Source organism: Plecotus auritus (assembly GCF_963455305.1).
Source record: "Plecotus auritus genome assembly, chromosome: 7".
Lineage (NCBI taxonomy): Eukaryota > Metazoa > Chordata > Mammalia > Chiroptera > Vespertilionidae > Plecotus > Plecotus auritus.
Window position 1 is genome coordinate 49,089,297 of NC_137774.1, and position 72,089 is coordinate 49,161,385.

The 72,089-nt window shown below is 41.5% G+C and overlaps 1 protein-coding gene across 1 annotated transcript; it reads left to right on the top strand.

Annotated features, from left to right (window-relative positions):
• Positions 1 to 39,228: 39,228 nt before the first annotated feature.
• LOC308253674 (ras-related GTP-binding protein C-like) lies at positions 39,229 to 40,452 on the top strand (the record flags this gene model as incomplete). The annotated part of the gene is given in 3 exon segments (XM_080679334.1): positions 39,229 to 39,277; positions 39,280 to 39,377; positions 39,379 to 40,452. Coding segments are annotated over 3 exon segments (1,221 nt in total).
• Between the last annotated feature and the right edge of the window lie 31,637 nt (positions 40,453 to 72,089).

Genomic DNA, 72,089 nt, shown 5'->3' on the forward strand with positions numbered 1-72,089 from the left:
AAATGCATTGAGGTGTCAGGGCATGTACTTGGTGGAACCCTGCAAATGATTCCAATATGCTGAATTCAAGTGGGCAACATGCAATGGCATTGTATACCCCAAAGGTCTCCATTACAGGGTTGAAATTTAATGTGGAAAGGTCATTGTAGGCCTTGCTGTACAAGTGCTATTTAAATAAGGACTTAAAGAGGTCAGAGGTGAGCTGATAAAAGAGGAGTCCATGCTGAGGTAGACCAGTTTCAAGGCCCTAGTGTGAGAGGCTGTCTAGCATGGTCAAGGAATATTAAGGAGGTTTGCCTGGGTGGCTGGAATGAAATAGTCATGAATGAGAACAATAAAAGATGAGGTAAAGGGAAGTGGGACCAGATCAATACAGGCCTTGGGGATTACCGTAAGGACATTTGGTAAGCCATTGGAGGGTATTGGGCAGAGGAGTGATGTAACTTGACTTACATTTAAATGCATCATTCTGGCTGCTGGGTTGAGAATCAACTGTGAGAGAGATGATGAGGATGGCTGGGGCAGGGTAGTCAAGGTAGGAGTGGTAGGAAGTACATGGATTCAGGATATGCTTTGAAGGCAAAGCCCACAGGGTTTCCTGGTAGACTGACTGTGAATTATGAGGCAGAGATACGTGAATGAGGGTTGTAAGTATTTTGGCCTCAGCAACTAGAATAATAGAGTTGCTATTAAGTGAGATGGGGAGGCAATAGATTTGATGAGGAAGATCAAGTGTTCTGTTTTGGACATTTATAGTTTGAAGTGAAGAGTAGACATAAAATGAAGAATGGCAAGTAGGAAGTTGGATCTAAGCCTGGAGTTTAGGGGTGAGGCCCAATTTGGAGATGTAATTGTGGGAATCTTCAGCATATGGATTTATTTCAAAGCCATGAAACCACATGAGATCACCAGTGGATGGAGAGGGAGAAAGTGCTCTGAGGGCTGAACATTTATAAGTCGGGGTGAAGAGGAAGCCAACACAGGGGACAGAGAAAATATAGCCAGAGATGAAGGAGGAAAGCCAAGAGAGAGTTGTGTATATGAAGTCAGACTGGCTCAGGTTTAAGAGAAAATTGAAGGAGAGTAATTAGAGACAAGGAGTAGAAACTATTTCTTTGAGTTATTTGGCTACAAAGAAGAGTTGACAAATGGAGTAATAGTTATATGGGAAGTGGAGTCAAGAGAGGATCTTTTTTGTTGTTGTTGTTGTGAGAAATAATTGCAATTTGTCTGCTGGATGGAATGATCCACTGGATAGGGAAATGGAAGATATAGAAAAGAGAGAGGAGAGTTGCTGCCTCAATATCCTTCCTACTGTAGTCAAGAGGTAATGGGTATAAATCTCCAGGGGCAGTTCAGCTTTACATAAGAACAAACGAAGTTCATCATCTTAACAAAAGAGATATAGGTTATGGATGCTGGTAGATGTGGAGATGTTTTGGTGGGAGTTTCTAAAAGTTACTTCTCATTGCTTCATTTTTTTTTTTCAGTGCAGTGGGACAACTTATGACATTGGATGCTGAAAAGAGAGAGAGGTGTAAAATATTGCCTAAGTGAGTGAGGGAGATAATAAATGACTGAAATATTCTATGATTGCCTGGGAACAGCATTAAGTGTCCATTTGAAGTTTATACTCATATATTTATTTTAGCAAGGTAAGACCCATAAGTCAATCATTAAAGGATGACAGAGATGAGTGAGGTGGGTGTTGCCAGTAAGTTAGGATTCCCTGCCACATGCTCCCAAGGCATATTTCTAACCTACCAATCATCAGATTTATGAGGGAGCAGAAAAAAAGACATTTTCATACATGAGTTAATGACAATGAGAATTGATAGAACCTTTTGGGTGGCCAGTTTGATAAGATCAAAATTTAAAACTATCTGCCTCCCTACAACTCACAATGTGGTGCACAACTCAGAGCTTCCTCCCCGGGATCCTGTGCCTCTGCAGGACTCCTGTGCTCACTTCCCCAGCTGCTGGGAGTCCTGACTCTACTGCTGGTTCTTAACTGACTTGCTCTTTGGGAATTGCCCTCAGACAAAGAAAACCAACCCAGTTGGGAGCAGCAGGCACCCACTTACAGTTCAATGTGGGACAATTTGGAAGAGTCATGATAGGTCTAGAGCTCCTTGTGTGGTCTGCTGAGGCCTTTGTCATGACTGCATCACAGCTCAACAGCGTCCTTTTTCCAGTTCTAGTTCCTGCTGTCCTCAACACCCAACAGGTGTCCTGCACTCAAACAACCTTCCTGCACCAACACACATTCAGCCTTTTTCTCAGGGCACACAACCTAACAGCTCTTTGATTCAGAAATTCTACAATTAGGAATTTATCAAGAGGAAATAAGCAAGAGTGCAAAGATTTTGTTGATATCTATACTAATAAAAGAGAAATATGCAAATTGACCGTACCTTCACAACACCCATCAGCCAATAAGGAGTGAATATGCAAATTAACCCAACAAAGATGGTGTGTTAATTTGCATATGCAGGCGCAGAGCAGCTGGGAGGGCAGGACATCTGCTATGAGAGAGAGGGCGGGGACAGAGGGAGCTACAGGAGCATGCTCTGGCTGGGAGCAAGGACTTGCAGGCTCCCGGGCGGCCAGGATGAAGCCAGGGGAAGGAAGGCCTATTCTTGTATGAATCTTTGTGCAACGGGCCTCTAGTATTGTTTATAAAAGTGTAAAATTGAATTACTTCAACAGGAAATATAGCTTAAATTATGTATGGTTCCTCCATATGATAGATGCATCTATCTGCTTAGAAGCATGTTTAAGAACATGAAAAGATTTTCACAATATTTTGCTGAGTGAGAAATGCCAGTTACAAAGCAGTGAGTTCCAAAGAACCTTCTTAAAATGATCCCTATGGAGACTTGTGTATGAAATACAGAAGTAGTGCGACATCTTAAAAAAAAAATTACCAAGATCATTAAAGTGGTTATCTGGACATTGGAATTATATAGGTGGTACAAATATTTTTCTTTTTGTTCATTTTGGTTGTCTAATTTTAATATGCTGACCACAAATTGCTTTAGTAATACAATAAAGCAATTATTTTAATTTGAAGAAAATGCATTCAACTCCTGTTATCTTCATCGTGAGAGGAATGGAAAACTCCCATGGGTAGACTGGTAGAACTACACAACTAGAAAAACTTGAACTCCAGCCCTCATGAGCAAACTTTTGAAGACTACATGGATGTGTCTATATTAAAATATCTAAATTTCCTGGACATTTCAGTGATTTATGGGGACAATACACACATTATTTCAAATCAAGATTGAAAAAAAGTGATCTATATAATCACCATAACATAAGTATTTCCACACTTATCACAGCTATGGAGACCACTTAAGAGATGCCGACATTATGCTGCAACTTTTGGCAGAATCATCACATCAGTGGTTCCAACACTTCATCATGAATGGGCCACGTTCATGATTTTTTACATTTGTGCCACCTGTAAGATGACAATCTTTTTCCTTAAGCAGACTATTTGTGGGACAATGAGAACTTTATTAACCTGATTCTAAGTACAATGTTGAAGATAAATTGACTTAATTTGCTAGTAATAATTTTTAGACACACATTTAATTAAGTGCATAACTATCAAAATAGAAAGCGCTTGTTTGTGAACCTGCTTGGGGAACACCCTGCACGGGCTGCCAGCATCTGAAAGGACAGACGATTCTGGGACCCACGCTGATCTGCCCAGCTGAGGGGAGAAGCAGGGCACGCCACGACATTTGCCTGGCCTCTTCTCAGTACTGGCACATCCAGATTTCTGCCAAATATTTATTTGTAGTTCATTGAAGTGGAAATTAATAGATGTTAAAGGAAAATGTATGGGCTGGTGGGAGAAAGTGATCACCACATAGAAAAGTGTAAATTTTTATGACCTTTTCTCTCTGAGGTATGTGGTGTCACCACAGACATGACTTATGTATTTATTTTGGCCAAGGATAACATACCAGGGCCTGACACCAGGTTGGTGGTCCCAATGATTCTTGAACTTAATTGACTAAAACCTTTCAAAACTTTTCTTTGATATCCTGGACATTTCAGAAAGGGAATGACCCCCATTTGAAATTTAAAGGAATTCAGAAGCCACATTGGGACAAACATCTATGAGAGAAACATCTATAAAAGTGACTGTGACAATTTGCCTGGACTATAGTGTGGAGTGTGGGAAGGGGCTGTGGTGTGGGGTGTGGGAGGGGCTGTGGTGTGAGGTACAGGAGGGGCTGTATGTGGGGTGTGGAAGGGGCTGTTGAAAGAACATGTGATCTTTGTTGGAGGACCGTTGCTTCAACCTGAAGAATAGGTTGTAGTAATTCATATAGATACCCAAACTATGTTGAGCAATCAAATCCTCGACTTGAGATGCAGGGACCAATGTCTGGAAAACCTCCCTGGTTCTCATCCCCTCTTCCAAACTCTGTTACTTGGAATTGATTCAAAAGTGTCCTTGCATTTCATTGTCTAAAGCAGCTCTGGTCAGCCTTCTTTCTTACTGGAACTTGAAGAATACAAACAAAAAAGCTAGTTTATTGCCATTTTCATGGACTTCATCCTCATTCAATATGCCATCCCAACGTATTTTTCATTTATAATCTAGAAAAGTAATAATAGTGATAGTTCTCATTTATATAACATATACATATACTTTTATACCTGTTTGCACATGTTATTCTCCTTACTATGCTTGGGGAAAAGCAGGGTAAATGTTATTATCTCTGGACCATAAATAAATGAACATTGTAGGAATATTACAATAATCTGAATATTGTGCTAGCTATCTTCAGATTTTAAGCCCCTTAGTGATACCTCAGAGGTCAACATCATTATCCTCATTTACAGGACAGAAAACTGAAGTTCAGAGAAGTTAAATGATCTGCCCTCAGTGATGTAGTTTGTATGATGTAGATTCAAAACCAGGCCATTCTGGCTGCAAGCAGGGTGCTCATGTGATGCATGTTATGGCTACTCACACAACCATCCATGCTCTGGATGGGAAGAAATGCTTTGGGGTCATACCTGGACTCCACTAATCTATTGTAATTAATTATCGAGTTGGAAGGATTGAATTCTGTCATTCCAAAGGCATATTTCTAGAACCTTAGCCAAGAAAAGAATGTTGATCAATCTGTTTTAAGGCCTGGACATGCTCATCTGGTTTAATTTTTAAAGACTTGAGATCTATGAGTTTTCTTATATGAAAAATATCTTTCAGAGTTATGGTGAGGATCAACAATAATGTACAAAAGGCAAGCATAATCATGTTTGGTGGGTGTGGATAATCCATGGCTGATATATTATGAGGCATTACAATGTCAAAAACATGAGCCTTAGAATTAGACAAACCAGGGTACCAGTCTTGTTATCACCAATTGCTAGTGCTGTGCCTTTGAGCAGTGGACTTAACCCCTTAGCAGTCATGAAGTGAAGGGGGCACTCAAACAGTAGTAGCCATCATTGCTATCTTTTTTCAGTGAGGTATATCTGGCTGTCTGCATATTTCCTTGTCAGTGAATATGTCTGTAGTAGACCTACTGTGTGGCCGATGTTTGGACCTTTATTGTGATTTTCAACTTGGAAGGTACTGAATCAATGTAAACTAGAGCTGTTGGCAACAGTTTGACTCCTAGCAGGAGAGAAACATTTTACAATCTATTCCTCCTTCTTGATCAAACAAATTTTTTGAGGTCTAACACGTGCAAGTCTAGATGTTGAAGCTATGTAGAGAAAAAGATGAAATGCTGTCATCATTATACATGATCAGTACTTTAGGAGGAGTTCAGAAGGGGGCTGTTACCTAGAAGTGACGAGGAAGGTCTCTTGAAAGTTGCAAAGACAGGACAGGATTATTAAAGAAGATTCCAGCTGTGAAGAAGGGTGTGTATGGAGGGCACAGGCAGACATGTGCATTGTGTGCTAGAGGAAACTTGAGTCAAGCTGGAGTAGAGGGAGTAAGATGTAAGGAGAATAACACAAAGGAGGACATTCCAGGCAGGTATCTTCAAATATTAGTTACGTCAGTTGAAAACAGTTATTAACAGCCTATCTATTTCCTGAGTATTCATGTGTAGGAGGACTTGGAGTAGTGGGGCTGGAATTTAATGAGCTAATCACTTTGTTAGTTGTTAAAATGCTCTGCAGATGGAAGGAATAATAATTATTATTGGTCTGCTCAATTGACCACTTTCTCTTCTTCCATTCAGTTATTTCTTACTATGTTCTCTATTTCTACTACTTATCTCTTTAATATTTTGTGTTCCAAGCATGGTAGAATGTTACTTTGATGGTCTCAAGCGAACTCTGATCCTGGCATTCATGTTTTAGGGTAGCCTCTCCCATCTGACTGCCCCGTGACCCACAGCATGTGGCAGAATTGATGCTAATCCAGTTCTTCACCTATGCCTTCAGAAGGCCTGGAAGCTTTGATTTTGTGTCTGGGCGAAGCCCTCCACCATGTAAGAAGTCCTAACCTGAGACCTTTCCACTGTGTGAAGCCCAAGCTACCCATACTGAGAGTTTATGTGAAGAACTGAGGTCCCCAGCCAATAGACCCAGGTATTTCACAGTTGGTAGCCAGCACCAACCATTCAGCTGTGTGAGTGGGACTATTTTGGAAATGGATTCTCTTGCCCTACTCAAGCCTCCTGAGCTGATGCCACATGGAACACAAATGAACTGTGTATTAGTTTCCTAGCATAGCTGTAACAAAGACCCACAAACCAGGTGATTTAAAAAAACAGAAGTTTATTATCTTATAGTTCTGGAGGCTGGAAGTCTGAAGTCAAGGGCCATGTAATGCATGTTATGGCTACTGAAGGCTCTAGAGGAGGAAACATTTTTGCTTTTTCCAAGTCTGGCAGCCCTGGGTATTTCTCTGTTTGTGGCAGCATGGCTCCAGCCTCTTCCTCATATCATATGTCCACCTTCCCTCTGTGTCTGTGTCCAAAGTTCCTTCTTCTTATAAGGAAACAGTCATTAGATTAGAGCCCACCACGACGACCTCATCTCAATGGTATTATATCTGCAAAGATCCATTTTCCAAAGGAATCACAGTCATCAGTACCAGGGATTAGGGTTTCAACATATCTTTTTGGGGGCACAATTTAGTCCATTACAAAGTGTCCACATTGAGCCCTGCTCTAATTGCAGAATCTTGAGCAAATTAATAGATGAATTCACTTTTAGCTATCGAGTTTTGGATCACTTTGTCATGATTAATCGACAATGGGACACTGAGGTACAGGCCCTTGGTACCCTGCCTTGGATTACACCTTTTTATCTCCAGACAGGTAATGCCATAGGAAATGTGAATGCATACACCCCTATTCTCTCTCATTTTTATCTTCCTGGTCCAAGTAAGTTTGCATTAGGAGTCATGGCATTTCTTACTTTCCCAATATGATTATTCCAATATGGCTTCAGAATCTTTTCTGCATGCTCAGGTGCCAATATTCTTTCTTATTGCAACATTGTTTTAGATTTCTGCTAAATGTCTGGTCCTGCAGTAGCCACAAACTTACGGCTGTCCCTTCCTCCATTTATGGGTCTATACACCTCCCCTCACTATAAGGATTTGACACCGGGTGTTCTCCTCTTTAACAGAACTGACTCTGTGTCTTCTCACTGCCTGGTGCTGAGGATCAGGCAAGTGTGATCTGGGCCCCATCATAAGTATAAAGGATGTTGTTTTAAAAATGTGTGTCCAACCTTGTATGCTTATATGCATGGCCCATGGACCCAGATAATGGGGCAGTGAGGGCCTGGGACTGGAGGGGGTCAAGGGGGGAAAGGGGGACATATGTAATACTTTAAAGTAAAGAATTATTTTTAAAAATGTATGTCCAGGCCAAGCTGGTGTGGCTCAGTGGTTGAGTGTTGACCCATGAATGAAGAGGTCACTAGTTTGATCCCTGGGTTTCGGGCTCCATCCCCAGCAGGGGGCATGCAGGAGGCAGCCAATCAATGATGTTTCTCTCTCATCGATGTTCCAATCTCTCTATCCCTCTCCCTTCCTCTCTCTCTCAAAACAATAAAAACATATTTTTAAAAATGTGTGTCCAGGATCATTCTCAACCTATATTACCATAAATGGAGGTGGGAAGACATGAATTGAAGGTGGGGCTGGGTAGTTGATAAGAATGCAGGATGAGGTAGAGTGAAATGCTAGAGCAGAAATGAACCTTGGGAAAAATTCTAGCTACTTAATTCTATTCCAGCCTACCTTCCCTGTCATTCTTAAGTATCCCCAATTCATGCTTATCTGGTTGCTAGTTTTAAAAATTATCTCCCTCTCATATTTTTATTTACCCACAGCATCTTCTCCTTCAAGACTCCAATCAGAGCTCACCTGTCTTTCTTCCTGCTCTTCCATAACTTTGAAGCTCTGGGATTCCAGCCGTCTTTCTCTATGCATTATTAATATCTTCACATCACCCCTGACATAAACACATATTCACACAGATACTCTGGGCCCTCTACAGGTACACCTGGCTTGATGACTCAAAGTGCCACTGCTGAAGACATTAAGAGTTGACAGTGGGAAAGAGGTGAAAGATGGCTCCCTTAAGTCTTAAAACCAAAGGAGATCAGAAAATCAGAGGGTAGGGAGCAGGAGTTTGAAGGCAGGTACTGCCAATACACTTATTCTCCAGCTCCCCATGGATCAACTTTCCAGCAGGTACTATGCTTCGTGTGTTCAGAATGAAGAGTCTCTCATGCAAATGAAGAGATAATTTGAGAGACCTTGCAGCACCTGACCAACAAGCAAAGGTAGAAAGAGAAGCTATGTTTCAGGAAAGTTGCATGTAATCATGTCCATCTTGTGAAAAAAATTATCTCTTCTCAATTATATGTGTTATCACTTATGCCAATTATTTTAATAGAGGAATTTTATTATAAGGTGACTGAGTTTGCATTTTAAAGAAAAGGAATCATTTATTTATTTGTTTATTCATATAAAAATATACTGAACTATTTTGTATTTTCCATTAGATGTCTTAGGTTTGTGTCCCTAGAAGGCCCGAGTCATGGATTTTGCACAAATCTTTTATGAAGAAAGTCCTCCCAGGGAAAACTTGAAAAGCAGGGGAGGGGGAGCACTAGATTCCCCGAGCCCAGAGACTTCATGCTTTGCAGAAGCAGGGAAGAAACTAACAGTCAAGATTCTTCCGTCCGAGCTCTGGTTGTGACTCTAACTGGTGGTGACCTTAGATTAGTTCCTCCTAAAGCCTTTCTGAAAGCTTTTGAAACATTTAAATAGTAATACGCATTTGTATGAGTATTGTATAGTAATATTCGTTTGATAAATGCCCAGTGAGAGCCTCTATAGTGAAGAAGAGGGAGAACACATTGCAGAACTGGAGAATCCTACTTTTGGGAAAGTCCCAGCTGTGATAATAAGCTGGATGCTCGAGTCAGCACAGTAGCCACACCTGCTCAACCTACCAGTACTGGAAATGTGGTTACTAGTCAACTTGGACTTCCACCTGCAGATTTTTACATGATGGAGCAGTGCCCCTCTCGGGCTGAGGAAGACAGGACTGGAGAATAGAAATTTAAAAGTCACTTCTCCCTGATCCAGCCCCTGCTTCTGCTAAAGTTAAGTGTTGCTGAAATAACTCAAGGTTCTATTTGGAAAGCATGGCAACTTTCATTTTTACTTTTTATCTTGACTTTCTTGATGTATGATTGATAAATAGGAATTGCATATGTTTAAGATGTACAACATGATTTTTTGCTCAAAAATCAATATATATATATTTACTATTTTTGATATAGGTATATAGTGTGAATAGATCACCATATACTCATTAACATATCCATCATCTCACAGACCTTCTCTTTCTCTCTTTTCCTCTCTCTCTTTCTTTCTCTCTCTCATTCTTTCTTTGTAATGAAACACTTAAGATCTACCTTCTTAGTACATTTAAATATGCAAAGCAGCTGTATCCTATCTAATAAAAGAGAAACATGTAAATTGACCATACCTCCACTACGCCCACAAGCCACGCCCACCAGCCAATCGGGAGCGAGTATGCAAATTAACACAACAAATATGGAGGCCATGGAGCTGGAGCAAGCAGGAAGCTTGGGTTGCCCCTGGCGATGGAGGAAACCAAGCTTCCCACCCGCCCTGGCCTACCCTGGACTCCGCTCAAGGCTACAAAGTTTCAATTATAGAAGATAAATAAATCCCAGATACCAGGGCCTCCACTTGGGTCACCAGGGGCGTGGCTGGCTTGCAAACCACCACAGGCCCCTCACCCAGGCTGGCCCATGCCCCAAGGGAACCCCCACCCTGATCCGGGACACCCTTCAGGGCAAACCAGCCTGCCCCCACCTGTGCACCAGGCCTCTAGCCTATCTAATAAAAGAGTAATATGCAAATTGACCATCACTCCAACACATAAGATGGCTGCCCCATGTGGTCAAAGATGGATGCCCCCATGTGGACACAAGATGGTCAGCAGGGGAGGGCAGTTGAGAGGCACCAGGCCTGCAAGGGAGGGCAGTTGGGGGTGATCAAGTCTGTAGGGGAGGGCAGTTAGGGGTGACCAGGCTGGCAGAGGAGGGAAGTTGGGGGTGACTGGGCCTGCAGGAGAGAGCAGTTTGGGGGGACCAGGCCTGCAGGGGAGGGCAGTTAGGGGTGACCAGGCCTGCAGGGGAGGCCAGTTAGGCATCAATCAGGCTGGCAGGGGAGTGGTTAGGGGTGATCAGGCTGGCAGGCAGAAGTGGTTAGGGGCAATCAGGAAGGCAGGCAGGGAAGCAGTTGAGAGCCAGCAGTCCTGGATTGTGAGAGGGATATCTGACTTCCCGTTTATGCCCGATCCTACCGGGATCAGGCCTAAATGGGAAGTCGGACATCTCTCGAGAGGTCCCAGATTGGAGAGGGTGCAGGCTGGGCTGAGGGGCACCCCCCCGCCCCTAGTTAATTATAGTCACCATGCTGTACCTTAGCTCTCCAGAACTTATTCATAGGATACAAACTTTGTACTCTTTGGCCAATACCCTCTCTCCATTTCCCCTTAATCCTGCCTCTGGTAGCCACCATTTTGTGTTCTGTGAAGGCACAGCAGTCTATTGCGGTAGCAGAAATGGGTTCAAATGCCTAACAGGGAGGTGTTCCATGATATCTAAAAGTTGACTCAGAGAAAAATCTGCATATCATCCAACACTCATTCACTCATTCACCAAATATTTAGTAAGATCCTGCATTGTTCTAAGCCATGGGAATCAATCCAGCAATAAGTGGAATAAACATAGTCTCTATAAACTTATATCCTAGCCAAAAAAAAAAAAAAAAAAGACAGGCATAAGAACAATAAATAAGTAAACATAATAACATTTCAGGTGGTGATAGCATAATGAGAAAAATAAGCCAGGATAGGCAGTGGGGCTGCTATGTTGTATGGAGTGGACAAGAAAGGTCTCACAGGGAAGATGGCTTTTGAGGTAAGAGCCATGAAGGAGGTGCCATGGGTCACAGCAAAGTGTGTGCAGTAGGAGTGTGTGTTTGTGTGTGTGTGTGCTTAGAGTGTTCAAAGATAGCCTGGCATGGTGGTAGGAAATCTAATGAGGAGGAAAACTGGACGTCATAGTGGTGGGAGGAGCCAATTATGTAGGACAATTGTTGTCAAATTTTGCTATACCTTAAAACCACCTGCAGAACTTTAAAAAATATAATTGTTCAGATGCTCTGGAGTTGGGACCCAGTACTAAAGTGTTTTTAAATGCTTCCAGATGATTCCACTGTGCAGCCAGGACTGGGATGCATCAGTGAGAACGGCTGCAGGTCATTGTGAGGTGATGTGATATCTAATTATGTCTGTCAACTGGGCTGGGCCATGGTGCTCAGGTATGTGGTCAAACAAAACTCTGGGTATTTTATGAGGGCTTTTTGGGTAGGAGTTACATTTACAGCAGACTTTGAATAAAACAGATTGCCCTTCACTACATGGGTGGGCCTCATTCAATCAGTTGTAGGTCTGACTAGAACAAAAGATTGACCTCTCTTGAGCAAAAGGGGATTCTGCCAGCAGATAGCTTTTTAACTGTGAATTGCAAAACTGACTCTCCCTGAATCTCTAGCCTGCAGGCTTGCCCACCAAGAAGATTTTGATCTTGTCATCCTCAATAATCAGATAAGCCAATGCCTTAAATGAACCTCTTTGGACTAACCAATGAACTTGTATGCATATATGCATAACCCATGGACACAGACAATGGGGTGCTGAGGCCTGGTCGGGGGCGGGGGGGAGGATGGGAGCGGCTGGAAGAGGTTAATGGGGGGAAAAGGAAGACCCCCGTAATACTTTCAACAATAATAATTAAAATAAAAAAATAAAATCAATTTTAAAAGATAAAAAATATATAAAAGAACCTCTTTCTATGTACGTACACATCCTACTGGTTCTATTTCTCTGCAGAGCCCTGATAGAGGAGGGTTAAAAGCAGAAAAGGAATGGGATCTGATTAACCTTTTAAATAAATCTCTGGCTGCTCTACTGCACTTAGACCACAGAGGAGGCGAGGGCAGAAGCAGAGAGCCTATCTAGGAACACATTGTAATAACCCAAGAGAGGGAGCCAGTGGTGGCCTGTACCCTGTCAGTAGCAGGCGGGTGATCTGAAATGGTTGGATTCTGCATTATCTCTGAAGGTAGAGCCACCATTATGTGCTGTTGGATACATGACAGTTTAGCTGCAGTTCAGTTTAGAGAGATCTCAGGTTTCTTCAAATCATAGGTTAGGTTAGTCACTTATTTTACATGATTCAGATCATGTGAGGCCAAACAGAAAAAGACTGTAAGTGTTAACAGACACATGCCGTTAAGTGAAAGCCTGATCCTTAGAGAATTCTGGCCTCAGCCAAACAATTCAAACATTTTCAAACATGTTGGAATAAGCAAGAAACAAAACAGGCTTTGACAGATAATTTATTTCTAAACTATATGTATCTTCAGGGTAACTGAATCCAGCTGTTTCCCCGCCTTTGCTCCTCCCCTCACCCATCTCGGTGATGAGGCACCGACAGGCTTAGAACGCGTGGAGTGGAGTGTTCACAAAGCGGGACCAAACATTTTGTTATTCACAGGGACTCTGACCTCAGGAAGGCTCTTTTCTTCTATAAATCATCACCCAGACACTCAAGTGCCGCTCTATTTGGCAAGGACTCTCTACTCAACCTATGTCTGGCATGCTCCAGGAGAGCCTTGGTCCAGGTTCAGAAGCAAGCTCTTCCTGTCCCTGTCCTTGTCCCTGCTCCAGAGCAGCACTACCCACACTCCTCAGGGCCAGGAGCCTGCCAGCTGTCTTCTGCCTCAGGGTCTTCATGGAGGCGTCCCCTCTGTGTGGTGGCCACTTCTCCCAACTGTTCACCTGGCTCAAGCCATTCACCTTTCCTATGGAGTCTCTGCCCCAGGTGGGACAGGTGGTGTCTCATTTAGCCTCCACTTAGAGCAGTGGATCCCAACCTTTTTTTGGCCATGCCCCACCTAAGCATCTTTAAAATCCTGGTTCCCACCCCACTCCCCTGCGACATATCATTTTTATTATTTAAAAAGTGAACTCCTATTCCTGTGGAGGAAGCTAAAAGGCCATTAACTTGGTCTAAGCAAGCTTCCAAAGAAAATGGCATTCATGAAAGAGAAAAATAAAAGAACAAAAATTCAGTTGAAGTACTGAGGAAGAAATCACTAAGAAATTGTTAAAATAATAATATGAAGTGATATAAAAAATAGCAAAGTTTCAAAACATATAATAGAGAACTGAAATACATGAACATGTCACAATATATATTTATATACTCTATAAGAGGCCCCTAGAAACATAAGAAATGCAAAAAAAAAATGCACTGTGAATAACTCATTCTCAAATTGCCCCCCTTAAAAATCAAATGGCCTCCCTGTGGGGCATGTGCCCCACGTTGGGAACCACTGACTTAAGGCTTCTTCCATACTGAAGCTTCCTTGAGCCTCCCAGACTAGGTCACCTGTCCTGTCACTGGCGTCTGTAGCAACATTGCAGATCCTCTTTTTAATGCCCAGCACATCTGTATGCACCCTTATAATGTCTATTTTTATCTTCTGGCTCCAAGGATCCAGGAGGACAGCCTCAAACCAGCTGGGTTCACTCCTGTATATCCAAACACCAGCATAGTACCTTGTATCCTTTGGTTAATAATTTTTGAAAAAAATTGCTATGTGTCTGGCACTGTGCTGGGCTCTGCACATACACTAGTAAAGATTTGTTGACTGACTGACAATTGTAATGAAATTGTAAACATATCTAAATTCTCAATTATTTTCCTAAAATTAAGTCCCATTCCCAAATTTGTAGTATCAACAAAAGGCATCATCATTTTATCTCTCCATCTCCAAGATAAACATACTACTTTATTTCTTGTATGAGGTACCATCAATCCCTACAAATTACTAGTTCTTGCAAATAGTCTTTATATTCATCTCTTCTTTACTCCTGCTGATAACTAATTGGTGGTACTCATCATGCCTCAATTACTGAAATAACTATTCCCATCCTTTCTCTTTCTCAGAGGCAAATATCATCAGGAATTTGGTGATATGCAGTCCACAATCCTATACTTTCATATATAAATATGTATATACACACATACATATATACTAGAACCCCCATGCACGAAGATTTGTGCAAGAATGGGCCTTTCTTTCCCTGGCTGCTGGCACTGCCTTTCCTCTCTGGCCCTGGAGCCACCTCTTTCCACTCTGGCCCTGCTCCAGCCCTGCCTTCCCACACTGCCCAGAGGCCCTGAGCGTCTGGGGTGGTGCGGAACACCTGTGACATCGCCATGGCAACGATGCAAGCATCCCACCCACCCCCGGCCACTCAGCACCTATGTATGCAAATTAAACTTCCATCTTTGTGTGTTAATTTGCATACGAATCCCTGATTGGCTGGTGGGCATTGTGAAGGTACAGTCAATTTGCATCTTTCTCTTTTATTAGTGTAGATAGAATATGTATAATATGTATATGTATATATACATATTCTATGTATATAGAATATGTATATTTTATATGTGCATGTATACATGTGTATATATAAGTATATAATACATGCACTCAGATATGAACACATGTATATATTTTAAACATTTATATGAATAATATAATACTGTATGTAATATTCTGCAGCATGCATTTTATTTGCTTTATTTTTATCTTATTGATATGAAATGAATATTTATGACTTAGTAATCAATATTTATAATTTTAAAATATTATACTTTTTTAAAATAAGGAGACTTGGAATTCCTGTTTTAAGATTGTAACCTAAAGACATTTTTTTGCTTTTTTTTTCCTCTTAGGCTTCAAAAACTAAGAAATGAAACAAACCACAGATTCTATTGGATAAAGTGAGGTGACATGTATACCATATGTGACTGCAATATATGAAGATGGAAAGCAGAGCAAGGAGGACACATGGATTAACCAGAGGGAAAGAAGTAGGTTCCCCCATGGCATAGAGAGGGAAGGGGCCAGCAGAGGTAGGTTCCCCCATGGGATAGAGAGGGAAAGGGACAGCAAGACAGAACTAAAACCTAGGACTTACCTAAGGTGGGAAGCTAACAGGAAACCTTCCACTATAGAGTCATATCCTCAGGGGGAGGGTGATGGAGTAAACCTATGATCAGCCTCCACCCCACAAGCCTGGGATCACAAGCCAGGATTCTAATGGACTTGCTATTTAAATTAACATCATCTGGGTGGTTCCAAAAACTTCACACTGTGAACTTTATTTATAGTGTTGCTAAATTGGCAGATACCCTGAGTGCCTGGCAAAAGCAAATAAAAAATGGAAGCAATTATTAACCCCAGGGAAAAAACAAAAAGCTGTACAAGAATTATTTGGTGGGAAAATATATCTACATAGTCATAATAATGAAAACACTGAATATGGATTTGACAAAAATGGAAATATAGTAATTATATTGAGAGGATGAGGGGAAGGATAGAAATGAGCTAAATAATAGGGAGTCAATAGTTAAGGTCTGAAATCCTATCTAATAAAAGAGTAATATGCAAATTAACCATCACTCCGCTACACCCACAAGCCACACCCACCAGACAATCAGGAGCGAGTATGCAAATTAACCCCAACCAAGATGGCTGCAGCCACGGAGCAAGCAGGAGGCTTGGGTTTCCCCGGCAATGTAGGAAGCCAAGCTTTGTGCACACCCTGGCGGGGCTCCACTCAAGGCTACAAAGTTTCAATTATAGAAGATAAATAAATCCCAACAAAAATGGCAGCAACCAAAGAGTGAGCAGGAGGCTTGGCTTTGCTCCAGCCTACAAAGTTTCAATTATAGAAGATAAATAAATCCCAGATACCAGGGCCTCCGCTTGGGTCACTGGGGGGCGTGGCCGGCCTGCAAACCACCACAGGACCCTCGCCCAGGCCGCTCCACACTCCAAGGGAACCCCCACCCTGATCCGGGACAGCCTTCAGGGCAAACCAGCTGGCCCCCACCTGTGCACCAGGCCTCTATCCTATCTAATAGAAGAGTAATATGCAGATTGACCATCACTCCAACACACAAGATGGCTGCCCCCATGTGGTCAAAGATGGCTGCCTCCATGTGGACACAAGATGGCTGCCACAAGATGGCCAGCAGGGGAGGGCAGTTGGGAGGGACCAGGCCTGCAAGGGAGGGCAGTTAGGGGTGACCAGGTCTGCAGGGGAGGGCAGTTAGGGGCAAACAGGCTGGCAGGAGAGCAGTTGGGAGCCAGCAGTCCTGGATTGTGAAAGGGATGAGCAGTTAGACATCAATCAGGCTGGCAGGGGAGTGGTTAGGGGGTGATCAGGCTAGCAGGCAGAAGTGGTTAGGGGCAATCAGAAAGGCAGGCAGGTGAGCAGTTGGGAGCCAGCAGTCCTGGATTGTGAAAGGGATGTCCGACTGCCCATTTAGGCCCAATCCCATACTTTCAACAATAAATATTTTTTTAAAATGATACTTTTTAAAAATATATATTTTTAAAATATATTTTTGTTGATTTCAGAGAGGAAGTGAGAGGGAGAGAGAGATAGAAACATCAATGAGAGAGAATCATTGATTGGATGCCTCTGCACGTCCCCTACTGGGGATCAAGCCTGCAACCTGGGCATGTGCCCTTGACTGGAATTGAACCCAGAACCCTTCAGTCCACAGGCTGATGCTTAATCCACTGAGCCAAACCAGCCAGGGCAAAAAAAAATGATACTCTTAACATAAAGTGGATGGTAAAATAAGTTACACAGATACAAGCCAACTAAGAACATTGTGATGTTAATACAAAAGTAGAATTCAAGGCAAAAAAAATATTATATCAGATGAGTATTTTAAGTTGAAATTACAGTCCACAAGGGAAATATAAAATCATGAATATTTTGCCTTCCAAACACTAGTAAAATAGACGAATCAAAAACTATTTTAAATTGCAGGAACAATTGCTAGAAGCATAGTAATGCCTGAGGCATTAACTATTATAAAGTCAAATTGGAGAAACAAGGAGGGAAAGAATTTAGAGGGAATTTAAATAATGCAATCAGTAATTTAATAAGATGCTATTAAACAGAAACTCTATGAACTATGCATACTGATTATGAATCTATACAACTAGAAATAAATAACTGAAACATAATAAAATATTCTAGAATCACTCAAAAGTTTTAGTGTACTGTCCGAAGTAGCTCTTGGAAGAAAGGGAAACATCAATCTTTCAATTAAAGTATATTGAGAAAGCAGTGATAATGTGAACACTACAAATTAAAGCTTATGGGGAATGGATAACAGGACTGAAGAAAAATTCATATTTATTACTTTAATTTTCAGACAAATTGAAATGAAAACAGAATGTGTTAACTCAAGGAATTGGAAAAAATAAATAAGATAATTAAGAAAATATAAGAAAAATGAAACAAAAATATAAAACATGTAAGTAACATAAAACAGAACTGACTAATTAGGATTCATAAATAATAGTAAAAAATGTTTAGCTTGTCTAATACAATATAAAAAGATCACTCAAAAACATAACTTTAGGCATCAGAAAGTATGTATAGTTACAGGTAGCAAATAGATAAAACACTATGAAAATAAATATAAAGCACAAAGTTAATAAATTTGAAAGCTTTAGGAAAATATAAATTAGAAATGTTTAATGAGAAGATCTAAAATAAATATTTAATGAAGAGACAAAATGAAAAAAAATCAAGATATCACCAAAAATAAATGTGTCAATTCTAGACACTTTTACAGATGAATTCTTTCAAATTTTCAAGGGACAGATAATCCCCAGAATGTAAAATCTGTTTCCCTTTCTATCACTTTCTGTGGTTTTAAAAAACACCTCTGAACCCCAGTTTCTAAATTAATAAAATTAAAGTAGTAATAATGAATATGCCTGATTATAATAATGTAAGGAAAGCTACACACACTTAAACATAAGAGACTTGATAAGAAACTACAGTAATGTCCCCAATTATAAAATAAATATAGAAAATTTCAATATCTTTATAATATAACAATTATATTTGAAAAATTTTACAGGGAAAAGGTATCATTCACAAGAGTAAACAGCAAACTAAAACTAAAATATAACCCACAACAAAAAAGTGGCACAAGAAGCACCGATTTACTGGCATGCAAAATAATACTTGCATAAATAGAAATACATAGATTTAGGATTAGAGTTGACACCAATTGATTGTGGAAAATATAAGTACGTGAGCAGTCTGATGCTGAATTTATACATTTTCTGTGGAATTTACTTTCTATTGAAGTCTTGGCCTAAATATTTTCCATAATTTTCAACAAAGGGGAATATCTACATTCATACAATATTGTGGCTTATATTTAGTCTGCTACTGAACACTAATGAACAAATACGTTTCCTATGGTTAATTTTTATTATTAGTGGGTTTGCTTCTATATTCTGGAGAAATCTCTTCTTTTGCCCAAATGGTGACTCACATAAATTAAATACTCGAGGATTCAAATTATTAGGTCATCCAGGAGGCATGAGAGACCTCCCAGGAGGCCAGAGCAAACAACCATCGCCACCACACGTCTGGCATTTAGGGCAGAGAAAGGAGGATATGCGATTAGACATAACATATCTCTGAGAAAGCCTCGGGTGAATGTCAATTTCCAGAGAACCCGTGTTTCTAAAAAAACCCATGACAGAAGTAAGTGCCAGACTGCAGCTGCTTCCTACGAAGAGTCCCCATGTAGCTGCTGCTTTATCATCCGGCAGGAACTGGAAACACTCTTCTATCCCAGCATTTGGTCCAGTAACAGGGGTTTCAAAGTGGAGTTAGGAGCAGGATCTGGGATTTTAAATATAACTCCCCACAGGCCACAACAGAACCAGGCCAAACTGTGGGGGTGTGGACACACAGGGTGGGCAGATTCTAAGAATAGGCTAAAATGAATCTCACCCACACATCCACCACTTGTATGCCTTCTTTATTCCCATCTTGATTCATTTCCCTCTTATCTTATTAGAGGCCGGGAAAAGACCCCCCAAGCTCCACCCTCACTCCACACCCCCACCTGCCACAAACATCCACAAAACAGAGCTCTGCTGCGGAATGTGACTCTTGAATTTAAGATGGTCAGGCTCCCACGGCACATCCTGGGCAGAGAGGCTGAAGAAGAGGTTAGAGCATACGGTGAAGCAGAGTAGTCTTGCCGGAGGGGTCTCAGAGCTCCCTTTCTGCACCATCTGGCCACAAGAAAAGAGGGAGAAAGGCCACAGCTTTCCACCTCCCTCTTCAGTAAGGGTTGAGAGTTTCTCTTTTCTCTCTGAGAGTAGGATTTCTGAAGTGGGCTTGAGACTATGCAACATGGGCACCTGACCAGGTAAATTCAGGAGCCGCCTTCCCCAGCAGTGTCCTGCTTTGGTGTGTATTTGTGGCAGGTGGAGTGTGGGGTGAGGGTAGCGTTTGGGGTACTTGCCCATCCTCTAAGCCAGGGGTGGGCAAACTTTTTGACTCGAGGGCCGCAATGGGTTCTTAAACTGGACCGGAGGGCCGGAACAAAAGCATGGATGGAGTGTTTGTGTGAACTAATATAAATTCAAAGTAAAGGAGCGGAGGGGAGAGCAAGAGAACCGGATAGAACAGCCGGATCCAGCCCGCGGGCCGTAGTTTTCCCAAGGCTGCTCTAAGCAGTAGTTCATTACCCATTTGGCTGAAGATGCAGGCGCTCATATCTGATGTCAAACCTCAGGCACCTCCATTGACCCCCTCCCCATCTCTCTTTCATTAACCTTTACTGACCATTCTTGACACCCCATGGTCCGCACAGTGCACTCAGCCCTGGACTCATCTTGCTTTATCTTGAAATGGTTTTTAAAATCATAGTTACCCAATAAATAGGCCAGAGATAGCACTCTGTTCCTGCCACCTTACAGTTTTCTTGTCTTGTCTGGGACATGGTAGGGTGGCATTTATAAAACCTCACCAGCTCAGCATCACTAATCACCAGGGAAATGCAAATCAAAAGCATAATGAGCTATCACCTCACACCGGTGAGGATGGATATCACCAAATATACAAGGGATAACACATGCTGGTGAGGATGTGGAGAAAATAAAACCCTGTGTACTGTGCGTGGGATTATAAACTGGTGCAGCCACTATGGCAAACATTATGGAGTTCCTCTAAAAATTAAGAACAGAACTACTATATGATCCAACAATTCCACTTCTGGGTATATAGTTGAAGGAAACAAAATCACTATGTTGAAGAGGGAGTCTGCACTCCCCTGTTCACTGCAGCATTATTTATAATAGCCACAACACGAAAACAACCTAAGTGTCCATAAACAGATGAATGGATTCAGAAAATTATATATATATATATATATATATATATATATATATATATATATATATATGTATATGTATATATATATATATATATATATTAGAGGCCTGGTGCATGAAATTCATGCACTCGGGGAGGGGGGTCCCTCAGCCTGGTCTGTGCCCTCTTGCAGTCTGGGACACCTTGGGGGATGTCCAACTGAAGGCTTAAACCTGCTCCCTGCGGGGAGCTGGCCTAAGATGACAGTCAGACATCCTTAGCGCTGCTGCCGAGGTGGGAGAGGCTCCCGCCACCACCACTGCACTCGCCAGCCGTGAGCAGCTTCTGGCTGAGTGGCACTCCCCCTCTGGGAGCACACTGACCACCAGGGGGCAGCTCCTGAGTTGAGCATCTGCTCCCTGGTGGTCAGTGCGCGTTATAGCAACTGGTCATTCTGCTATTTGGTCAATTTGCATATTAGCCTTTTATTATATAGGATAATGGAATATTACTCAGCCATAAAAAGGAGGAAGCCCTGCCATTTGCAACAACATGGATGCACCTGAGAGCATTATGGTGAGTTAAATGTCAGACAGATGAAGACAAATATTGCATGATCTCATGTATACATAGAATCTAAAAAAACAAACAAACAATCCCCCAGAAAAAGAAATCAGATTTGTTGTTTCCAGAGGTGGACTGTGTTTGTGTGTGTGTGTATGGGGGGGGGGGGGTGTCAAAAGGTACAAACTTCCAGTTATAAAGATAAATAAAGAACGAAAAAAAAACAAAAACTCAAAATACTTTACCTAGGGTGGGAGCTGGGTCATCACATGGCAAAAAGAATTTGCGATAGATATGGCAGGTTGAAGAGAAGTTCTGGAATTTGAATTGGCCAGGAGAGAATGATCTAGAAAGGGAGAGTAATGTTGGCACTCACTTGCAGAAGAGAAACTGTGGCTTGCTCAGAAAGCCTTGAGTAGTCCACTTTGTTGGACAGTGTAGACTATGAGCGGGAGACCTGTAAAAAGGCCAACCTGAGTGTCCAGCTGAGAGGCTCAGTAAACCAACACACAATAATATAATGAGTCATATTCTGATCCTCTAACATCCTCCTTGACTTGCTACTCAAAGTGTGGTCCATGAACCAGGAGCTGAAGTTTGTTAAAATGAGGAATCAACCTCATTTTATAGATTCAATCTCAGACCTGTTGAATCTGTATTTTCACAAGCTCCCGGGTAACTTATGTGCACATGAAATCTTGGCAACCACTGTTCCGTGGCACAGCTTATTCAGAGTCCAAGCCTCCCTTAAAGTTTTAAACAGGACCAGATGGCTTTGAAACATAGCTAACGACTTGATTTCCCATCATAGCCTGGAACCTTCATTTCTCCAGCAGTTCCCACACATGGAGATGGTGCATTGGAAATTCTCACTTCAATGAGCAAGGAACAGCCAGACTTGGGTATTAACATGACCTTTGTGGGTGCCACCCTCCAGCGCTCCTCAGACTCTGAGGCTGGTCCCCAGAGATTAGGGTATGATAAGCCCTGGGCTAGAAGGACTGCTGATCCTCGCCAAGTACAAGGTTCTGGAAAGATCAGGAAGCTCTAAGATATGAATATTTCCCATATGAAAAACTTCTGAATTTCTTGTATTAGTCTTTCACTTGCCCCAGCCCTGCTTTAACTGGACATTTATCATAGTTAAAGTATAAATACCATCAGCCTTCCAAGCAGTGATAAAATTAGCAGTGTAAACAAAGCGAGCAAGTGACCTTGGTCAGACCCCTTGCTGACGCTGACCCAACACCTAAGTCAGGTCCAGTTTGAGCAGGGCAGAGGGCCCTGCAGAGGAGAGAGACCCCCTGTTTCTTTCCTGAGAACCATCCAGTGCAAAGGCCTGTCGACGACTGGGGCTCTGCATGGCTAGGGCTTCAGCTCAGCTCTGTGCCAAACTCTGTCGTGGTTACTTTTCTCCATGAGGAAGGTTTCTTCCAACTTCAGATTTTCTTGCTGTTAATATTTAGGCTTCCCAAGACAGAAGCCCTCTCTCAGAGAGCTATGGGAGGCAAAATGCAGAGCGGGAAGCCAGCCACGATGTCCACTTCATTCTTCGTGAAGATGGGTCCTTAGTGGGTGAACAGAAACGGTGTCCATTGGCTTGAGGCAGATACCGTGTTTCCCCGAAAATAAGACCTACTTACAGGTTTCCTTCTGAGTGAAATATAAGGCATCCCCCGAGAATAAGGCCCCCAGACTCTGTCTCAGAGTGAAAATTAATTTACCGTAAACTGGTCGCTTGGGCCGCCCTGACTGGCGTCTAGCAACCAGTGACGTTACGCGGAGTCCTGACTTCACTGCTGTGTGGAGGCGGAGCGGAGGTCGGAGTGAGCGGTGAGCGCGGGGTGGGAGAGAGGAGGAGACTTTCGCAGATGCGTGTAGAAGAACAGGAGGATTAGAGCGGACGGGACGCGGCGAAGGTTGTGAGTGCTGGTCTGTCTCTGGTGACACTACCTGATGCTCGCGGCCGCCTTCATGATGACTGAAGGTTCTCAGTCAGTGGCAGACCCTGCTCCAGCCCAGATCCAGGCCCCAGCAAGCCTAGTGACAGTCCCCAGGCAGGCCCCAGGGGGTAAATGTCTAATAAAGGGGTAGGGGGGATGTCTGGTGAAGGTGTTCAGTGGCACAGGGGTGGGGGGAGGGGGATCACTTAAAATGACACAGGAGGATCAGAGGGGGCAATCAAAATGACACAGGAGGATCAGAGGGGACAATCAAAATGACACAGGAGGATCAGAGGGGACAATCAAAATGACACAGGAGGATCAGAGGGGACAATCAAAATGACACAGGAGGATCAAAAGGGGTTACTAAAATGGTAATCCCCCCTCTGATTCTCCTGTGCCATTTTGATTCCCCCCTCTGATCCCCCCTGTGTCATTTTGAGTGATCCCCCTCCCCCGACCTTGATACCCCACTTCTTTTTTTTTTACCCCTAGAAATGAGCGCAAAAAGAAAAAGCTACTCCGTGGAGTACAAGAAAGGAATCGTGGAAGACTCTTGGGGCCAAAATCTTACTGCTTTCTGCAAAGAGAAGATGTTGAGTATCCGATTGGTCCAAAAATGGCAAGCAGAGTATGGTAACCTCATTGAACAAGTGGACAAGGGAAATGCTAAAAAGCGCAAGTGTGGATCAGGTCGGCAACCATTGTTTTCTGAGCTGGAAGACCTGATCTGTGAATGGGTTGTTGACAGGAGAGCAAAGGCTTTGGTTGTGAATAGGGCTCAGATTCAAGAATTTGCCCTTGCAATGGCACCACAGTTGGACATAGCCCCCGAAGACTTCAAAGCATCACAACACTGGCTGGATAATTTCCTTCAGCGAAGTGAACTGTCTTTAAGAAGATCTACAACATTGTGCAGGTTGGAAGATACTCAAGTTATTAAGCGAGCACTTGCATTCAAGTCCTTTATTGATGATGCTGACTTCTCTAAATACAATCTTTCCAACATGATTGCTATGGATGAAACTGCAGTGTTTATGGGCCAATCATCTCAAACAACAATTGAACAGCGGGGTGCCTCCTTAGCGTACATTCCCTCCACTGCTTACGAAAGTGCACGTGTTTCCTGTATTTTGGCAATTCGTCTGGATGGCACTAAAATCCCACCTTTAATCATTTCTAAGGGCAAGAAGAAAAAGATTGAACGTGTTTTGGGTGTTTTTATTCTTGAAACTGAAAAAGCCTGGGCCACACAAGCAGTTATAAGGAAGTGGGTCGATTTAATGCTGCCGCTTGTTATTCGAGGGAGCCAAGAGGTCTGCTAGTCTGGGATGCAGCCAGCACTCACCGCGCTAAAGACATGAAGACATTTCTTCATGAACGAAAAATAGATCAGATAATGATTCCCACAGGAATGACGGCCTATCTCCAGACTCTTGATATTGCAATAAACAAGCCATTCAAAGACAATTTGTGCATGGAAATTAATGACTACATTGAAAATAGAATGGAGAGAAATCAGCGTGGAAACTTTGTGAAACCTAAACTGCAAGAAGTTGTGACTTGGGTGAAGAATTCATGGGAGAAAATCACTGACAGTTGCATTGCAAATGCACTGCGAGCAGGCTACCTTGACAAGAAGTACTCATTTAAAGACAGTGCTATTGCTAAACATGAGAGATTTGGTCCACTGATTCTGAAAGAAATGGAGTCACAAGAAATTCACCAGGAAATTCAGGAATTGGATTGTTATGATGATGTTCCAGAAGATGATGACATGATTGTCATTGAATAAATGAGTAAATTCTTGATACTGTAGGATTCACAGTTTGTCTGGTTTGTGTTGACCGTATACAGGTAATAAATTTCCTTTATTTTCATTTAACAATAAATGTGTACCGTATTCTTCTTCATGGAAAAATAAGACATCCCCTGAAAATAAGACCTAGCGTGTCTTTGGGGGCAAAAATTAATATAAGACACTGTCTTATTTTTGGGGAAACACGGTACTAATGCGGACCCCTCATTTCTCAATGGCCTGCTTGACTTCGGGGCCACAGCGAGCCTCCTTCTGACCTGCTGGTTGGCGTTACTGACTTGGACCACTGTGGCTAGGCCCCATCTTCCCTGGATTTGCTCTCCTGATTGTTCATTTCTTGACAGCATTACACTTCTTTTTTTCTTGTTTGTAGGAAAAGTCCGCTCATCCTCCGAGGACCTGGCTTATCTCCCTAGTTTTAATGCAAGGATGGAGGGAAATGCTCCTTCCATACTCTTTCTAGCTCCTCTCAGGAGGAGGCAATCTTGATCTGGCTGTCAGATCACAAGTATTAGATTGGGGGGCCATGTGTTAAAAGGCCCAGTTTGCAGGTGAGAGCAAGTATGTGCACACGTGTATGTGTGTGTGTGTGTGTGTGTGTGTGTGTGTGTGTGTGTGTGTGTGTGTTGCTTCCTCCTCCTAGGCAGCTGAAGCAGTAAGCTCTCTGCACACTCAGCACCCACATGGCAAGTGTTCAGAGAGCTTACTCTGTAAACAGGCCAAACTAGCACTATTACTAGTGGCAAACAGAGCAACTCTGCAGCCTTCCCCTGAGGCTCTCTCTGGCTCTATCTGCTTTGTCCTCCACGGAAGCTAGACTGGAATCACACTCAGCCTGGCAGAGAAGGGAGTCAGCGCTGGAAGGGATGCTCACAAGCCCACGGCCATTGCCCCCCACAGGTAATCTTCTCTCAGGAAGCCTCTGAGGAAGGCAATCTCTGGTGATCTCTTGGTCCAATTCCATCAGTTAGCACCCAAATCCCAAGTTAGCCCTCACCATCAACAGAGTCCTAGCCCCATATCATCTTGCAAACCACACACACTCTCCAGGTCACAGGTGTCTCCTCTATAAAGTGGGGGATCTTTCAAATAAAATAACATTGGCAAATGCTTGGCAAATTTTTAAAATGTATTCAGAAGGCAATTTTTTATTGTCTTTCTCTTCATGTTTGGTGTGGTTTCTTGATGAAATAGACACAATAAGTCATTCTAGGATGGTTGATTGAACAAACAGGTAAGACTTTTTTCTTACATATAATTGATGAATCACTATATCTATTGCTAGTTGATGTAATATTTTTGCAATGGGGTATAATGGAGTTGAAATACTCTGATGGGATGGAGGGAGTACTTGTCAATTGTAAATTGTCTCTGAGGACATATATTAGGTCCTATCACCTAAGATGTCCATCTGTTGAGTCCGTGTTCTTGAGAGGGCTCCCTTAATTAAACCAGTATGATTTTGTTAACATCATTTCTCTATACAAATGTTGATTGATTTTTACACTGGATTTGGTTACTAAGGGCTGGACCTCTGTAAACCTAGTCTCAACATGGAAAAAGTGGGTAAAGACACTTATGTACCATTTCCACACCAGAGAAAAATCTAATTTTTTTGTTTAATCTATTGCACCCCAAATTATAGGAAACCAGACACTGACAAGAACAATCCCTGATAAAAATTGTCAAGGAGCCCGGCCAGCATGGCTCAGTGGTTGAGTATCAACCTATGAACCAGGAGGTCATGGTTCAATTCCTGGTCAGGGCACATACCTGGGTTGTGGACTTAGTCCCTAGTAGGAGGCAGCCAATCAATGATTCTCTCTCATCATTAATGTTTCTATCTCTCCCTCTCCATTCACTCTGAAATCAATAAGAATACATTAAAAAAAAACTGTCAAGGAACCTTTTGTACCAGCCAGCTCATTCCAGTCTCCGCTCGCACCATTGACCACTACGTGAGGTCAGATAAGTGCATCCTCTCACTGGGAGCCCTGACGTCCACGTGCATGATGTTAGAAGTCAAACCTGGGTGTAGGCCTTCTCCTTCTAACCCCACTGCTTCTCTTCTGACTACAAGAATAATTATACCTCTTGTCCACGGAAACAAAAACAAATCTAACAAAACAAAATAAAGTTTCTCTTATCCTATTATCTTACTGTAGTCACACTGCTTTTCTTTCTTTCTTTTTTATGCCATGAATATGCAGAGTACATTATCAGATCCAGTTCTTAGCCAATGACTTTCTTTCTTATCCTTTTTGCCCGGACTACCCTGCCCAAATTAATTCCTGAAAGTGACCCCATACCACTTAGCTAATACCTGTTTTGTAGAACTCAACTTTCTTGACCTCTTTGCAGCACTTGACTCTGTTATATGTTGTTTTAAGTTGTATTAATCATGTCTTTTCATTTTCTTCTTTGATGCTTTCATATATTCAGGCTTTGCTAACCCTGACCCTAAAGGGACTACCCCTGGAAGGGCTGGCCAATTCCTAGAAATAGTAACCAACTTGCCCTCAGGTGCACCTTTCAAAAGCAATCCCCACCTCTTCTATCAGGCTCACATTCAGGGCCACTGTCCACCTGCTCTAATCACCCCAGGTGCATCTGAAGGCCTCCCCTGTGGCCCAGAGACTGCAGAAATGATTCAGACTAGCCAAGCTAAGCCTGATCCCCCTACCTCACATGCTCCTTCCCACACACAATAAAAGCTCTTGTCCACAGCCCCTCCTTATCCCTTTGCCCCCGCCCCCCAACCTCCCTCCCCCGCCCCCGTCAGACCCTGGTGCTCCCCATGCAGCAGTGCCTTCCGTTTCCAGGGATCTGTGAGTATAAATACATTTTTCTTCTTGGAAGTCATTTTCATGTTGGTCTTACCATAACCTATCAAAACAAAGCCCAGGTACCCTTAAAACCCATACTCTTTTTTGAAAGTCATTTCCCTTGCACTTGGAACAGCTCTCTGGTCTTTGCTTCTCCTTTTGTTTTGCTTCATTCTATTTTTGCTTCTGATTTGCTTACAGATGCTCTGGAATCAGGGTCCTACTTACCAGCTAAGGGATTTCTAATTGTGAGATGAAGTGGATGGTACATTTAAAATGGTTTTGTTGTTGTTTTTCCTAATGGGAAGGGAAAGAAAGGATTTAGGAAAGACAAGGGTTAGAATAAACTTCCCATAACCATACATCGAACACACTCAACCTGTGAAATAAAGTTAAAAAGCATCTTTATTTTATCTCCCACAATCCCTTTAAAATCGCAATTGCCATTGGTAATACCCAAGGTTGAACACTATCTCACATGCCTCTGAGTTCAGTTATTCAAATGAGCAGTTCCATGCCATAACCCACACCCCAAACTTGACTTAGCATTGCATCCTGTTGCTCTCCCTATCAGGACTAGCCACCTGCTGCCTAGGAGGGAGGTAGAGTCAGCTTAAAAAAACACCTGTTTCACCTCAACAATCATCTTACTAACTTCAGCTCGTGTACCTTGCAGGCTGGGCTGCAAGAAGAGAAAGTGAAAATGAATACTCAAGTTTCTTACATGACGAATACCATCACAAGGTGGCTTTGCTCTCTGTGTACCCGACGAGGACAAAGCTGGATCTTCCTCCGAGGGGGCTCCTGTAAGCTCTCCAGAGACTGCTCCTCAGCCCTCTGACTCCAAGGCCGGGCATCTCTTTTGGCTGCGGCTCCATGGTCAGCCCTACATTTCTGATTGTCCACTCTGAACAAACTATCTTTGTTAGACTCTCCTACACTTTTAAGAAGTCCTCTTGGACGGGATTTAAAACAGCTTTAGGAGGACATTGCTATTTACAATCTACATCTGGTCCCCTTCTATGGAGAGGAGTGCAGTCACTCCCAGACACACGGCTGCATCACCTCGCTAAGTCCTTCTTCCCACCTGCAGGAAACATGCCTCCAGTGCTCTGAGTGGTCACATTTGAGTCCCTCTCACCAGGCTTGGCTTTAAAGGAAGCACCCTTCCCCTGCCCCATTGGTGTGCCGTGGGATTCTACCCAGCAACATCTCTTTCCCAGGAAATCTTTTTCCTTTTCTTTGAAACAGAGCTTTGGAAATGCAGTCCCTAGAGTTTGCCTTTGGACCCTTTATCCCTCCAAATCTCATTATTAAAACTTCCATTCTAACATCACATAAGTTATTTTTTAAGAGTGAAAGAAAAATGAGAATTCTTAATATACCTATGTTTTAAATCATCTTCTTTTTAAAATTATGTCACTATTATCTAAAATTACATCTGCAAGGTGGGTAAGTATTATGTTTCTTCTTTCCAATGTATTGTAAAGGGAAATCAGGCTATCCTTTATGACATTTAGTTTTCTATGCCTGTGCAAAATCTTTCTGTTTGGACAAGGCCAAGATCCAGATTCATGATTCTCAAACCTGGCAGCACATCAATATAACCTGAGGAACTTATTTAAAATTCAGATGTCAGAATCTATTCCAGACCCACTAAATCAGTCTCCATTTCGTCAGCATTGTTATCAAGCCTCACCTGTGGTTCTCTTGCATAACTAGGTTTACAGGCTTCCTGGTTAGCTAGTTAGAAATGCCAGTGTCACTTCAAAAGGTGTAAACAGCCTTTGATAGGCAAGTCATGCAAATTCAAACTTACAAAACAAAACAAAACAAAAATTACTCCCTGTAATTCCATTGGGAGTAAATTCCAATGGAGTTTTATTTTTATTTAGTTGTCATGAGGGCTATTCTTCCTTAGTTTACTCTGCTTCTGAAGAGCGAAACCACCTCCAGTTTGACCAGTTAGCTCCTTGTTGAATTCATTGTTATGGAATGTCACTGTTTAACGGAGTTGCTAGGAAAGCCTGAGTCATAACCTTCAACCCCATGGTTTCTATGTTCCAAGGCTAAGTCCGTTATTAACCAGTTTATCCACTTGCTCTTTACTAGGCTTGACTACTCGTGTCTCTGCTGCCAATTCTCTTGTTTTGTGTCTTGGTAGCCTTGGGGATTTTAAACATTTCACCCCTCTCTCTTTCTCCTTAATCAGAGAACTGGAGTTCTCCATGGATCCCATCAGTAACCTCTGGGTATGAAAAATGATATCTAAAGTTCATGACCTTTGAAATGTTTTCCTGATCAGCTATTTTGATTTTGTCTTTAACAGATGGCAAAAAGCTCCCTGTTCTAATTCACAGTCTCAGCTCTGATGCTGGGAATTCTTTAAAGGTCTCCTAAGAGAAGGAGGTGGTGATGGCTAAGGCAGAACACATATCTGGAGGTGAGAATTTATGCCTCTCCATCATAATCCCTGCAATCTAGACAATTAAAACAATTCTAACTCTTCCCTCTGCTCTGACCTTCTTCCCCAGCCTTCACCTCTTTTTACTTTTTTTATTGACAGTGACTACAGTCACTCCTGTAGATTTTCCTAGCTTAATTGTCCCCTACCCCCTCCCCCACCCCAAACAGCCATATCACTAAGTCCCTATACAACCAGCTGCTGAAGTTTATTTCTGGTTATGACTTCCATTTCTCCCACTCTGTCATGATTTCTCCAAATATGCATTCCCTGAATTGGGGAAAGAAAAGGGAACTTATTTGTTGAGCTGCTACTATGTCTCAGTTACTATGATTAATGTATAGCATTCATGTCTCTCAGTGGTTCTTTAAAACAGTGGTCACCAATCGGTGGTCTGCAGACTACTGGTGATCCGTGAGGTCCAAAAGGTTGGCGACCACTGGTTTAAAATACTTTTTTGCAGCCCTATTTTAGATATAGGAAAATAAATGCTTTAAATAAATAAATGCTTTAAAATATCTTGTCTGATGCCATGTAACTAATAAGAATCAATGTTACTTTTCCATGAAATCTCTTTCAATTTCCTCAGTTTATTGTTTTCAATTTTTTATTCATAAATATTTATTTATTAGTATTTATTGAGAATGTACCACCTGCCAGGCACTGTGGTAGATCATTGGCAGGAACAAGACAGAGCATATTCTTGTGTTCAAGGAGCTTACATTCTCATGGGCAAATAGATAATAAACAGGTAAACAAATGACTAAGAAAATTAGTGGGATAAGTCCTTTAGGGGCGATAAACAAGGTAATAGCAAGTGATAGTATCTGGAAGGAACTTGCTTAAGATACAGAGAATCAGAAAAGATCTCTCTGAGGAGGTGATATTTGAACTGTGACTTGGAAAATGAGAAAGAGCTAAATAAGTAAAGTGCCATATAACTCCAAACACAGAGAGAAGTTAAGTGCAAGGGTCCTGGGGCAGAACATAGTTTGATATGTTTGAGGGATACCTTTGTTGGAGTAGGTTAGGCCAGTGGTTGGCAAACTGCGGCTCGCGAGCCACATGCGGCTCTTTGGCCCCTTGAGTGTGGCTCTTCCACAAAATACCACATGCGGGCGTGCACGTACAGTGCGATTGAAACTTCGTGGCCCATGCGCAGAAGTCGGTTTTCGGCTCTCAAAAGAAATTTCAATCGTTGTACTATTGATATTTGGCTCTGTTGACTAATGAGTTTGCTGACTAACCGTTAGGCTGACAAGGTAGGTTAGTGCCAGATCAGGTTGAATCATGGATACGTTGGATTTTATTCCAAAAGCAATACAAATCTCTAGAAGGATTTAAAAAATGGCTTTATTGAGGTACAATTAACATGCAATAAACTGAACATATGCAAAGTGTATGAGGATAAATTTTGACATACTTATACACCCGTGAAAGTATCATCATGCTCAAGATAATAAATATATCCATCAAACGCCACTCAGCAAATTCCTGACCGCAACCTCAGGCAACCACTGCTTTCCTTCCTATTACTATACATTATTTTGCACTTTCTAGCATTTTATGTAAATAGGATTGATCACTTGGGTCTTTACAGAATGTACTTGTGTGCATGTGTGGCTTATAAGTTTTTCATAAATACCTTTTATCAGGTTAAGGAAGTTCCTTTCTGTTCCTCTTTTCTTTTTTTTGTTGTTTTTAATATGTTTTTATTGATTTCAGAAAGGAAGGGAGCGGGAGAGGGAGATAGAAATATCAATGATGAGAATTATTGAAAGGTTGCTTCCTGCACGCCCCCTACTGGGGATCAAGCCTGCAACCAGGGCATATGCCCTTGGTCAGAATTGAACTTGGGACCCTTCAGTCCATAGGCCGATGCTCTATCCACTGAGCCAAACTGGTTGGGGCTATTCTTATTTTCTGATAGTTTTGTTTTTAATTTGGGAATGGGTGCTATATTTTGTCAAATGTTTATTCTCAATCTTTTTTTGTTGTTGTTAATCCTCACCTGAGGATATTTTCCCATTGATTTTTAGAGAGTGGAAGGGAGGGGAAGAGACAGAGAGAGAGAAACATCAATGGGAGAGCGACACATCAATTTGTTGTTTCCTGCACATGCCTTGACAAGGGCCGGGATGGAGCCTGCAACTGAGGTATGTGCCCTTGATCAGAATTGAACCCAGGACCCTTCAGTCCGCTCTATGAACTGGTCTATCCACCAGCTAGGCCTGTTCTCAATTTTTGAGATGATCTTTTAAAAAAATAATTATAGCTGACAGTATTACATATGTCCCCCTTTTTCCCCCTTTGCCCCCTCCACCCAGACCCCGTCCCACCCCAGGCTTTCCCCACACTATTGTCTGTGGCCATGGGTTATGCTTGTATGCATATATGTTCTTTGGTTATTCTCTTCCCGTCCCCTCCACTCCTTTCCCCTCTGAGATCTGTCAGTCTGTTCCTTGCATCCATGCCTCTGGACCTATTTTGTTTGTGAGTTTATTTTGTTCATCAGATTCCACATATAAGTGAGATCGTGTGATATTTGTCTTTCTCTGACTGGCTTATTTCACTTACACAATGCTCTCCAGATCCAGTCGTGCTGTCACAAAGGATAAGAGCTCCTTCTTTTTTACAGCAGCATAGTATTCCATTGTATAAATTATGTTAAAAAACAACTTAATAGATTGTTTTAAAGGTTAAGTCAGAATGACATTCTTGGTATAATCTCTACTTGATCATTATTTATTATCCTTTTATATATTTTTGGATTAAATATGCAAAGATTTTGTTTAGAAAACATGCATCTACATCATTTTCTTTCTTGTACTATCCATTTTTTGGGTTTGATGCCAGAGTAATGCTGGCCGTATAAAATGTCTTGGAAAACATTCCGTCTCTTTAATTTTCTTTAAGAGTCTGTTCAAATGGGTGTTATCTCTTCCTAATGTTTTGTAGAATTCACTGGAAAAGCAACCTGTATGTGGAGTTTCCTTTGTTAGCAAGTTTTAAACTACAAATTCAATTTTTAAAAATAGATATAGGCTTATCTGCTCTTGTTACGTCTCTCTTCTTGAGTAAGTGTTGGTCTGACGTCTTTTAAGGAATTTGTCCATTTCTTTTAGGTTGTCAAATTTATTGGCATAAAGTTATTCATAAAAAATAAACCATTTTACTATCTGTATAATCTGTAGTGATGTCATAACTCTTATCCCTAACATTGTTAATGTTTACTTCTCTTTCCATTCTATCCTCCATGCACATGGTTAGAGGCTTATCAAATGTATTTATCTTTACAAATACGTAACTAGTTTTTGGTCTCACTCATTTTCTCTATGTGTTTCCTATTTTATATTTAATTGGTTTTTGCTTTCATTATTATTTCTTTATTCTATTATTTTGAGTTAATCTTGCTTTTTTTCTCTAGGATTTTTTTAGGGGAGAGGTTGTTTGTTTTTAAGAAGGAAGTGGTGGCCAGAGATATGAGAGCATCTTCAGCCTTTTTTCACTCTGACTGTGGGAAGAGAAATTACTCCCACTCTTGGGTGACCTAAGGGATTATTCTCTCTAATCCTTTTCCCCATGTCCCAGCTCATTTGCTCAGGCACACTCACTGAGCAGCACTCAGCTTACACGGTACTCTCTGAAGATCTCCAGAGCTCTCTCTGTGAAACCCTCTTTCCCCTGTGCTCTCCCTTCAACCTGGTGTCCGTGGCCTCCTGGGCTCCTAGTACTGCCCCCTCAACTCCGCAAGACCACCCAGCCTTTGCTTCCTGTCCCTGCACCAGGGCCTGGACATTCTCTTCAGGCACAAGCTGGGAGTTGTCCTAGGGCAGTGGTCGGCAAACTGCGGCTCGGGAGCCACGGTTTGCTGCTCTGTTGACTAATGAGTTTGCTGACCACTGGTCTAGACTCTCGATTCCAATAATTACAGGCTGTTGTTGTTCCTTGTGATTAAGCCCCTATCCCAGTGGTTGGCAAACTCATTAGTCAACAGAGCGGCAAACCGCAGCTCGCGAGCCGCATGTGGCTCACGAGCCGCAGTTTGCCAACCACTGTCCTAGGGCTTCACTTGTTTCTTGTCTCTCAGGTCTCACTCTCCTTCATCATCTGATATCCAGGGTTATGAAAATCATGGCTTTATATGTTTTGTCCTATTTTTTTAGTCATTTTGTATAGAAGGATAAATCTAGTCCCTGTTTTGTCATGTCTATCAGAAATGGAAGTCTCATCCCTTTAAGGATTCAAAGTACAGGAGGACATTATACCAGTTGAGGTTTAAATGATCATACAGACAGCAGTGCGGAAAACAGACTAGAAGTAGGAAAAATGCAGGCAAGAAGGGATGGATATTGAAGCTAGGTTTTTTTTCAGGGCACATGGAGACAGAGGACAGGCCCAGATGCCTTCAGAGATGGAATCAGCAGGGCCTGGATGTGGAGAAGGGAGGAAAAGGAAGGGTGAAGACTGCCTCCAGGCCTTGTTACTGGAGCAACTGGCCTGAGGTGGGGGCAAGGGTGCTGTGGGAAGGCTGTACACGAGCCTGAGATGCCTTTAATCATCCAGGCGCAGCTGGTAATATAGTCAGAGGGCTATGAGGATGTGGAACTCTTGTGGCGAGGTCAGGGCTGGGGAGAGAAAAAGAGTCAACATGCACAGTCCAGGACTGGATGAGATGACCTATTGCAGCCAGAGGAGAACCTAAGTGAAGGGTCAGCACCAGAGGTCAGGGGAGGACGAAGAGCTGAGAGGGAGCCCAGGAAGCACCTGCCTTCCTACAACACTTGGTTCTGTTATTGAACCATGTCTGATTCTGTGTTATAATCACCTGGCTGTCCACCTGACACGCAGCTGGCCTGTGAGCCACTGAGGTCAGGGGCCCCTCTTATTTTGTGACACCATGTCTAACATAATGCCTGGCCCACTGGATCCTTTAAATGAGTGAGTGAGTAAATGAATGAGATTAATATTTGATTGGTGTGAGGTCCCAAGGGCACAGCCTTTTATAGCCCAAGGGGACTCAGGAGGTAATTCTGGGGGAAATTAGATGGGCTCAGAGGGAAAATAATGATCCAGAAACAGTCCCAGAAGCCCAGTTCCTGATCTACAAACTACAGGCCTGGAGAAGTGACCTCTGGAGCTGCTGCATGGACCTGGTGGGCAGGACGGGCTCTGGGTGGACCTGGTGGGCAGGACGGGCTCCTGGTGGACCTGGTGAGCAGGACGGGCTCTGGGTGGACCTGGTGGGCAGGACGGGCTCTGGGTGGACCTGGTGAGCAGGACGGAGGCTCAGTGGACCTGGTGGGCAGGACGGGCTCTGGATGGACCTGGTGAGCAGGACCGGCGGGCACCCTCTGGCTTCCCCCTGTGGACCCTGCAAGGAGACAAAACAATGAGTTTAAGCTGGGCTTTCTCCATGGAGGTTTCTGTTCTTTCAGCCTTTTGTCTGTTTTCAAGCAGATCAAAGCACGGCTTGTGAAATGTCTTGGCCCCGGATTAGAACTTAAGATGCACAAAGGTCAAGAGTGGACATTAGTAAAAAATCATCTTGGCCCTTTGGAACAGGAGGGCCACCCCAGGGGTCGACAGAGGCCAGGTGTGTCCCTGCCAACCCCAGGGACATGAAGGTGTCCTCCCCGAGGAGTCAGGCTAAGTGTCTCGACAGCTCCGCGTCTGTCCCTGCCAGGCCGGAGCCAGACCTCCCTCTCCTGACTTACAGGACTGGCAAGGGCGGTGACAGGAGCCTGGCCCGGGAGCCTGGCCGAAGTCCTGGCCCAGCAGAAGCCGAACGCAGCGCGGCAAAGCAAGGCGGACTCAGGCTCAGCGCCGCCCAGCCCCAGGCTTCCTGCAGAGCTGCGGGCTGTGCTCTACACTCCGCAGTGAGCAGACCTGATGGGTTTAACTGTCCACTTGAAACTACAATACAGTTTATTTTGGTTAAAACCTGAAATGAGTCTGAGTTTGAATTTTTCAGCCTGGTGGCTTTGTGTAAACAGTTTACTTAACATCGTTTTTGGCTCTTTTTCAATAAACCACCATGATAATCCCATTCACAGACAAAACAGATCACAGATTAGCAGACAGGCCGCTGTAAACAAGCACATTACCTGCTTTTTGTGGGAAATGTAAAGATCGGTTTTTAAGCAAGGACTTGTCCACCTCTTGTTTTTGTAGTTGAAAACAGTTCTTTGGACTTGTATGGAGAGGAGAAACATGACATTGTTTAGCTTCTTTTTATACCACAAAAATAGATTTTAATTAAACACATGAAGTGTGCCGGGCTGGGCGCTGCTGTTTTCCAGAGAAGGCATGCTGGCTTTATTCAAATTGGAAGAGACCCGAGGAGAATGCCAGAATCACCTATTGCTTACATTTCATTTTAATGTGCTCAAGTTCAATAAAAGTTTATCATCTCCATTAAACCAGTACCTATTGGAACTGATTTAATCTCGTTAGCACAAAGAACCACATGAAAGAAATCAAGTCGCAGGACAGGATTGTGCACAGCACAGTGTGGGGTATAAATCACACACAAGAAATGAAGCAGCTCTCCAGACAGAGCGCCTCCCCTGCTCTCGTGTGTGAGTGTGTGTGTATGTGCCTGCCTCTGTGCAGTGGTATGTGTGCATGCATATATGTGTGTATGTGATTCCACACCCTCTGTGCAAGGGTCTGGCCTCCTGCCATAGTGCAGCACGCCTGGGAGGCTGCCAAGCTCGGGAGTCCTCAGCTGCTCAGTGTCACAGCCCCGCTGTGCTCCCATACGGACCATGGATTGTGTGACATTTGAACAAACAAATGTCATGCGTAGGGGTGCTAGTCAAACGTCTTCTGGCAACAGCACAATGAGGACATATATCATGATTCCAGCCCACAGAGCTTAGCGTGGGGAGGGGGCGTGTGAGCGCATGTACACACACACACACACACACACACACACACACACACGACTTCCTCTGCAAGGAAGAGTCGGCTTGCTCTTCATTTCCAGCGCACTCTTTTCCATGTACTCAAAAACCTCCTGTAGTTCATGACAAGAAGTGAACCGAGTCCAAGAATCCAGGGATGTTGGGTCTCTCATTCAGCATGTAGCTTGACCTTGGGGCTTAGTCACACCAAACATGAATGACAAGTTAGTGTGAGGATGACTGACTGCCCACCAGTGTTTGCTTCCTGGAGGCTCATCTCATGGGTTGTGGATGCAGTGACATGGTCTGGGGTCTGAGCTCAGTAGAGACAAGGCTGCAGGCAGAAGCTGAGGGACCTGTTTCCCCAGAAGACTCAATGAGCATAAGGCACATGCAGATTTTCTTAAGGCTCCAGGGGAGAGAGGCCTGGACGAGATCACCTGCTTCCCCAGGTCTGCCCCCTCCTCAGTGGAGGCCACAGGGAGCACAGCCTGATGTTGGCACTCATGGCTGTAGCTTTGGGAACAGAGCTTGACTGTCACCCTCAGCGTGAACCTCTCAGTGTCTTAGCGACAGGGACAAGGGGTGGCACAGCTTTGAAAGTGTCAAGGGAGGGAGCCTAGAATGGAGGAATATGTGATACAGTTTTTGGATTGCTGTGAGACTTTCTCAGGATCTCCTGAAAATGTCTGGTTAAGCTTTGAGTGGGGGTTGCTAGGTCCCTTCTACACAGGGTGGGGCATGAGTCCTGAAGGACCAAGAGAACACACTGACTCCATTACTCACTGACAGAAGAGCTATTTATAGACCCTCTATTGAGTTCCAGGCACACTAGTAGACCCGGGTTAGTCAGCTCAGGCTGTCATAACACATTACCAGAGATTGTGTGGCTTAAGCAACAGAAATCTGGTTCTTACACTTCTGGAGCTGGGAAGTCCGAGGTTCAGGCACCAGCAAGTTACTCTTCATTCTGAGGCCTCTTCTCTTGGCTTATAGGCAGCTGCCTTCTCGCTGTGTGCTCACAGGACCTCTTGTTCACATGTGACAGGAGAGAGAGGAGCTCTTCTTCTGAGGGCACTAATTCCATTATGAGGGCCCCACCCTCCTGATGTCATCTAATTCTCTCTTTTTAAATATTATTAACCTTATTTTATTAATGTAGAAATTGAGGCTCAGAAAGTTTTATAATTTTCCCAAGATCACAATAGTTGAGTTTAGAGCAGGGACTTGAACCCAAGTTTTCTGATCTATTGTTCTTCTTTCTATGCACAAACCATCCTTGTATAACCAAACAGAATTAATTTTAATCAAAAGAATGACTTTTAACTGCCACCATGATCCCTGGAAGCTACTGCAAAATCAATAGAGATCTAGATTATCCTCAATGAAGTTAACTGCAATGGTCCATTTGAATTATCCTTAGCGCATCATTAAAATAAAGGATTGATTTTTAGCAGACATTAGGAAACATTCATTACCAGCAATTTATGATCAATTCTGTCATAATTCAATGCTAACATTAGCTGCTATTTATTTATTTATCCATTGGGCAGACACTGAGTGAGCACCTGCTGTGTCCGTGCCCTGAGCTGGATGCTGGGGATAATACCATGCCTATGGTTAAGTAGATAGAACACTGAATTAGAAGTCAGGAATTATGACTTCTAGTCTGGCTCAACCACTAATTATCTGTGTCACCTTATGCAAGACATTAAAAGTCTTCTGAGCCTCATATAGTTACATGACTATGTACAAGTCAAATAAGAAAATGTGTATAAAAGAATTCTGAGGGGGGGCGGCGGCCTGGCTTGGCCTGGCCTGGCCTGTTAGGGCGCAGGTGTCGGTGGTCTAGCACCATGTCCCTGCAGTACCGGGCGGAGGAGACGCCCCTTGCCGGCAGTTACGCGAGGGGGAGTCATTCCCAAAGGACTTCGGCTATGCGTGGAGGAGGAGAAAGAGGAGGCGCGTGGAGGAGGAGGAAGAGGAGGCAGCAGTTGCAGGTGGCCGGGGTTGGGGCGGGGGCCGGGGGAGGCTGTGGCCCGGGGGGCGCTGACAGCTCCAAGCCGAGGATTCTGCTCATGGGGCTCCGGCGCAGCTGCAAGTCCTCCATCCAGAAGGTAGTGTTTCATAAAATGTCACCCAACGAGACCCTCTTTTTGGAAAGTACCAACAAGATTTATAAAGATGACATTTCTAATAGTTCCTTTGTGAATTTCCAAATATGGGACTTTCCTGGGCAAATGGACTTTTTTGACCCAACTTTTGACTACAAGATGATCTTCAGGGGAACAGGGGCATTGATATATGTCATTGATGCACAGGATGACTACATGGAGGCTTTAACAAGACTTCACATTATTGTTTCTAAAGCCTACAAAGTTAATCCAGACATGAATTTTGAGGTTTTTATTCACAAAGTTGATGGTCTGTCTGATGATCACAAAATAGAAACACAGAGGGACATTCATCAAAGGGCCAATGATGACCTTGCAGATGCTGGGCTAGAAAAACTCCACCTTAGCTTTTATTTGACTAGTATCTATGACCATTCAATATTTGAAGCCTTTAGTAAGGTGGTACAGAAACTCATTCCACAACTGCCGACCTTGGAAAACCTATTGAATATTTTTATATCAAATTCAGGTATTGAAAAAGCTTTTCTCTTTGATGTTGTCAGCAAAATCTACATTACAACAGATAGTTCTCCTGTGGATATGCAATCTTATGAACTTTGCTGTGACATGATTGATGTTGTAATTGATTTGTCTTGTATATATGTGTTAAAGGAAGATGGCAGTGGAAGTGCTTATGACAAAGAATCTATGGCAGTTACCAAGCTGAATAATACAACTGTCCTTTATTTAAAGGAAGTGACTAAATTTTTGGCACTGGTTTTCATTCTTAGGGAAGAAAGTTTTGAACGAAAAGGTTTAATAGACTACAACTTTCATTGTTTCCGAAAAACTATTCATGAGGTTTTTGAGGTGGGTGTGACTTCTCACAGGGGCTGTGGTCACCAGACCAGTGTCCCCAGCCTGAAAGCATTGGCACACAATGGCACTCCTCAAAATGCCATCTAGCCTGAATTCTAGTGGTTGGGGCTCTGTGTCAGCTTACTCTTCACTCCAGGGTCAGATGCCATGTGCTGCAGGACATGGGAGTTGCCACTTGTGGGAATCTGGTGCCTGTCCCACTAGAGACGAGGGATAGAGTTTCTCATTTGGATGAAAGCCCCTTCAACCAGTGGTCTACAACCGAATCTACTATTTCTGCTTTTTCAAAAACGACAGAAAAGAATTCTAGAGACCACAGAAGTCAATTGTGCGTTTCTCTTCTTTGGGGTCCTACTTTAAGTAGTTGGGATATTTCGGACCTGGAGATAACACCGCTTACCCATCCTTTCCATGGAATGTTGCCACCATTTACCAGTTGAAAATAATAGAACTGAGTTTTTATATGCTCCACTTAGTTTTTCAGTTGAGTAGTCTCTAAAAATGCTGCCTTGCTTAAGTTCTAACACTGCCTCTCAGATTTCAATTTTGGACATTGCATACCTAAGACCTTTTAAATGCATTTGCCTGCTAACTCAGAAGACTTGTGGTCTGACTGCAGCAGAGGACATTCCTGTAAAAACCAAGTGAATAAAAAATCTGATGAACAGAATGGACTGATGAATATAATAGAATCAGGGACATAGAAAGGGAGTGGACTGACAATTCTCAGGGGGAAGCAGGTGTGAGGGGTGCGGAAAGAGATTGGACAAAAATCTTACACCTATGGATGAAGACAGTGGCAGGGGGTAAGGGCAGGGGGTGGGGTGGGGAATCAGGTGGAGGGGAGCTGTGGGGAAAAAAAAAGAGGAACACCTGTAATAATCTGAACAATAAAGATTTATTTAAAATGAAAAAAAAGAAATGAGAAAATTTTATGTTGCATCAGATCAAGGGCAAGGTTCAGCAGTGGAAGCACTGAGGAAAAAATTTTAAAACAGAAGAAAATTTTTGCAGCAGTGCTTGGGTACCAGATATCTGGGTTCTTTTCTCCTACATATGATAAATGATCATGATCAGTGTAACAAAGGGAATTTAAAAAAAATTGTTTTCCCCACAATCTCCTTCTTCTAGGGGAGGAACTCATTATGTCATTGAAATATTTAACTCATTTTTCTTTAAACTCGATACCAGCAGCTACATACCCTTTATTCTATGCTATCTAGATTCTTCAAGTACTGCTGTTTTGTTGACCATGAATGACCCTAAGGCACTGGTCCCTGGGAGTTGGAGAGCACATGTGTTGTTTAACACTCTTCAGTATTCACCAAGTGTCACCTGTGGTACTTCCTTTGCTTAGCATATTAATTCATAATTTTTTCTTTTTGTTGTTCATTGATACCCTTTTTGTTGATTTAAATTTACACATTATTTTTACTTCACACGCCCAGTAGTCATTTATTCCAAAGCCACTGGACCACTTGAGTACATAAGTGCCACTGTTGAATGAAATGTGTATATTCAGGTCTGTAAACCTAACAGTGCAACTTGGAGTGCTTCCTGCAGATGACTCTGACTGCTGAGTATTTACATGGACCATGGTGATATCCAAAAAAAAAGGTGCTTTTATATTTATAGATTATTTCATTGAACTATATAAAATGGGTATCAATAAATGTATTTACACCAAAAAAAATATAAAAGAATTCTAAAATCTCTAACATCTAGAAAGAATGTGAGGCTTGATAAGGAAAGAGAGGGCCACAGACTTACAGACCAAGACAAACAGCGATGGTGTGGCAAATCTAATCAATTGGTGATTGAAACAATAGAGTTTTGTTTTTTTATTTTTTAATCTTTATTGTTGAAAGTATTAAAGCCCCCCCCCCCCATTAACCTCTTCTAGCCCCTCTAGGTAATTCTAATGACTTCCAAAAAGTCCATCTTCAAGTTCCAACATATTGGGGGGAGCACAAACATTCACCATGTGTGGGAGATCACGATCCTTCCAGACCTTTATACAGTAATCAGAAAGAGAGGACCGAACAGTACTCTAGGGAAGACAGGTATCAGCAGCCTCCTTGTCTTTCACTGTAGCCCAGCAAGCACCACTCACATTGCTTGTGTCTGTCTCTTGAACATGGCAAGGTCACCGCTCTTCCCTCCTCCCTGAAATCACCTGTAAGCATACTGGCTTTCTCAGCCTGCAGCTCATGGTCACCTCCTCATAGAGATCTCTCCCTCCTTCCTGTGGAAAGTCCCCTTCAGGGGGCTCTCAGTTACTTAACCTGCTTTGTTTCTCCACAACACCAAAACTAAGTTAAAAGCATTTTGTGTATTTGTTTCCTTATTTATCATCTGAATTACGTCCCCCTCTCCAGCAATGTTGGCTCCATGACATCAGGGATCTAGTCTTTCAAGACCATTTTTGTGTCCCCCCCCAAAAAAAAACTAGAACAGGATCTGGACATGATAGGGGTTAATAAGTGCTGATGAATCTTAAGTACCCCAAAGGAACTGTATCTTTTCTACACACAAAGGGTGGGGAGGGTGGGGGAGAGTAATGTTCTATGGGCATCTGAGATGGGCCTTGTAGGATGGGAAGGATTTTGACAGATGGACATGTGGGGTGAGGAAGGAAGCTAACTTATTCCTTTGGCTCTGGAAAGACCACCGTTCTTTTCTTTAACACAAACTTATAGCTTCTTTGGAGAAGGCTCTGTAATGGTCTTATGCTATCAGGAAGTTCTTCTTGATGTCTGACTTAAAATATGAACTTCTTCCTACTCCATGCTCAGCCCACATTTATCTGCTATTCCATAGAAACACTATGCACTCTACTCCTCTGCAATGTCCCTGCAGCTTTGTCTCATGACTGAGCTCTGCCAGAGTCTGAGGTAACAATCTGCCCAGGCTCCATATCATGCCCTGCCTGTGTGGGGCAGGGATGTCACTTAACAGGAACCCCAGAAACTCTTTCGTCATCCTTTACATGTGGAAAAAGACCGTGCATGTACAAAACAGGGACACTCCTATGTTCAATGTTATCTTCTCATAAACACTGCTAGATAACACTGGGACGGGCATAACTGTGCTTTGGACCCATGGAAGACGCTGGGTTTCTGTTTGTGTTAGGGGAGCTTCCTGGGCTCTCATTTGAATGGGAAGTAGTAGGAGAAGCAGAGCAAAGCGGCTTTTGGGAGCTCCATTCCCTGCATGTTGTGATTTAAAGCTTCCTGGCCTGACTCCTAAGGACCCAGGCACAGTTCTGAAAGCTCTGCCGTGTGGAAATTCACTCAGCAGCCTGTTAATGCATTGCCTGGGGCCAGACATTGTGTTTGGTGCTAACTCACCCAGGGAGGCCATGAGACATGGTCCCACAGGAGGGCGAGTGAAGTGAAATGTGAGTCACTTAGGTGGGACGCATATATGTAGGACGGCACATGGCAAAGGTGGAACAAGAAGGCTTCTGAGCAGCACCCGCTCAGGATGATCTGGACCACCGGCCTCCATGTTAGCCAGGGGCACACCAAGATGTGGGCCAGGGCCGTCCACAGCCCATAAGGACAGGAGCCTATCACGCTCCTTCCCTGCCCAGTGGCTGCACAAGCAGAGCAGGAGGCGCCCCTCTGTGGGACTTGGCTGCATTTCCCAGCCTCAGCAGCAGCTCATCTTCCAGGGCCGGCTCCTGAGGTCCTGTCGGTGGGCTATCTTCGGTCACCCCCTCTCAGTGTACAGAAAACACAAATCCAGGTTCAAAAGCAGGACAGCAGCTAAGAGGAGAGCTGACTTTGAAGTTTAGAGCCTCAGGTTGGAGAGAATTCTCTTGGCTGAGTCACAAAGAGAATAAAATGCCATCTTAAGAGAATAGCTTTAGATTTTCACTTCATCTTCAAAATAAAAGATTAGGGACACAATTCTGGTTGAGATGGTTAAGCGGGTGCCTGTATAATTGAATTTCATGCTCATTATTTCCCTCTGAAGTGGTGTACACAAGCGGTCATTGGAAAGCAGGTTTAACAAACACCCTGGCCAGGGCTTTGCTGAACCTTACAGCTTTCCAAAATTTTCCAGGTTCGTTCAGTGTTCGTGGCTGTTGTGCAACATACAGATGAGGTAATACTGATACAGCCAGTGAACCAACTGGGTTCAAGACCAGCTTCTCTTCCATCAGCAAACTTGTCATAGGGTTTGAATGTTTTATGTTCTGCACAAGACTACCGTGTTCTGGGGATGCTGCGTGCTGCCGGGCAGGCAATTTCCCTGCAGCTTTGGCCTTGGGACAGAGCTCTGCCTGGGTCTGAACCTACCAAGGCCCTATCTAACCCCTGCCTGTGTGAGGCAGGGAGGCCTATGGGAAATCTCTGTTACTTCCGCTCAGTGTTGCTACAAACCTAACACTTCTCTCAAAAACAAAAATTTTAAAAACAAAAAGAATATGCCAGGGCCACTGTTGTGAGAAAAGCAAATGACGTTGGCCACAGTCTGAGCCTTTGTTTCCTCTTTGCTACTCAGTTTCTTGTTTTAAAAAGAAGCCTGAAAGGATTGTTTGATGCAAGTGAACAACTACCCATATGAAAACCCAGGGACCAGCAGGGAAATGCTCCCCTCCTCGGAAATGACCACACTACTTACACAAAAGGCTGATAGCTAGCCAATAGGGTCTGAAGATCCTGGGGGGCGGGGGGGTGGGGTAGGCCTCTTAGCTGGAGAGAGGAGGGAACTTCTTGCGTGGACCCTGCTGTGTCCACAATGACTTTGGGGACAAGGGCTCCCATGCACAGCTTTCCTCCCCACACAGGCTCCGATGCAGCATTCTGGCAAGACTCATCCTTGCATTTTCCTGTTGGAGCAAGGTCAAAGTTCATGGGTCACAGTATTGACTGTAAATCTTTGGGACAGAAGAATGGAAGGCACTGCTGCTTCTTGAGCTCCTGCAATACGCCAGGCCCCACAGTATCCGAGGCGTAGGTAACATCATCCTTACGTGTGCTGCTCAACTGGTCTCCAAGGAAAGACCACGGTTTGGGTTCTGTGTTTCTTTTCTTGTTTTTCCTTTTTCTTTCCCTATGTTGTCACATTTTGGCCCATACCCTGTTCAATGACATGAGCCAAGGATCACATGTTTGAGTGTCACAGCAAAATCAAATCACTGGAAAACATTTCTTAACATGTACTTTCCGTTTCCATACCTACATGGTCAAGAGATGCATGGTTACACGTCAGCATGCGTCTGGGCAGCACACTCCTCTGAGCAGCGACATGGGCACTGCCTCCGAGGAAGTTAGCTTTCCACTCCCCCCCCCCCTGTCACACAGCAGGTGAGCACCCCCCCCGCCCCCCCACCTGTCACACAGCAGGTGAGCACTCCCCCCCCCCCCCCCCCCCCCCCGTCACACAACAGGTGAGCTCTGCGGTCCCCCTTCAGGTTCGGAGAACTCCTGTACCTCGGCTTACTCAAAGAAACTATTTGAAAGGCCATGGAAGGAATTAGCTCAAAGTTACTAGACTTCAAATGAGGTGAAGAGAATGGAAGGAAGGATAGCCTCTCACTTCCCTAAATTCTCCTCTCCTGATTCTTCTCAAACTAATCAGGCCTTTTCCCCCAACCCCCAGGGCAAACCCGGGACTGTGACCATGACCTTTCTCCCACTGCCTTCCCACCCTGTGCCTGCTGCAGCCGCCCCTTGCTCGCCCCTTCCCACAACCTCCTTAGCTTACAGTGTGAATTCAGGGGCGTGGGGGAGGAGAGGCATCAGAAAAATGAAATAAATTATAGTGTCCAAGAGCCCTCAGGAATCCAAACACAGCAAAATTATTATGTTTAATGTAAAAATTGAACTTAAAATAATCCTGCTCTGTGTTTAATAACAACAGGTATGGCTCAGCACAGCCAAGCCAGCCAGGGCCCCTCAGCCAGGCGGCCTGGCTTCTCTTAGCAGGAAGATAAAGCAAATGAGAGCCCTTGAAGTTAATAGAATCTATCACCTCCTAAAGAATGCAAACTGTATAAATACTCAGGTTTGAAATGAAATCCCCAAAGCCAGCCCTGCACAGTGAGGGCAGCTCGGTCTTGGGGCCTGCTGGCTGTCTTCCGTGCCGTGTGGCGGTGGCGTGTGACCAGAGCATCCATGACATATAGGTGTAGTCTTCGCTCTAGAGTGTATATTGAAACCGAGAAAGCAGAACTCCCATAGCTCAAGTTTACAGAAATACATGACAATGTTTGAAGTAGCTTAGCTGAGACTAAAACAGTCTGACATCACAGCCTTGAGAAGATGATGGAAATTTCTTAATTTCTTCAGGAAAATTGAAAAAACAAATTCTTTTCAGGTGTTTCTTTGGCCACCCAAGTGCAGCTTTTGGGCTGCTGTTCATTTCTGGTTTTAGAAAAGGACACAGAAGTATAGAGACTCTGCTTAGCATGTCAGCCACCCTGTGCCCGGTGCCCTGGGAGACTGACCCCGGTGAATTGCATTACCCGGACTCTCCTCGCCTCTGACTTCCAGCTGGATGTGGCCACAGGGAGCCACAGCAGGACTGGAGGGCAGGAGGAGAGAGAGGTCAGGCTCTGTTCCATGCCTCCAGCTCTCCCAGGTCCTCCCACACAATTCCCTCCCCTGGTCTCTTCTTGGCAAGCTAAAAGGTAACAGTTTCCCACTAATGCTGGTCCCTGGGTGACTCACTTCATGTCCTTAATCCTGTCCACAGGCCCCTGTGTTTCCAATTGGGCCCTGGATGATACACGGCTGCCTCTTAGCCCTAAGCTGCTGGTCAGGAGCTGTGTGTCCTCATCTAATTTGGGTATCAGAGTACTATACTGATTACACAGGGGATAAATGAAGTGACCTCATATTGTCAAGTCTCATTGTTAAATGATTCTTTCCATCTTTGAAGCTTTCTTTTTCTTTCTTCTTCTTTTTGCATATTCCCTCTCATCAACTGTTGCTGGTGAAAGGAACAGTGCTTTATTGTTTTTTCTTTTTCCGGTTCCTGAACTAATTTGCCTTCAATCACCATCACCTCCCTTGTTTTTCACAGCACAGTCAAGCAGTTCTAATCTATGTTTCATATGTTCACACTCTGCTGTGTAGGCGCATCTCTGTTTCCTGGGTTTCTGTTATCACTGATTGTCTGGGGGATTTGAGCAGCTTTCTCAGGTTAAAGCGGGCCCTCTAGGGACCTGCTCAGTCTTTCACAATGTCTGCCCAGGTCCTTCCAACACCCTCCTCTCCCCTGATCAAGTTAGTATTTGGGGATAAGGGGAGGTTTATGTGTCCTCATGGCGCTGCTTCAAGAGGCCTTGGGTGCATAACTGTCTTTGGGGCCACACTGGTCTCTGCCCTGGGCTGACTCATCTGTCCCCAGGGCACCATATGCTAGTGGCCACTTGACAAGGTCCACTCCCACCTGGTCTTTAGGAAGATTATGCTGCACTTACTGCTGTGGTTCTGATCCTGGCTTTGGTCACAAAGCTTCTGCATTCTGTTCTGACCACTCTGCTGACTTGCTGTGACTCTCCCCACTCACTCTCTCTCTATTTCATTTGTAGTAGAAAGTAGCTCCTTTCTCCCCCATCAGAACTTGCAGGGCCTCTAAACTCTCCACACCATGCACCAAGTATGGAGGGCCCACAGTCTAGGCATAGATGCTTACCTCAGCCCGTGGGTTCCCTGCTGGGCTGACACCCAATTAAACATGATACATTGGGAAGAGAGCTGACAGTGGCCCAGTGTGTGGCTAAGAAAGCAGAAACAGGATGCTGTGCAATGGAATAACCTGAACTTTCATCTTTTCTTTCTATTAATGGTGACAAGGATCTTAAACTCAAGGGATTCAAGATTCATGTTCCTGACTTCTTGTTCCTCTCCTTCCCTTCAACCTATTCCACCTGCACCCAGATTCATTCTCTGCAGCCTTTCTAGGAGAGGGGGCCTTTCTCATACAGTATTGAGTTTTCTGTAGTTATGAATTACAGTAGAACTTGATATTTAACTCTGCTTTTGGTAGGTCAGAAAAACTTTGACAATTATTCATCCTCTTTATTTCTCATCAAAGACTGGCTTTCAAGATTCTCATTTTTCCAGGATGCAGAGCTTAGAGCTGGAGGTCTGTGGTTTTTAGTTCTTTCCTTTTCCTCCCTCTCTCTCTCCCTTCCTTCCTTCCTCCCTCCCTCCCTCCCTCCCTCCCTCCCTCCCTCCCTCCCTCCCTCCCTTCCTTCCTTCCTTCCTTCCTTCCTTCCTTCCTTCCTTCCTTCCTTCCTTCCTTCCTTCCCAAACACTGATTTAGTGCACATGAACACACTCTATGTCTGTTTCATTTGAATAGAAAGTGGTGTCCATTGTAGAATTTCAAAAGTGTTCCACCAAAATTGAAACTACTCAGACTTTTTGGTAGGATTTTTTTTCTCTCTCTTAAGAGCCAGATCCTGTCACTGTCTTGCCTCTGCATTGGGCTTCTATTTGATTGCTATGGTTGTTTAGCTAGTTGATTAGAAGCCAAAGTCAGAGTTTTCCTTCAACTTTAATTGGAGCTTGTGAATGTTTTCATTATATATAGACACACAGATTGAAAAAAACAAGTGTTTGTGTCTAAGGGATGAGAGAAGAGAGGATCATTAGAATCTGCTGGGAGGGGAGCGACAATGGGATATACAGTGTGATGACAGGGCATCCGTGTGTCACCGTCACAGAGAACTGGCAGCTCTGCTGGTTATTTTGTGGCAAGTTGATAACATTTGTCCCCTCCTCTTCTCTCTGTGGCCACTGTTGGGGTTCAGACCCTCACCCCTGCCTCTCCTGCTTACTTCTCCTCTTCCAGCCTCCTATCAGCGCCTGCCAATGTGCACTCCATTGTGCAACCAGAATCATCTGTTAGGAGGACAGACCTAATTTTAGAATTTCGTTTGGCCCTTATAAGCAGTAATTTGAAAACTCCAACCACATTCTTGAAGCCAAGGGGGTTGCTATTAAGAGATAGGTGACTCAGCAATGGGCCATTTCTTATTCCCTGCAAGTCCTCAGGGATGCAGTATAAATGGAGTGAAGAAAAGGGTAAGTGAAGGACTTTTCCTGTTCTGTTCTCCGATGGAAAAGATTAACCCATAGTGAGGGATGTCGCCTTAGAAATGAAGGGGCACTAGTCTAACTCTGAACGTCTTCCCGCCTTCAGAGTTAGTCTATTGCTATAAAGCCAGCCCTCACGGGCCAGGCAGGTCAAAGGAATGCGTGTCCTGGCGCCTTGCAGAAAATGATATGGGCCAGCAGACTGGGGACAGCCTGACTTGTCCAAAGAGACCACTCTTATTCAACTTCAGCCAGGGGAAATCTTTCTTTCTTGTTTTTTTAAAGAAGCTGGAAATCTGGATTTTTATGTAAAATCTGATAATATTTGCATATCAAACTGTGTGTGTTGGTTCGGCCCTGGGACTCCCAATTTGTGACTTCTGGTTCAGACTGTATCATATCTAAGGTGTGGTGGTGGTGGTGGTGGTGGTGGTGGTGGTGGTAGAGGTGGTGGTGCTGGTGGTGGTGATGGTGGTGGTGGTGGTGGTTGTAGTGGTGGTGGTGGTAGAGGTGGTGGTGATGGTGGTGGTGATGGTGATGGTGGTGGTGGTGGTGGTAGTGGTGGTGGTAGAGGTGGTGGTAGAGGTGGTGGTGATGGTGGTGGTGATGGTGGTGGTGGTGGTGCTGGTGGTGGTTGTAGTGGTTGTGGTGGTAGTTGTGGTGGTGGTGCTGGTGGTGGCGGTGGTGGTAGTGGTAGTGCTGGTGGTGGTGGTGGTGGTGCTAGTGGTGGTGGTGGTGGTAGTGGTGATGCTGGTGGTGGCAGTGGTGGTAGTGGTAGTGTTGTTGGTGGTGGTGGTAGTGCTAGTGGTGGTGGTAGTGGTAGTGCTGGTGGTGGTTGTGGTGGTGCTGGTGGTGGTGGTGGTGGTGCTGGTGGTGGTGGTGGTGGTAGTGGTAGTACTGGTGGTGGTTGTGGTGGTGCTGGTGGTGGTGGCAGTGGTAGAGGTGGTGGTGATGGTGGTGGTGGTGGTGGTGGTAGAGGTGGTGGTGATGGTGGTGGTTATGGTGGTGGTGGTTGTAGTGGTGATGGTGGTGGTGGTGGTAGAGGTGGTGGTGATGGTGGTGGTGGTTGTAGTGGTTGTGGTGGTGGTTGTGGTGGTGGTGCTGGTGGTGGTGGTGGTGGTAGTGGTAGTGCTGGTGGTAGTGGTAGTGCTGGTGGTGGTGGTAGTGGTGGTGGAAATGGTGGTAGTGGTAGGGCTGGTGGTGGTGGTAGTACTGGTGGTGGTTGTGGTAGTGGTGGTGATAGTGGTGGTGGTAATGGTGGTGGTGGTGGTGGTGGAGATTGTGGTAGTGGTAGGGCTGGTGGTGGCAGTGGTGGTGGTGGAAATGGTGGTAGTGGTAGGGCTGGTGGTGGTGGTGGTAGTGGTGGTGGTGGGGGTAGTGGTGGTGGTGGTGGTAGTGGTAGGGCTGGTGGTGGTGGTGGTGGTGGTGGTGGTGGTGGTAGGGCTGGTGATGGTGGTGGTGGTGGAGATGGTGGTAGTGGTAATGCTGGTGGTGGTGGTAGTGCTGGTGGTGATTGTGGTAGTGGTAGTGGTGATGGTGGTGGGGGTAATGGTGGGGGTAGCGGTGGTGATATTGTGTAGGTGATTAAACCATTACCTCCTGAACAATATAAGAAAGTCTGTAAATCACCTTGGAGTTGAAATGACTGGAAACACTCCCTCCATCATGAAGTGCTCCTCTAGAGTTCCCTTCATCCCTGCCCGTCCCTTCTCCACATGTACAGGCATCAAGGACACCTTCATCCCTGCCCATCCCCCCTGTGCATCAAGGACAGACAACTCTGTGGGACACGGACTGTCAAGCCTGTGGAACTCTCGCTCCCACCTCCAAGTGTGGAGCACTTGTAGCTTATGTAACTCAGACTTGGAGGGATGCATCACTGGAGAACAGGCTGTGACCCACCTGGGGGGGGAGGGGTGCAGTGGAGTTTCTAGAAAGCTTGATATCAAATTGCTCAGTAGAGGTCAGAATAAGGAGTTATTTGTGCAGAGAAGGTCAACCTGAGGATTGAGGAGCAGAGAAGGTCAACCTGAGGATTGAGGAACAAGAGGAGGAAAGGAAACATCTTGGAGCTTCTCACGTGGATTGTGAAAACTCATATAAATACATTTGCGAGTTTTCCCCCAGGTTATAGTTTCAATCGCATTGGAGAAATCAATATTTAAAAAAAATCTCTGTAATGAAGGACATAATTACAGGATGTGGTCCTAAGATTGTGTATGGGCAAAAGAGACTGACCTAGACTGGGGTGGGGTGGGCAGGCATCAGAGAAGGCCTCCCAGTGGTGAGGAAGATTCGAAGGATGGATGGGTTGGGCCTGGGCCAGGGGAAGAGGGAATGGGAAAGTGCTCCAGATGGAGGAATGAGCACGTGCAGAGAGTGTGTGGGAAGAAACCTGGGCATTGCAGGGACTGGTAGGAGGTTGGGGTGGGTAATGGGCAGGAGCAAGGTGGAACAGAGTGGAAGACGGCCTTGAGAGGCGGCAGGGCATCCTGGGGCAGGGAGCACAGGAGACATTCAGGGAAGGCTCTAGGTAGGGCAGGCACATAGTCAAAGCTGGTACTGGAAAATACTCTTCTGGCTTCGAAATAGGTTAGAAAATAGGTTAGAGCAGGTGGCAAGTGGCTGCAGGGAAACCTTGGAGAGCTTCTGTAGGCTAACGTTTTTTTAATTCTTACAATGTGCCTGGCAGTGTTCTAAATTCTTTGCAGCATGGATATACATTACACCCTCACAAAGTTCTGTGAAGTAGGTGTTATTATTGTCCCATTTTACAGATGAAGAAACCAAGGCACAGAGAGAGTAACTTTCCCAAGGCCACACAGCAGGTAAAGTAGACCAGGGGAGTGTCAACGGAGAAGGGGAGATGGCAACAAACCTCCGAGGTAGATATTCAGAAGTGGAGATCTGCAGGATTTGATTGGATGTGGAATATGTGTGCCAGGCATTTCCAATAGGGATTCCGGGTTCCTGGCTTATGCCAGTGGTTGGATGGTAGAAACATTCCCTAAAACTGAGTAACTGAAGAGGCCCAGGTCACACAGCTAAGAGAAAGAGACAAACCCAACCGTGGCAATCCAGCTTTAGGGGTCTATGCTCTTCACCAGCACCATAGGCCTCATCTCTTTCTTACTGCATTGTGGGAAGATGCAAAACACAGTGCACCCCAAAGCAAACGGTATTATTTAAATCCTCAGTAGAAAATTTTCTTTCTTCCCCAAAGAAAAGAATATCGGACCACCAGCTGCCACTCGTCACTTTCCGTGCGACAGCGTAAGACTTTATTAATAATATGGCTCCCACAAACGGCTAATGTGACCCCAAGTTCACTTGGCCATTGGATGTGTGACTTGGGGACGTAACTCTTCTCTGAGCCTTAGTTTCCTCATCTCTCTATAATTATACCTGCCCCAGGGGATTTTTGTAAGAATTACATGAAACTATCTATCTATCCTACGTAAGATCTATGTGAGTGCTTGCTCTTATTATTTCTGTTATTATTGTTGTTAATAATATTAACAACTGCTTTAATTCTGGTTGTGGTGGTTTCTTTAATAGCTCCCCCTCCCCTATCTTCATTTTCCAGGAATTACGTTAACTTTTGCTCCTTCTCTCCCCAGATTCTGGACATTATATTAGGACTCTGCATTCGATGGGGATTGTTTGTAAACTTCTGCATGTTGGTCGTCAGCAGTCTCAGTGTCATGAGGGAGGTCTGACATTGTGGCCACAGTTCACGTCTGAATTGTTAAGCCGTTTCAAGTGCCCCAAATTGCTGTTCACTTAGAATCTAGGGGAATGGTCATGTCTCTCTGGTTTCAAGTCAGTTTTATCCATTAAGTCCTGGATAAATGCCTCCTTTTTTGTGTCTTGTAATCATAAAACCATTTGTTTATTGATTCAATAGGTGAAATCAAGGAGCACCCTTTACATGTAAGCACAGGGCCTTATATTATGCAGATTAAAGGGTTAAACTAGTCCTGGCCAGGTGGCTCAGTTGGTTGGAGCATCCTCTGGTACACCAAAAGGTTGTGGGTTTGATCCCCAATTCAGGAGGCAACAGATCGATGTTTCTCTCTCACATGAATGTCTCTCCGTCTCTCTCCTCCTTTCCTCTCTCTCTAAAGTCAATGGAAGCATATCTTCAGGTGAGGATAAAAGTAAGTAAGTAAGTAAGTAAATAAATAGAAATAGAGGGTTTAGCTACAAGCCTAAAATCTGGTTGACACAACAACTCTGTACACATGGAGAACCTGAACAACAAACACTTCAGGATAAAAGAATAGGGATGTCACAGTTTGCAACATTTGTCTCTTCCTTTTGTCTTTTCAAAGACATAATTAGAATAAGGATAATAATTAGCTGACATCTCTTCTCTCTATGTGTCAGGCACTATGTTAAACTCTTTCCATATATTATCTCATTTGACCCTTTAAAAAAGGCCACAATGTAGGCATTTATGTTATTCCCATTCCACAGATAAGAAAACAGAGGCTCAGGCTCAGAGATATTAAGGGACTTTCCCAAGGTTACACACTGTTGGAATAAGTGAAGCATTAAATTGAACATCACCTTTGAATCCAGCAAGGTTTTCTTGTTATTATTTTTGCTTTTGTTATTACTACTCTTCTCTATCACCAATTCGCCGATGGTGAATTTCTTTGGCATCTTTTATTTTAGCTTTCTCAATGTGTCCTTGATTTCCACAGCATTTCTTTCTCTATGAAATTATTCCTTCACCATTTAATTCTTTACCATATATTCATTACTGATTTACTCTGAGTGAATTCATTTCTAGGAATTCATCTACTTATAGACAATGATCTAAAGAGGTAGATAATTTAAATTTAAGGCACTTAATTTAAATAAATTCTAGTAACTACTAGAAAAAAGTAGCTGCTTAGAAACAGCATTTGCTAACTTTCCTCTCTCAATCCAACAAAAAGAGCAAAATAAATATAAGTTTTTGAAATAGAAAATATACACCAGCATTATTCAAATGAAAGAGTGAATATAGTCTTACACCCATAATCTTAGGAAGTTCTCTAGAAACAGAGAAATGGATCATGCTAGAATCAAGTCATGACATCAATTCCCTAACTCTGCCAAAAATTCTGCAACAAATTATTTTCTTTCAAAGGATTTAAGTAGACAAGAAACCTAAGAAGCAAGGGATAAACAATGTAATAAGACAAGATACTATGAAAGGGGAAAATGTAAGATTAAGAAAACAGGGATCAGAAAAAAGGAGGTCACTAGAAAATAACAGTAAATACATCACAACTAGAAAAATATGGATATAGCTGAAATTGAATCTACAAGACGAAGAAAAGACTTGAGGTAAAGAATGACATGAAATATAAAGAAAAAAGCAGGGATGAAAATTGTACACTAGATAATAAATATGTAAAATAGATAATGTTGTTTTAACATATGAAGAATATAAAACTGTAGTAGAAAAACATTCATAGATACAGGAGAAAAAGATTGAAGTAAAAGAATTAAATCTGCAAGGGAAAGGACATACTATGTTCTAAGGAAAAAAATAAAATGAACAAATACTAATGAAACATAGCCTAATAATTTTCTGAACTTCCAGGATAAAGAATTCCATAAATATCCAGCCAGAAGAAGTAGTCACTTTATGAAAGGAAAAATAAAAGGTAAAACTTGTACAGTTTCATAATCTTCACAAAAATATTTGCTATTAGGAGATAGTAGAACCACATCTGTAGTTTCTAAATAAAAAGAATAAAAAGGTGGCTCAGTAATTTTTAGGCCCAGCTAAGTTGTCATCCAGATATAAAAGGAAATATTTTTGCATGTCCACATAGTGACAGACTCAGAGAATACAATTCACACATGGTAAGGTTTCCAGATAAAATATAGGATGCTCAGTGAAATTTGCATTTCAGATAAACAATGAATAATATTATAGGACTAGAGGCCCCATGCACAAAATTTGTGCATGGGTAGGGTCCCTAGGCCTGGCTGGCAGTCAGGGCCAGTTGGGGTCTTCCGGCTGCCAGCCAGGGCCTTCCTTCTAGCTGCCAGCTGGCGCCTTCGTTCCCTGGCTGCCAGCTGCTGGCTGGGGCCTTCCTTCATTCCACACCTTCCCCTGGTGGTCAGCACATCATAGCGAGTGATCAAACTCCCGGTCTCCCAGTCGAACTCCCGAGGGGACATTTTGCATATTAGCCTTTTATATATATAGATAAGTGTGTCCCAGTTATTGCATGAAACATACTCATACTAAAATATTATTCATTGTTCATCTAAAATTCAAATTTCACTGGAGCTTTGTATTTTTTTTTCTAAATCTGGCAACCTTAATGTGAGTCCTATGTGAACAACTGTTTTATGAGGAAATTTAGCCATTTGAATGCTAAATCTAAGAAAGAAAAAGGAAATAAAGAACATAAAGCTGGACTACAAAAGCACTAGTATAACCACCCACTCAGTTCAACAAGATATCTAAGGGAGGGGATGGGGAGTGAGAATTATGGTTTCAGAAAAAAATTATAACTATCACTAACCTTGAAAGAAAACATACTACATATAAAACAAACTATATGTATAATTATATATAATTTTAACATGTATATGCATATACATGTTAAAATTTCCAGCTACTCTGGCAAAAATTGGGAGGAGGAAAAATGAAGATGTGAGAAATAGTAAGTGAACTCATTTCCTTATCTTTGTAAGAAGTTAATAAATGCTCTATTTTAAAGTTGATAAATTAAGAATTCATGTTAGAGTTTGAGGCAAGTCACATCTCATGACCAGGTCTGGTTCCTCGGGTAGCACAAGTGTAAACCATTGTCTTAAGATGCAGTGGCTGCAGACAATCAAGACAAGTGCAAACTGACTTCAACAGTAAATGAGACATTGATTCACATTAACTGCAGGACCAGACACCGAACAGTGTTGCTGCTTTGACTCAGGGTCTCAACTATGCTCTCAAGGACGTTTCTTTTCCTCTTTTGCCTTTGTTCCTTGATAGCAGCTTCATGCTAAGGGGAAGTGTTGGGGAGGGGAGGGGAGAGAATTGCAGGCATGGCTGCAAAATGCCTGCCAGCAATATCTGGGATAATATGCTTTCTTCATTATCCAAATCTAAGGATCTAGAGAGAATGGCATTCCGTTAAGTTCTTTCAAAAAGAGTGAGAAAAGAAAACGAGTTTCTTTTTCCAAGAAACCCTCAGAAAAAGCCGTCCCTGTATCTTGTTGGCATGAATTGGGTTTTGTGTGCCATATCCCATAATGAAAATGACCATTGGTGCTGATCAATTTAGGTGCCTATTCCTAGAACTAGGAGTGGGCACAACTTTCCCCGACCAGAGCTGTGCTGTTAAGTGAGTTTACAAATGAAAATTAAAATTATTACCAAGATAATAAGAAAGACGTTCAGGAAGCAGCCAAAACGTCCACTGTAATGTCCCATAACCAGGATTGCGTTGACAATCTATAAGGAAGGTGTCTTGTTGGAAATCAATCTATTGTCTTTTGATAAGTTCACCTCAGCAAATTGTCTCACCAACCTTAAAATATGATTTTTTTTTCATTCTTAGCACCCAATAGGACTGCTTGCCTGCTTCTAGGGGTCATGTTTATAAAGAACACATATCCAAAATTCCTAGACTAGCCCCAATTCCAGCATGATGGAGCAGCAAGCTGTCATCTCCACGTGCCGTTCCTTTGTAGAATATGGTCTCGAGCAGAAGAGCGAGAAGAATGACCGTCACCATTTAAATACACTGAAAATAGCCCTAACCGGTTTGGCTCAGTGGATAGAGCGTTGGCCTGTGGACTGAAAGGTCCCAGGTTCGATTTCAGTCAAGGGCATGTACCTTGGTTGCAGGCACATCCCCAATAGGAGGTGTGTGTGCAGGAGGCAGCTGATCGATGTTTCTCTCTCATCGATGTTTCTAACTCTCTATCCCTCTCTCTTCTTCTCTGTAAAAAAATCAATAAAATATATTGAAAAAAATAAACACACTGAAAATATATTTACTATCCAAAGTTATAACTACCCTAGGGACTGGGGGAAAAATGAATATAACCTTACAAATTATCAAAAAGGAAGAATACTTTAAAGAAAAAGAAGAAACAGACAACAAAGCAAAAGATACTAATTTTTTTCTTAAAAAAGCAAGGATGCATTAAAAGTAAAATTGAATGTAAACTAAAAATGGTAAGATAACAAAAAGAGTGATACTTGATAAAACTTTCATAAATCCAATTTCCGCTGGGTCTGCATACATACGGCAACGACAGAAAGGGGAAGGAACCAGAGAAACACAGCAACATGCAATGTTTGCAGCCTTTCAGCTTCAGACAGAAAGAAGGAAGTTATAGTCAATCTGACTAATGTAACAAGGGAAACTGAATAAATGTAGAACAAACTCCAGATCTGGTAAAACAGAAAACAGACTTTATTTCCAAGTGCCATGATGATATATTAAGACATTAAAAAAACTCAACAAATTCTAATAAGTAGAAATAATACAGACCTCATTCTCTTTACCTACATTGCAGTAAAGCATAAAATAGCAAAACTAGAGTCAAGCAAACAAAAATTCCAAGTACTTGGTAATAAAAAGGAAAAGAAAGAAAAACTCTTAACTTTTAGGCTAATGAGAAAATTTGATTATACATGTATATCAGAATTATGCATTTTCTTTAAAAAATTATGGGAAGAGAATATTATCTTGGAGAAAAACATTCATAGTCTTAAATATATCATGAAAATAAATAAATTAGGCATTTGAATTATGGCGTTGAAAACTGGGTCTGATACAATCTGTGGCAGGCAGTTAAAAATTTAACAGATAAATCTACATTAATTAAGAAAAATGGGAAAAAGCACAAACAGGTAAATTTAGAAATGAGGCAAGTGAAACAAACATGGGTAAAGACAATGTTAATAAAATGTAAGAGGATACATTTTAAAACTTCAGGAAAATTTTAAAAACCTGAAATAAAAAAATCATTTTTTTCTCTAGAAAAATATAAATGACCAAAATTGACCCCAGAAAAGAGAGAAAACTCAAATAGAACCAATATTTATAGAAAAATAAAAAAATTTCAAAATTAAAAATTTGCATCAAACTCAGATGGTTTCACAAGAAAATTCCCTGTAACTTCCAATAAGTAGAAAGATCCAATGCTATTATTGTTTCAAAACATAGAGAATAGAACATAGAGAACAAAGAAAGAATTAGTTTTAAATTTCTTTGTTTAAATTCATCATAACACTCAAACACACACACACACACACACACACACACACACACACACACCCCAAAACTCTAGAGAACAGCCTATATAATAAAAGGCTAATATGCAAATCGACCAAATGGTGGAATGACCTGTCACTATGATGCACACTGACCACCAAGGGGCAGATGCTCAACGCAGGAGCTGCCTCCTTGTGGTCAGTGCGCTTCCATAGGGGGAACACTGCTCAACCAGAAGCCAGGCTCACAGCTGGCGAGTGCAGTGGCGGTGGCAGGGAGTGGGCCTAAGCTGGTAGTAAGACATCCCCCGAGGGCTCCCAGACTGCTATAGGGTGCAGGCCAGGCTGAGGGACTGCCCCCCACCTAGTGCATGAATTTCGTGCACTGGGCCTCTAGTCAATTATATTGAAGTAAAAATTCTAATAATGTATTAACAAATAAAACTTACCAATAATTTAATAGAATATCACATCTCAACCAAGTACATTTTATTCTAGGAAAATAAAGATCTTTTCATTTTAGAAAATTAATTGCATTGAATAAGCATTTTAACTGGTCAAAGTGGAAAAAGCATATTATGAATAATCGATGTCTAAAATATATTTGATAAGGTCAACATATATTTTTAATGAAAACTCTTTAGTAATTTAACAGTAGAGTAATACCTTTTTACCATTATTTTAGACACACACACACACACACACACCCTAAAATCCAACCAAAAGCTCAATGGAAAAATTGTAGAATATGTCCATTTTTGTGGAGTTTGAAGTCAGGAACAAAAATAAGATCCTCACTATTACTCCCTTTATGTAACATTGCTCCAGAAACTCCACTCAATACAATTAGAAAAGAAATTACAATAATGAGACATTTAGAAAGAAGGAAGTAAAACTTCTATTTGAAAACTGTGTTCCTGGAAAACACAAATAGAATAAAAATATTAAGCGTTATTATTATTAGAAGTAACTAGAGGTCCGATGCACAAAATTTATGCAAGGGCCTTGGCCCCTGCTGCTGTGGTGGCCATCTCTGCCTCAGCCCCTGCCCACAGTGGCTTTGTCCGGAAGGATGTCCGGTCTAATTAGCATATTACACTTTTATTATTATAGATAAGAGAATTTGGACATATCTAACTCAAGGCTTTCCTTTATACATATGATAGGTTTTTAGAAGACATACAAATGTTGATAATAATGATAACATTAATGAGTAGCATTTCTTTTTAAAAAAACTTAAAAATCTTTATTGTTGAAGGTATTACATAAGTCCCTTTTTTTCCCCCATGGACGACTTCTGCACCACCTCCACCCCCCATTTCTGAAGTGCTTCCTATGTGCCAAAGTTCTTTTAGGTGCTTTAAATAGATGAACTCATTTAAAACTCAAAACAACTTCACAATGAAGAAAATAATCACCTTTGAAATAGCAAGAAGATAAATTATGTAAGAAGCAGTATAGTGTAGTGGGTAGGAGTGATTAAGAGCCTAACTATCCAAGTTCCAAGTTGACTAGTATGTTGCCTCGAGCAAGTTACTGAATGAACCTCTTCATGCCTCAGTTTCCACATCTATAAACTGTAGGTGCCAGTTGTATGTACTTCATAAGATCACAATGAAATTAAGTTAGTACATGTAAAATTCTGAGAACAGTGTATGTGTTAGTTATCTTCATTTTTAAAATAAACCTAGCAAGAAATGCGTATGGCCTTGTGACTTGTTATTTATTTATTTATTTATTTATTTATTTATTTATTTATTTATTTATTTTTAAATCTTTATTGTTGATAGATTGTGACATTATTTAAGCATTCAATGAACATTAATAGAGAATCACCCAAAACACCATCTCAAGTGATTTACAATGACTCAGAGCCCCAGAGATGAGGAAATGAGGAAGCCTTGTGTAATGAGTCAAGGGCCATATGATAACCACACATTTTCATGATCAAGGATATGTAATTAGTGAAAGAACAAAGCTTCCTGTGACCATCTGGTTATTAATTAACTTATTCACAGTTAAATTGAGAAGAAGCAAAACCTTTGCAAGAGTCTTTCCTATGTTCAAGCAGACTTTGAAGACTGCTATTTCTATTTTTTTCATTTCTGAGATTTCATTGTTTTGCTCAAAATCTGAAGTGCATAATGTATAAAATCCAATATTAAAACCCTAAGCTTCTGAATTTTTTCAAGATTGTTTCAAACCAATTGCAGCATGATATTTGCTCTTCAGTATGTTGTGTTCTCTCTTTTTTTTTTTGCTTAAAAAATATTTCAGAATGTACTACTCACCAACTCCCCCATATCTCACTATTATGAGATTTGATTACTTAGACTTAATTCATCAAAGATTCAATATTTAATTCTAAAACCCAATGAAAATATAGCATTTGAAAATAATCTCATTTAACATGTTGCATGTTATAACTTATAAGTATTAAGAAATTTGTACCAAGCCCTTGGTAATATTCTTTTGGTAACCCGCCTTCTGGATTCTCTCTGTGTCCTCAATGTCAGTGTAATGGTGGCCCATCATCAAATCGATGACGAAGCCTCTCTTAAGCAGGATAACAAGGAAAGGAAGTTCCAAACAATCTGCACAAATCAGAGTATTGCAATAGGTTAGAACTAGGCCCCCAGAGCCAGACTCGAGAAGTGTTGGGAGGAACTACAATACACTGCAGCTACAATTTACCTCCATAACATTGTAAACTAAAGAAAGCTAAGCCCTAACCGGTTTGGCTCAGTGGCTAGAGCATTGACCTGTGGACTGAAGGGTCCCAGGTTCAATTCTGGTCAAGTGCATGTACCTTGGTTGCGGGCACATCCCCAGTGGGAAGTGTGCAGGAGGCAGCTGATTGATGTTTCTCTCTCACTGATGTCTCTGACTATCCCTCTCCCTTCCTCTCTGTAAAAAATCAATAAAATATATATATTTTTTAAAAAAAGAAAGCTAAGTGCTCAACTTGCCATTATTTCCCATTGGCATAAGAGACTGGCTTCAAGTTTGTTCTAGGAGGCTTTTAAAAAATAAAATAGTAGTTTTAAGCTCACAGTAAAATTGAGTGGAAAGTACAGAGAGTGCCGACATACTCCCTTTCCCACATATGCAGTCTTTCCCACTGTCAACATCCCCGACCAGAGTGGTACATTTGTTACAATTGATGAACCTGTGCTGATATATCATTATCACCCAGAGTCCACAGTTTACATTAGGGTTTCCTCTTGGTGTTGTACGTTGCATGGTTTTGAACAAATGACATGTATCCATTGTAGTATCACATGAAATGCTTTTACTACCTTAAAATTTTCCTGTACTCTGCTGATTCATCTCTCCCTCCTCTCTCAACCCCTTGACAACCACTGATAATTTTCTAACTTCCATAGTTTTACCTGTTACAGAATGTCAAATAGTTGGACTCATTTCTCTCACTTACTAATTTGCACTTTCGGTCCCTTTAAATCATGTTGTGGCTGAATAATATTACATTGTCTGAATGCACCATAGTTTATTTACCATTCACCTACTGAAGGACATCTTGGTTGTTTCCAATTTGGAAAGTTTTAAATAAAACTGCTATAAACATCCATGAGCAGTTTACATAAGTTTTTAGTTCCTTTGGGTAAAATACCAAGGAGTACGATTACTGGATCATATGGTAAGAGTATGTCTAATTTTATAAGGAACTGCCAAACTATCTTTCAAACTGCCTCCCATCTTATATCCCCACCAGCAATGGATGAGAGCTCTGTTGTTCTACAATCTCTCTAGCACTTGACATTGTCAGTGTTTGGGATTTTGACCATTCCAATAAATATGCAGAATATGATTGTTTTAATTTGCCATTCCCTAGTGACATATGCAATTGGACATTTTCTTTCTTGTTTTTTGTTTTGTTTTATTTTATTTTTATTTTATTTTATTGTTTAAAGTATTACACATAGTAGTACATGTATCTCCTTCGCCCCCCATTGACCTTCCCCCAGCCTCCCCTACCCCCAGTTGCATGCCCTCATCCCACCCTCTCCCCCCAGTATCTTGTGTCCATTGGTTGTGCTTATATGCATGCATACAAGTCCTTTGGTTTATCTCTTTCTCCCCCTCCCCATCAATCCCCAGCCTTCCTGGTGTAATTTGACTGTCTCTGTTTGATGCTTTACTGCCTCTGTATCTATCTTTTTTTTCATCAGGTTATAGTGTTCTTTATTTTCCATAAATGAGTGAGATCATGTGGTATTTTTCTTTCATTGCCTGGCTTATTTCACTTAGCATAATGCTCTCCAGTTCCATCCATGCTGCTGCAAATGGTAAGAATTCCTTCTTTTTTATAGCAGCATAGTATTCCACTGTGTAGATGTACCATAGTTTTCTAATCCACTCATCTGCTGATGGGCATTTAGGCTGTTTCCAAATCTTAGCTATGGTGAATTGTGCCGCTATGAACATAGGGGTGCATATATCCTTTCTGATTAGTGTTTCTAGTTTCTTGGGATATACTCCTAGAAGTGGGATTACTGGGTCAAATGGCAGTTTCATTTTTAGTTTTTTGAGGAAACTCATACTGTTCTCCACAGTGGCTGCGCCAGTCTGCATTCCCACCAGCAGTGCATGAGGGTTCCTTTTTCTCCGCATCCTCACCAGCCGTTGTCATTTGTTGATTTGTTGATGATTGCCATTCTGACAGGTGTGAGATGGTACCGCATTGTCGTTTTGATTTGTTTTTAAGTTGAGGTATAATCTATATATATAAAAGGTTAATATGCAAAGTGTCCCCTTGGGACTTCGACTGGGAGACTTGGAGTTCGATTGCTCGCTATGATGTGTGCTGACCAGCAGGGAGTGGCGTGGAATGAAGGAAGGCCCTGGCTGGCAGCCGGCAGCTGGCAACTGGGGAAGGAAGGCCCCAGCCCACAGCCGGAAGGCCCTGATCAGCCTTGATCGCTGCCAGGCCTAGGGACCCTACCCGTGCAAGAATTTCATGCACCAGGCCTCTAGTTTACATATATAACATTATATTAGTTTTATTTATACAACATATTGATTTGATATTTGTATATATTGCCTAGTTAACATCTATCATCATACATAGTTATAAATTGTTTTTCTTATGATGAAAACTTCTGAGATTTATTCTCTTACAAATTTCAAATATGCAATACAATATTGTCAACTACAGACACCATAAAATACATTACATCTCCATGACTTCTAACTGGAAATTTGTATCTTGTGACTCTCTTCACCCATTTCACTCACCACCCCCAAATCCCACCTCTGGAAATCACCAATCTGTCCTCTGTATCTATGAGTTTGTTATTTTTATATTTTATATGTACGTGAGATCATATGGCATTTGTCTTTTTCTGTATGACTAACTTCACTTAGCATAATGCACTTAAAGTCCATCTATGTCATCACAAATGGCAATATTTCCTTAATTTTTATGGTGAAATAATACTACCTTGAAGATATATACTACTTTTATTTTATCCAGTTCTCTACTGATAAACACTTAGGTTGCTTCTGTATCTTGGCTACTGCAAATAATGCTACAATGAGCATGGGGTGCATATATCTTTTCAAATTAGTCTTTTCATTTCCTTCAGACAAATTCTCAGAAGTGGAATTGCTGAGTCATGTGGTAGTTCTATTTTTTATTTTGAAGGGAACCTCTGTACTATTGTTTTGTGTAGCTGCACCAATTTACAGTCCCACCAACAGTGCATGGGGGTTGCCTTTTCTCCACATCCTCGCCAAAATTTGTTATATTTGTTATTTCTTGTCTTTTTTATAATAGCCATTCTCACAGGTGTGAGGTAATATCTCACTGTGATTTGGATTTGAATTTCCCTGATGGCCATCCATATGCCTTGTATGAAAAAAGGTGTACCCATTTTTAATTTTTTTTTTTTTTTTTTTTTTTTTTTTTTTACTACTGAGCTGTATGAACTCTCTATATATTTAGAAAATTATCCTCTTATTGGATATAACATTTGCAGAAATTTTCTATTTGGTAGAATGCCTTTTCATTTTCTTGATGGTTTTCTTTGCTGTGCAGCAGCTTTTCAGTTTGATTTAGTCCCACTTGTTTAATATTACTTTTGTTTCCCCAGCTTTTGGTGTCAAATCCAAAACAATAATTGCCAAGACTGATGTCAAGGAGCTTACTGCCTATGTTTTCTTCTAGGAGTCTTTTGGTTTTAGTTGTCACATTCGAGTCTTTACTTCATTTTGAGTTAATTTCTGTGTATGGTGTAAGGTAGTCTAGTTTCATTCTTTTGCATGTGGCCGTCCAGTTTTCCCATCATCATTTATTGAGAAGACTTTCTTTCCCCATTCTAGGTTTTTGGCTCATTTGTCCTAAATTCATTGATCATAGAAGTGTGGGTTTATTTGTGGACTCTCTATTCTGTTCCATTGACAAATGTATCTGTTTTTATGCCAATATTAATATCATACTTTTTTGATTACTATAACTTTATAATATAGTTTGAAATCAGGAAGCATGATGCCTCTGGCTTTATTCTTTCTTAAGATTGCTTTATCTATTTGGGGTCTTCTGTGGTTCCATACAAATTTTAGGATTATTGGTTCTATTTCTTTGAAAAATGACATTGGAATTTTTTTTATTGTTGACTCTAGTATAGATGTCCCATTGAAAATTTGATATGGATTTCAGTGAATCTAGAGATTCCTTTGGGTAGCATTGCCAATTTAACAATATTAATTCTTCAAATCCATGGTCATGGGGTATCTTTACATTTATTTGTATCTTCTTTAATTTTTTATTCAATGTCTTAAAATTTTCTAAGTACAAGTCTTTTATCTCCTTGGTTAAATTTATTCCTAGGTATTTTATCCTTTTTGATACAATTGCAAGTGGGATTGTTTTCTTAATTCCTCTTTCTGATAGCATGTTATTAGTGTACAGAAATACAATAGATCTTTTTAAAAAAATATGCATTTTATTTATTTTTTTACAGAGAGGAGGGAGAGGGATAGAGAGTTAGAAACATCGATGAGAGAGAAACATCAATCAGCTGCCTCCTGCATGCCCCCTACTGGGGATGTGCCCACAACCAAGGTACATGCCCTTGACTGGAATCGCACCTGGGATCTTTCAGTCTGCAGGCCGACGCTCTATCCACTGAGCCAAACCGGTTAGGCAATAGATCTTTTTGTACATTGATTTTGTTTCCTGAAATCTTAATGAATTTGTTGGTTAGTTCTAACAGGGTTTTTTTTTGTTTATTTGTTTGTTTTTGTTGTTGTTGGGGGGTCGTGATTTACTTACTAGTAGTTCTCTATATATAGTATGTCATCAGCAAATTGTGACAGTTTTACTTTTTCCTTTCTGATTTGAATTTTAATACTATTTTGACTAAAAGTGGTGGAGTAAAAATCCTTATCTTAGAGGAAAAGTTTTCAGCCTTTTACTATTGAATATAATGTTACCTGTGGGCTTGTCATATATGGCCATTATATTAAAGTATGTTCCCTCCATACCAATTTTATTGAGATTTTTTTTATCATAAATTAATATTAAACTTTGTCAAATGTTTTTTCTGCATCTATTGAGATTATCAGATGATTTTTGTTAATGTGATGTATCACATTGATTGATTTGCTGATGCTAAATCATCCTTGCATCCCTGGGACAAATCCCATTTGATCATGGTATATGATACTTTTAATGAATTGTTGAGTTTGGTTTGCTAATATTTTGTTGAGGATTTTTGCATCTATGTTCTTCAAGGACATGGCCTGTCTTTTTTTTTGTTTTTCCTTGTGGTGTCCTTGACTGGTTTTGGTATCAGGGTAATGTTGGCCTCATAAAATGAGTTTGATAGTGTTCCCTTTTCTTCTATTTTTTGGGAAAAGTTTGAAAAGAATTGGTATTAATTATTTTTTAAATGTAGAATTCACCAGTGAAGCTGTCTAGTCCTGGACTTTTTTCTCCTTTTTTAAAAAATTAAATTTATTGGGGTGACATTGGTTAATATAATTAAATATGTTTCAAGTGAACAATTCTATGATACATAACCTGTATATTGCATTGTGTGCCCAACACCCAAACTCAAACCTTCCTCTGTCACCATATATTTGACCCCTTTTAACCTTTACTACGCTCCCCACCCCCCTTCCCTCTGGTAACCACCACACTGTTGTTTGTCTCTATGAATTTTTGTTTGTTTTTCTTGTTTGTTCATTTGTTGCTTCCAGTCTTATATCCCACATATAAGTAAAATCATGATTCTTAGCTTTTTCTGTTTGACTTATTCAGCATGATTTTCAAGATCCATCCATATTGTTGCAAATGGTTGTATTTCATCTTTTCTTAGGATTGAGTAGTATTCCATTGTATATCTGTACTACATATTTTATATTCAATCAACTATCAAAAGACATTTTGGTTTTGTTTCCATGTCTTGGCCACCATGAATAATGCTGCAATGAACACAGGGGTGCACATGTCTTTGTGAATAAATGTTTTCAAATTTTGGGGGTAGATACTCAGAAGAGAGGTTGCTGGATCATATGGTAACTCTATTCTTAATTTTTGAGGAGACTCCATACTGTTTTCCATAGTGGCTGTACCAGTTTACTTTTCTACCAGCAGTAAATGAGGGCTGTTTTTCTTTCTCCACAAACTCTGCAAAACTTACTATTTGTCATGTTGAAAATAGCCATTCTAACAGGTATGATGTGGTATGTCATTGTAGTTTTGATCTGAATTTCCCTAATAACTAGTGAAATTGAGCATCTTTTCATATATCTGTTGCCTATTTATATGTCTTCTTGGGAGAAGTGTCTTTGCAAGTCTTCTGCCCATTTTTAAATTGGATTGTTTGCTTGTTAAATTTTATGAGTTCTTTATATATTTTGATTAGTAACACCTGTTGGAGTTGTTGCTTGCACATATTTTCTGCCATTAGGTTGGTTGCCCTTTTGTTTTATTGGTTTATTTTGCTGTGTAGAAACTTTTTAGTTCGATATAGTCCTATTCATCTATTTTTGCCTTTACTTCCCTTGCCTTTGGGGTCAAATTCATAAAATCCTCTCCAAGACAAAGAAAACTATAGGCCTATATCTCTGATGAATGTAGATGCAGAAAATTCCTAAACAAAATTGTAGTAAATCAATTGCAACAATATATTAAAAATAATACATCACAATCAACTGGATTTCATTCCAGGGGCACAAGGATCATTCAACATGCACAAATCGATCAATGTAATAGACTACATTAATAAAATAAAGAATACAAATTATAAGATCATATCAATAGATGCAGAAAAAGCATTTGACAAGATACAACATCCATCTATGACTGGAACACTCAATAAAATGATTCTAGACTTGTTAGTTGGAAGGTTGTTGATTCCTGGTTCATTCTCATTATATAATTGGTCTGTTCAGACTTTCTCTTTCTTCATTATTCAGTCTTTGTATGTTGTATGTTTCTAGGAATTTATCCATTTTTTATAGGTTGTCAAATTTGTTGGTGTAGAATTGCTCATAGTATTCTTTTATGATCCTTTGTATCTCTGTAGTATCAGGGTTAACGTCTTTTCTATTTTTAATTTTCTATTTATTTGAGTTCTCTCTCTTTTTCAGTTGGTGAATTTGGCTAAAGGTTTGCCAATTTTTCCCCAAAGGATCAGCTCTTAGTTTGCTAATCTTTTTAATTGTCTTTTAGGTCTCCATTTATTTCTACTCAAGTATTTGTTACTTCCTTCTTTCTACTAACTGGGCTTTGTTCATTATCTTTATCTAGTTCCTTGAGGTGTAAAGTTAGGTTGTTTATTTGAGATTTTTCTTGCTTCTTGAAGGCATTGATTTCTATGAACTTCTCTTTTAGAACTGCATTTGCTGCATCTCATAAGTTTGGTGTATTGTAGTTCTATTTTCATTTGGCTCAAGGTATTATTTTTCTTTTGATTTTTAAAATTTACCCATTGGTTTTTCAGTAGCATATTGTTTAATCTTTACATATTTGTGAATTTTCCAGTATTCTTTTTGTAATTGATTTATAGTTTCATCCCATTGTGGTAAAAAAAAAAAAGATGCTTGATATGATTTTAGTCTTCTTTAATTTATTATAAATTGTTTTGTGGCCTAACATATTATCTATACTGAAGAATGTTCCATGTGTACTTGAGAAAAAATATGTGTTCTATTGTTTTTGGATGGAATATTCTGTATATATCTGTCAAGTGAATCCCATGTAATGTGTCATTTAAAAAAAGGCTGATGTTTGCTTATTGATTTTCTGTCTGGATATTCTGTTCATTGATGTAAGTGGGTATTAAAGTCCCTATTATTATTGTATTGCTGTCTATTTCTTGAGAATTTTTTTCATATGTTCATTTGCAATCTGTATATCTTATTAGGTGAGTTGTCAGTGTTTTTGATCAGTTTTCAGTCATGTGGCTTATTTTCTTATTGAGTTTTAACAATTCTTTGTATATTTTAAATAACAGTCTTTTTTCACATACGTCTTTTGCAAATATTTGCTACCACTTTGTGGTTTTTCTTCTCATTCTCTTGATATTGTCTTTCACAGAGTAGAAATTTTTAACTTTAATTAAGTCTAGGTAATCAGTTATTTCTTATATGGGTCATGCCTTTGGTGTTGTATTTAAAAGGGCATCATCAAAACCAAAGTCATCTAGATTTTGTCCTATGTTATCTTCTAGGAGTTTTATAGATTTGCATTTTACATTTAGCTTTATAATCCAAATTATTTTTGTGAAAGGTGTAAGGTCTGTATCAAGACTCATTTTCTTTCTTTGCTTGTAGTTATATAGTTTTTCGAGCACTATTTGTTGAAAAGACTTTATTTTCCTCATTGTATTATTTTTCTCTGTTGTCAAAGATAAGCTGGCTATATTTATGTGGGCTTATTTCTAGTCTCTCTATTCTGTTTCATTGATCTATTTGTCCCTATTTCAGCTAATAACACATCTGTCCTGATTACTGTAGCTTTCTAGGAATTCTTGAAGTCAGGTATTGTCACTCCCCCAATGTTGCTTTTTTCTTTCCATATTGTGTTTGCTATTCTGGGTCTTTTGTATCTTTATGTAAATTTTAGAATCAGTTTGTTGATATCCATAAAATAACTTGTGGCTTTTGATTGGGATTATGTTAAATCTGTAGATCAAGTTGTGCAGAATTGATATATTAACAATATTGATTCTTTCTATTCATGAACGTGGAATATTTATCTATTTATTTACTTCTTTGATTTTCTTCATCAGAGTTTTATAGTGTTTCTCACATAAATCTTATACATACATATTTTGTGAGATTTACAACTAAGTATTTCATTGGGGGGTGCTAATGTGAACATTATTGTGTTTTTAATTTAATATTTCATGTATTTATTGTTGATATATAGGAAAGTGATTGGCTTCTACATATTAAACTTGATCTTACAACTTTGCTATAATTACTATTTCTGTAAAGTTTTTTTTTTTGTCAATTTTTTTGGATTTTCTACACAGATAATTATGTCATCAGTAAACAAAGTTTTACTTTTCCTTCCCAAACTGTATACATATTATTTTTTGTCTTATTGCACTATTTTTTTCATGTTGTTTTGAGACTTAAATTTGTTTTATAGTAAATTTTTTAATATTTTTAATTCATGGAAAAAACAACACTTTACTTTTTATGAGTCATACTTTTGTGGTTTCCTATTTGAGATTTTCATTTTTTGTAAGCACTGGATCTTTGTAATCTTTTATGGACCTTCCCACTCTGCTTTCAGTAAGATGCTTCTCTATGACCATAAATTTTGTGATCATATTTTATTACTCTTTGTTTTCTACTTGGATTACTACATTCTACTTTTTTTAATTGGTGCAATCTTACAATGAATACTATTTCCTTTTTATTTATTTTGTGAAGATGAAAATATTATTAAAGTCTGATTATTACTTCAGGGAAACTTGTTAAATGCTACTTGTATATGGATCAGTTCTTAGACTTGAGTGGCTTCAGTCTCTCCTCCCATGCTCTCCCTGAGAATTGCCATTGAATATTTCCTTGAAGTCTTTACATTCTTCAGAACTCAATAAATCACAGAAATTTATTTCACTTTGGGAGATCTCTAACTGTTAGAAAGACTTTCATCAAATGGAACTAAGATCTGCCACTCTGAAAATGTCTCCTCTCAAAATTTTGCTCTCCTGATCCATAAGAACCAGCCCCATATATCTTCCACATGTTGGCTCCTTATCTATTTGTAAACCATAGTGTTCCTTGTTCAAGTTCTTTCTTTTATGAGGTAAACATGCCAGTAATTTGAAATATTCCTGTGAAAATATGACTTCCCATCCTCTCTGTGATTTTGGTTCTTCTACTCTAAAAACCATTTTTTAACTTTTCCTTCAGAATATAAAAGCCATAGTTTGTGATTCCCTGAGACAACTTGTATTAGCTTCAGAAGGTAATCTTAGTGTTAGGAAAACTATCTAAAAGTTGATGAATAATAAATGGTTCCCACCAGGGAAATAAGCTTTTAGGAACAGGTAAGTGAGTTATTATTACTTTTTGTTTTATGGATGTCTCACTTAGAAAGAATCACATGCCAAGAGTTAGAGGTGGAATTCAGATAGTTTTCTAGCCCGCATCAGCACTAGAGCATTTTGTAGATAGCAAATCTTCAACCAACAATGGTTTGCATACGCAATTGGTGGCATATTGCAACAATGCAGCGGATCCCTGAGTTTGGGAGTAGGCTCATACTCAAGACTTGAGTGTCATCCACTTCCCTATAAGAACCACAATTACTCAAACTGGGAAAAGAAGAAGCTCATATGGGAGCCTGACTTTTGAAACCCCCTGCCTCTGGTGTATGCAATAATCCTGTTACATTGTGTTTGTTATTTTAATGCAAGTTATGTTCCCTTTCCATATGTGGTTATTATTACCGCTCATTACATGAATAACAAGATGATATTACCAAAGTGCTACAGAATGTGGGGAAAAATCTTTTTGCTTCAAGCCCTTTTTTAATTTTACAGATGATCATATAGATATAGAACCTTTGAGGGATAAAGTGATTTGCCTCAGAATCTCTTATTTAATTTTCTATTCTCAATGGGCTCAGACTATGGTGAGATCTACATTTGCCATCCTTCTAAATAGCCTGATGTAGAGCAGAGTGATAGAGAAGTCAGAGACCAGCAGAGAGAAAAACAGCAGCAGCAGGGTGTAGGCAAGAAGCAATGAAATTCGCAGTGGTTTATAAACTTTAAATTCCCAACTGCTGCCTATAATTCTGTCTTGGGAGTCCGTTATAAGGAACTCATTTGGGTGACTTGGATGAGATCCATGGGAGATGTGCCTTGACATCTCATTTGCGAGTGTGTTATAGTGAGATGCCATTAAGAGTCTCACAGCCTCTTGGAATG